This window comes from Sminthopsis crassicaudata, chromosome 4 (assembly GCF_048593235.1).
Source record: "Sminthopsis crassicaudata isolate SCR6 chromosome 4, ASM4859323v1, whole genome shotgun sequence".
In the NCBI taxonomy this organism is placed as follows: Eukaryota; Metazoa; Chordata; class Mammalia; order Dasyuromorphia; family Dasyuridae; genus Sminthopsis; species Sminthopsis crassicaudata.
This window is the reverse complement of record NC_133620.1, coordinates 303,254,066-303,326,154: the sequence shown is the minus strand read 5'-3', so window position 1 is coordinate 303,326,154 and position 72,089 is coordinate 303,254,066. Positions and strand designations below refer to the sequence as shown.

Genomic DNA, 72,089 nt, shown 5'->3' with positions numbered 1-72,089 from the left:
TCCTCAAAATGAATATTTGAGTAGCAGAACCCACAAAAGGATTGAATAAAACAGAATAAACTAGAAGGTGGGCAGGCAAAGTATATATTGCACCAGGGTGGAATAGAGTAAAGTCTAGTATAGACAACATCTCAGCCAGTCAATAGCAGAAGTATGGACAACTGAATTGGCAGCGTGTTCCACAGACAGTAAAAGGGTCAGACAATCAGTCAGATGAGGATTTACAGGGGTCTCTTGAATTGCACTTTTGTGACTCTATTCTATTGTCCATACATGGATGCAGTCCTATATCATAATCCCAGGGCAAGGTCACAAGAACTTGAGGCCACAAGGCAACTGGAACTCTACTCACAGTTTCAGAACAAAAAAAGACTGCTTGTAGTTGCTCATTGATTAAAGCACAGACCATGAGAACAGTAAGACACATTTCCTTAGATCATGCCACCTTGAAAGAATTGAAACTTTGCAGATTCTTAGAACTAGCTCTGAAAATAGTTGTACAAACCCCCCCTGAAATTTGAGTACAGTTCTCCCTATATATTGGGAACAGAATCTTACTTTAATATAATATGACAAGTGAAGAAATAGTCTGGAAAAATGAGCAACTAATCACAATTTGAAAAAATTCAACAACAAACTGATCAGAGAAAATTATTGTGATGAGAGGAAATATACACAAATGTAGAAGAAAACTATAAAGCAAACTACAAAGTCAAAATTACTACATCCAAAGCTTTAGTGAAAAATGTGAATGCATCTGAAGGTCAAAAAATTTTTCTTCAAGCATTCAAAAAGCATTTTAAAAATCAAATAAGAGAGGTAGAAGAAAAACTGGGGAAAATGAATGCAAGTGATGAGAGACAATCATGAAAAAAGTCAACAACTTGGTAAAAAAGGCACAGAAATGCCACCTTAAAAATAGAATAGGTCAAATAGTAAAAGAAGCACAAAAATCTATGGAAGAAAATAACTCATTAAAAAAGAGAAATAGTCAAACAGAAAGGAAGTACAAAAATTCACTGAAGAAAATAATTGCTATTGAGTGGATGCCTATCTGTTGGGGAATGGATGAATACGTTATGGTATATGAATGTGATGGAATTTTATTGTTCTATAAAAAATATTGAGCAGGCTGGTTTCAGAAAAAGTCTGAAAAAACTCACACAAATTGGTGCTAAGTGAAGTAAGCAGAATCAAGAGAATATTGTACATAGTAACAAGATTATGTGATGATCATCTGTGATGGACTTGGCCCTTCCCAACAATGCATTGATTCAAGTCAGTTCCAATAGACTTGGGAAGGAAAATGCCATCTACATCCAGAAAGAGTGAGCTATAGTGATGGAATGTGGCTCAAAGCAAAGCAGATTATTTTCACCTTTATATTTTGCTTGTTTGTTTTTTCTTTCTTGTGTTTTTCCCCTTTTGAGTCTGATTTTTTTCTTGCACAATATAAAAAATATGGAAATATGTTCAAAAGAACTGCTTATATTTAACCAATATCAGATTGCTTGCTCTCTTGGGGAGGGAGAAAGTAACAAAGGGAAGGAGAAAAATTTGGAACACAAGATCTGACAAAAATGAATATTGAAAACTATCATCTTTACATATATTTGGAAAAAATGAAATGCCATTTAAATAAAAGGCTAAGAAAAAAGAAAAAAATTCCTTAAAAATTAGAATTGGGCAAGTGAAAACTAATTCTCTGTGACATATCAAGATAGTAGCAAAATCAAAAGAAAAAAAAAGAAAATGTGAAATATTTCATTGGAAAAACAACTAACTTGGAAAATATATTGAAGAGAGAGCATTTAAGAATTCCCTAAAAACCATGATTAAAAAAAGATCCTAGACATCATCTTTCAAGAAATTATCAAGGAAAACTGCCCCTCATATTCTAGAAATTGGAAGACTCCACCAGTCATCAGCTCTTGATTGAGATCCCCAAATGAAAGACATCCTAAAACGAAAACTCTCAGGAATATGAAAGCCAAATTCTAGAGCTAGTTGATCATGGAGAAAATATTGTGAGTAGCCAGAAAGAAACAAATAAAATATTATGGAGCCATAATTAGTATAACCTCAAATTGAGGAATATAATATTCTGGAAAGCAAGGAAGTTAGGATTACAACCAAGAATCCAGGAAAACTAAGTGTAATCCTTCAAGAAAAAAAGAATATTTAATGAAATTGAGGACTTCCAAGATTCTTAATGAAAAGATCAGAACTTAATAGAAAATCTGACTTCAGATACACAATTTAAGAATAGCACAAAAAGGTAAACATGAGAGAAATCATAAGAGATTAAATAAGGCTAAACAGTTTACATTACTACATGGAAAGATGATACTTATAAGTCTTAAGAACTTTCTTATTATTAGAGCAGTTAAGAGCAGTCAATTGAGTATAGAAATTTATCTTACCCTACAGGAAAGTAGAATCAATACTAGTACAAGATATTTTTCTTCCCTCACAATGAAAAATAAATATTTTCTGCATATCAGTTAATTATAGTTCATTTTAATAGCATAAAGTCTTTTTATTCAATGCCAAAGAATGCTGACTCAGTGCCTATTTTGAAGAGGAATTAGAAACTAATTGAAATCTGGATCTATCTAAATTTAACTGCAATCCTGGCCATTTTTAAAAGCTCCATAAATATCCCAAGAATAGAATTACCGGCTTTTATTGAATACATTTTTGGTTAAAATAATCTGTTCTAACTATCTTCCTGATACTTCATTCCCTTCCTTTAACCATCTTCCCATCAATATTTTTATAATCACTACCAAAAAGTATTTAAACCAACCTATAACATTTTTATTAACTGCAGTCCTCTGAATTATATCCTACCAGACAATTCTATGGGCTTAATTTTCATAAAACTTGATTTATGTTTAGAAATGCTTTGTAAGATAAGCAATCATAAGAGATTGTTTAGAATGATAGAATTAAATCTTCTTACTTACGAAGTACTTTTAAATAGTAAAATGTAAGAGCTTAAAGATATTATAATTAAAATAAAATGAATGATTCTAAGGATTGTTGGGTAGGAAATTCAATTTATAATGGGGAAGAATTCTAACTGGCCAGATTCTAGTCCATAAAATTCAAAATGTTCTTAGAAATTACTGTTATTAAGTTTATCAAGGTGTTTGTAAAGCAAAGTGATAATTATTCGATGAGCAAAATAATGAAACTTTGGTAAGTGAAAACATTCTCTGTGTATGTGAGAAGGGGATCTATCCCCAAATCATAGAGATTCTGAGTTTTTTCAATGGCCTGCTAGGAGAGAATAATTATTTTAGCACCCATAATTTCATATGTTAAAAAAAAACACAATCCCCTCAAAACTCATACTAGATTCAGTTAGATAAAATACTTAACATTTTCTAGTAATCAGCTTTATGTAACTTTTTCTTTTCTTCCATTACTGAGACCTTTCATTTTCTTTAAGTAGCAAATGTAAGTGGGCTTAATTCTAGGTTTTATTTTTAAAATAGTGATTTATTTTTCCAAATAAATGCAAAAATAGTTTTCACCCTTTCCAAAACCTTATACAATTTTTTTTCTTCTATCCCTACCCCAAGACAGCAAGCAATTTGATACAGGCTAACACATCCAATTCTTGCAAACATATTTCCACATTCAATATGATATACAAGAAAAATCAAATCAAAAAAGGAAAAAACACACAAAAAATAAGGAAACAAACAAAATATTTAAAAACTAAAACAAAAAGGTGACAATATTATGCATTGATCCACATTCAGTCTTTATAGTTTTCTTTCTGGATTCAGATAGCACTTTACATCACAAGTCTAATAGAATTGCTAATGGCCTTTTTGTAATCCTTATCCTTCTTATTTGAACATTTTTTCTCCTTCTTTTTAAAATGAATTTATTTATTTAGCACATAAATGAAAAGTAAGAGAGAAACAAAAAAGAAAAATAAAATCAGAAAAAAAATTGTCAGCAGAATATCAGAGGAAACTCAAAATATTTCAAGAAGTTGTTTATAAGAGAAACATTTTATCCAAAACTTCCCATCTTTGCTTACTTGTAGGTTTTCTTTTTTTTTTTTTTCTGCTGAGCACTTTTTACTTAATTTTTTTGCCTCTTCTTTCCAATCTCTCCAATTCACTCAAACTGTTCACAGTTAAACACTGATATATTCATGTATATAGGCACATTAAACACACCCACACACATACATGCTCACACATTCACGTGTACACAAATCTCAGATATAGCTGGATTATATTGATTTACAAGTTAATTTTAAAAAGTTTCAAAGAACAGTTACTTCTCATGCTATATACACCATTTGCAAAAAAATGGAAAAGCAAAGTACTTTACAAACATTTTTCTTGACATATGTTATCCTGATATACTAAGTTGAGAGATAAAGTAGAAAAAGAATACTGTTGATTACTTTAAGAAATGTTTATTAATGTAAAAACATTGACCAAAATATTTGCAGTTTATAGCATCAAAGTAATAATTATTAATTTTACTATTTTGGACTTGTACCAAGAATGTCAGCAAAAATTAGAAAATTAAAAATAAACCAATTATTAATTAAATAGCTTTTATTTTGTATCTGTAGCAAACTTCTTTACCAATGTTTTTTGCAACTCTTTTGTAACCTAGAAGATAAAGTTTAAGGTGCTGCCTAAAGTGATCTCTAGGTGAAGTAACTTGGTTTACATTATAACGCTAGAGAGCGACCATTACAAACTGTGTGACTAAGAGGAGTTTGTAAAAATCTCAGAAAGTTTAGTCAATTATGAAAGTAAAGCAACAATCCTTTTTATTTGTCATGTTAAAGGAAAGCCTTGTACAAAGTGGATTACAATTATTTTCTCATTTAATCCATAGAAGAAGCCCATACAAACACAAAAGTTAAGAGCATTAAAAGGTAAATATAAGCAAATAATCAAAAAGGACTAACCAGGGTTAGATTGTTTTTATTCTTATATGAAGAAATTATTTATATAGCCTCAGAAACCTCTATAATTATCAGGGTGATAGAAGAAATTTAATTAGATAGAGGAAGCCTATTTAGTTTTGATAATGTCAAAAGAAGTATAGAAAGGGTGAGGAAGAGGAATACACTAGGAGACCAGGTGAGTAGGAGTGGGTCATTGGGAAAATTATTTCACATATATGGAATACACAAATAGAAGTCTATATAACAAGAAGGGGAAAGTGGGAGGTTGAGAGTGTTGCTTGAACAACAATCTCATCTAAACAGGTCAAAGAAAGGAAGAATACACATATATACATATTTGAGTTCAAAAATATATCTTTTTCAGTGGAGAAAAAAGAAGAAAATAGGTTAAAGGGAAAGGACAAAATGTCACCAATGAACATTGATTAAACATAGTCCTTCAAAAAGATTGCAGAAAAACAAAACAAAAAACTCCAAACACTATGCCAAGTTGAATTTATTGAAGGCACACAAGAATGATTCAATATTAGGAGTTACAATTATATATATATGTGAAAAACAATAATACATGATTAATTATAATCTACTTATTATATCAGTAGATGCAGATGTTATATCTGTTGTTACAAACTGAGGCACACATTTGCAAGTATGATCGATTTATTAGTAAAGTGTGAATTTATCAAGAAATAATTCTTTTGTACTTTGGGGGAGTGCAGAACAAAGAACATAATTTGTAGGTGGAAAACAAGCTATGAATTGTTAAAAGTGTTTGACATCACAAATGGTGAAATCAATATGACTAGTTACAGAGCTGAGGAATGGAGGGAACAGTATAATTACTTAGAAATTGGAAATTAAAACCTAGTTACAACTCTTAGTGATGAAAAGTTACTGGATCAAACTCACTGCTATTTACCCACATGTCTCAAGGATAACAGATTTCCTTGAGGCAAAAAAGAATGTTGATTAGCAGGAAGACTAGCTTTCTAAACTAACCTCTTTATGGGACAGCTCAATTTCTGAACTAAGTTGAGAAATAAGGACTCATGACTTAAGCAATTAGAGGATAAAATCAATAAATTGTAAATGAAATCAATTAAAAGATGCTATAGAATCAGATTAGTTCATACAAAAGATTTTACATATAGGGCAATAAACATTTGCATGAATAATGTTATAATGAATAAGAGAAGAACTATAATAAAACATGATTAAAAAAATTAATATAATCATATGGTCAATGAATCACAGAATTTTTAGTAGAGGTATTATGGACTTTAGCAATCAACTAGTCCAAACCCTATGCAAAAGATAATTCTCATTTAACATATTGGGGAGGATAACAGATCAGAAATGAATAGTTATAGTTATTTGCAATGAGGGAATATTGGAAGCCTTCAAATAGGAGTTTCCTAGATTTTAGTTAAATATTTGATAGACTTTCACTTGTCTGGATAATATGAAGAAAGGTAATAGTGATTATATCACCTTAACAATTAGATGGCTTCACAAATGATTAAATTCAGAGATTAATCATTAGTAATTCAATTCCATCTTGTTGGTAGCTTTCCACCGTCAAGTCATAGTCATATGCTGTAAAACATTTTTACAAAAAATCAACAATTTGGATAAAGGCATAACTTATAAGCTCATCAAATTTGCAAATAAGAGAAATCTGGGGAGGAATTCTAGAAGAATGAATAGCAATCAGAATTCTAAAATATCATGACAGGATAGATTTCTGTGCCCAGTAAAAAGAAAATTGAAATTCCAAAGGATAAATGTAAATTCCTACTTTTGTTCAAAAATAAATTTTGTGGATGCAGAGCAGATAATATATACTTCAATAGCAGCATGTAAAAGATATGAGTGTTTTGCTCACTTTACAAGAATCAAAAAAGTGATGTATTAGGCCCCAAAGTTAATTCCATTTAGGCTACATAAGACAGAAATAATGGGAACAAGGAAGTGATATTTTTCTTTAATTCTACTTTGGGAAGAGTTCATGTGGAAAAGTATCTGGTTTTGAATGCCACTTTAAAGTAAACTGGAGAGCATTCAGAGAAGATAGCCAGGATGGTAAATAGTTTTTTAAGTAGAGATGGAACTTTAAAAAATTATTTTCAGAGAATATATTTTGTCAAGATTTTTATTATTTTGGTATTTGTTGAAAAGCATTTTTTTTCTTTTTAAAGAAAATGTACTAATAAAAACATTTTTAAATGTGTGCTAAACATAAAATTTGACCTCCAAATATAGGACTCAAGAGAAGCACAAAAATGTAAAAAGAACACTTGAAAACTGTATTGTGGGTATACATAGAAAGTGAATGTATAATTTGATTTTACTATTATAACATAAAAAAAGGAACTAGAGGTAGAAAGGAATTGTGCCAGAAAAAGGGAAAAGTGGAGGTAAAAAGAGGGAATTTACATCTCAAGAAGAGGCAAAGAAAAGGTATTGTATTTGAGGGAAGGAAGGGAAGGGGATGAACATTGTGTGAATCTTACTCTCATCAGATTTGGCTAACAGAGAAAATATTAGACATGTTTTGTTTACAGAGAAATTTCTCTTACCTTATCAAAAAGTGGGAGTGGAAAAGTGAAAAGGAAAAGAGTAGGCTAAATAGAAGGGAATACAGAAATGGTAGGGGAAAGGTATAAGAAAGAGAGAGAGAATCTAAAGGGGAAGGGATTCTAAAGGGGGAGGCCTACTTCAGGCAAGTGGTGCCCATAAGTTAAATACTGGAGGAAGAAATAAGGGGAAAAGGAAAGAAAAAAAATAATCTGGGGATAATAAGATGGCAGATACAGAATTAGTAGTTTTAACTGTAAATGTAAATGGAGTAAACTCTCCAATAAAGTGGAAGTGGATAGCAGACTGGATTAAAAGCCAAAATCCTACAACATATATATATATATATATATTTTACAGGAAACACATACAGAGTAAAGATAAAAGATTGGAGCAGAATTTTTATGCTTCAGGTATAGTAAAAAAAAAAAAAAAGCAGGGTAGCCATCCTGATCTCAGATCAAGCAAAAGCAAAAATTGATCTAATTAAAAGAGATAATGAAGGAAACTATATCTTTCTAAAGGGTACCATAGATAATGAAGCAATATCAATACTGAACATATATGCACTAAGTGGTATAGCATCTAAATTCCTAAAGGAGAAGTTAAGAGAATTGCAAGAAGAAATAGACAGCAAAACTATAATAGTGGTGATCTCAACCTTTTACTCTCAGAACTAGATAAATCAAACCACAAAATAAATAAGAAGTTAAAGATGTAAATAGAATACTAAAAAAGTTAAGTATGATAGCTCTTTGGAGATAATTGAATGGAGACAGAAAGGAGTATACTTTCTTCTCAGCAGTTGATGGAATCTGTAAAAAAAACCACCACACCATATGTTATGACATAAAGACCTCAAAATCAAATACAGAAAGGCAGAAATAGTAAATGCATCTTTCCAGATCACAATGCAATAAACCAACATTTTTAAAAAGCCAGGGGAAAATAGACTAAAAAGTAATTTGAAACTAAAGAATCTCACCCTAAAGAGTGAATGGGTGAAACAGCAAGTCATAGACACAATCAATAATTTCATCCAAAAGAATGGCAATAATGATACAACATACCAAAATTTGTGGAATGTAGACAAAGTGGTAATAAGGGGAAATTTTATATCTCTAGATGCTTACTTGCATAAAATAGAGAAAAAGAAGATCAATAAATGGGCTTGCAACTAAAAAACCTAGAAAAAGAAACAATTAAAAACCCCAAATCAAATACCAAACTTGAAATTTTAAAAATAAAAGGAGAGATTAATAAAATTGAAAGTAAAAAAAAAACACTACTGAATTCATAAATAAAACTAAGAGCAGGTTTTATGAAAAAACCAACAAAATAGGTAAAACTTTGGTAAATTTGATTAGGAAAAGGAAAGAGGAAAATCAAATTGTTAGCCTCAAAAATGAAAGGAGAGAATTATCCACCAATGAAGAGGAAATTAGAATAATAATTAGGTGTTACTTTGCCCAACTTTATGCCAATAAATTTGACAACCTAAGTGAAATGGAGGAATATATACAAAAATATAGATTACTAAGATTAACAGAAGAAATAAATTACTTAAATAGTCCCATTTTAGAAAAATAAATATATCAAGCTATTAATCAAGTCTCTGAAAAAATCCCCAGGACCTGATGGATTTATATGTGAATTCTACCAAACATTTAAAAAAGAATTAACTTCAATACTATATAAACTATTTGAAAAAAATAGGAAATGAAGAACTCCTACCAAATTCCTTTTATAACACAGACATGGTACTGATACTTAAGCCAGTCAGGACAAAAACAGAGAAAGAAAATTATAGACCAATCTCCCTAATGAATATTGATGCAAAAATCTTAAATAAAATATTTGCAAAGAGATTAAAGAAAATCATCCCCAGGATGACCATGACCAAGTAGGATTTATACCAGGAATGCAGGACTGGTTCAATATTAGGAAAACTATTAGCATGATTGACTATATCAATAATCAAATTAACAAAAAACATATGAGCATCTCAATAAATGCAGAAAAACCATTTGATAAATTCCAACATCCATCCCTATTAAAAACACTAGAGAGTATAGGAATAAATGGACTCTTCCTTACAATAGTCAGTAGCATCTATTTAAAACCATCAGTAAGCATCATATGTAATGGGGATAAGCTGGAGCAATTCCCAATAAGATCAGGGATGAAACAACGTTGCCCACTATCACTATTATTATTCATTCATTATTAGAAATGCTAGCTTTGGCAATAAGAGATGAGAAAGAGATTAAAGGAATTTGAGTAAATAATGAGGAAACCAAATTATCACTCTTTGTAGATGATATGATGGTATACTTAGGGAACCCCAGAGAATCTATTAAAAAGCTATTAGAAATAATCCACAGCTTTACCAAAGTTGTGGGATACAAAATAAATCCACATAAATCCTCAGCATTTTTATACCTCACTAACAAAATGCAATAGCAAGAGAAAAAAGAGAAATTCCATTTAAAATGACTGTTGATAGGATAAAATATTTGAAAATCTATCTGCCAAGGGAAAGTCAGGAATTATATGAGCAAAACTTATAAAACACTTTCTACACAAATAAAGTCATATCTGAGCAACTGGAAAAATATCAAGGTCTCATGGATAGGTTGAACGAATATAATAAAGATGATAATACTACCTAAACTAATCTATTTATTTAGTGCTATACCAATCAGATTCTCAAGAAACTATTTTACTGACCTAGAAAAAATAACAACAAAATTGATCTGGAAGAACAAAAGTCAATGAAGGTAGCCTAGCTGTACCAGATTTAAAACTATATTATTATAAAGAAGCTGTCATCAAAACTATTTGGTACTGGCTAAAAAATAGAAAAGTTGATCAGTGGAATAGGTTAGGTTCACAGAACAAAATAATCAATGACCATGGCAATCTCATATTTGACAAACCTAAAGGCCCCAGCTTTTTGGATAAGAATTCACTATTTGACATAAGGGAAAATTGGAAACTAGTATAGCAGAAAGTAGGCATTGACTCTCACCTAATACTGTATACCAAAATAAGTTCGAAATGGATTTATGATTTAGAAATTAAAGATACTATACTATAGTATGGATACTATAAACAAATAAGAAGAACATAGGATAATTTACTTCCCAGATTTGTGGAGGAAGAAGGAATTTGTTACCAAAGAAAAACTAGAGATCATTATTAATTACAAAATGGATACTTTTGATTATAATAAATTAAAAAGTTTTTGTATAAACAAAACTAATGCAGAACATCCAAAGGATCTGATAAAGACTTCATTTCTAAAATATATAGGGAATTCACTCAAATTTATTATTGTTCAAACCATTTTCCAATTGATAAATGGTCAAAGGATAGGAACAGACAATTTTCAGATGAAGAAAGTGAAACTATATGTATTTACATGAAAAAGTGCTCCAAATCACATTGATCAGAGAAATGCAAGTTAAGACAATTCTGAGATACCACCACACACTTCTCAGATTGGCTAAGATGATAGGAAAAAATAACTAGAAATGTTGGAGGGGATGTGGGAAAACTGGACATTGATACATTGTTGGTAAAACTGTGAATGGATCAATATTTAAACATATTTAACATGTATTGGACTACCTGCTAGCTAAGGGAGGGTATGGAGGGAAGGAGGAGAAAATTTGAAACAAAAGGTTTTGAAGGGTCAATATTGGAAAAATTACCCATGCATATACTTTGTATATAAATAAATAAAAAGAAAGAGAAATTAAAAAAAAAAGAAAAGAAAGTAACTCAATTAAATGTATGTATGTAATGCTATAAATAAATAAAGTAAATATAAGTATAAGTAAATAAAATTCTCAGAAATTTCCTAGTTAATAAAGAGAACAGAATTTTAGAATAGGAACGGATATTTAATTCAGTCTTTTATTTATGAAGGAAATATTTAATTCAGTCTTTTATTTATGAAGTAAGTTACTAAGATTCTAAAAAGACAAAAAACTTTCTCTAAAGCACAGAGGCAGGTAAAGTCAGAGTGTAAACTCTCACCACCCTATCCAAACCTCTCCTTCCCAAGACAGTGTTTTAATTCAATCTGGATTCCAGAACTCTTCCCTAATTAATTTGAACAACTGGGTGATGTAATAGTCTAACCTCACTCTTTGGATTTAAACCCATCCCTTTCCCCCCTTCTTTCTCTCCCCCCCTTGAATCAGGGCCAGCAGCTACTTGATGGATTATTCTGAATGTAACATTCATGCAGACACTTAGAGCTGGGACAGAAATATATCTAATGTTTTTTAACAGCAGGTCTGGTAGTTGGTTTTTACACTAATCTCTAACTTGATCGAAATCAGTTTATAGATAAAAGTCTAGCATTTATCTTATTGATTCTTCTAGGAACAGTCTTAATTTCTTCCAAAAAAAATTTTTTTTGATTTTTTTGTAATCTCAATTTTTCACATGAATAAGGAACACAGCACAAATTTTAGATTTCCACAGACTACTTTGGTCATTTTCCTGAAGGGTTTTTTTTCCCCATTTTTTCTCCATTTTGAACAGAGAAGAACACTACAGGAATAGCTGTGTACATCTCCAATTTTCATTACAGAAAATCAATCTCTGGCTCTTTTTTTCCCCTTGAAAATATTGAAAGTAAGTATCATGCACTTTAATTGTTTCATGCATTTTATGTAGAAATGACCAAATCCTATGAACTATTTTAAACAAAAATGTCTAAATAAGGATTTGAGTAGATAAATTAATAAAATCCTACTATACCATTTCATAATTTTTAAAATAGTGTGGCTAAACTGATGATTCTAAAGGTACTTTCTGGCACTAAATACTATGATTCTATGGAGAAGGATACATTCCTGGATCATGATCAGTTATGAACATTTTTAGAAAAAGCGAACAATGTTTGGAAGAGTGAAAAATTTAATCAATTTAATGAAATTGAGTTGAGAGAAGTATAAATATTTATATACTAAGTGGTGTAACAATAGAGCATACACCTGGAGCCAGGAAGATCTACCTTCAAACATGAACTCAGACCCTTAATGGACATGTGACCCTGTCATATCCCTTAACCACTTTCTGCCTCAATTTTCTCAATAATAAATTAGAGATAATAAAAGCACATATGTCCTAAGATTGTTGTGAGGATCAAATGAAATATTCTTATCTCCTATCACTTTGTGATGTACTTATTATAGTGGCTGACATATAATATGTGCTAAATTAACACTTATTTACTTTCTTTAATAGATCTTCTTCCAGGATATGGAGGTTTTTTTCCTCTTAAATTTTGATTTTGACTTCATAGATGTGCAAACAAAATGAATAAATCCTTGTAGGACTCTAGTATATGTGAGTACCCCTCCCCCTACTATATTTCTGTCTATTATGGGACTGAATTTAGCCCACACATTATTTATTCACTATGTGTTACTCCTTGCTATGCTGGGGATATGAAGAAAGGGAAAAAAAGTCCTTGCTCTCAATAAGCTCATATTGTAATGGGGGAGATAATTTGTAAATAACTAGGCAGTTATAAATAGTAGTAGATGTATTAATAGAAAAGGAGTAGACTCTCAAAAGGGGAAGTGTTAGCAAATGGGGGAATTGGGTAAAGCTAACTTGAAGGAAGTCAGAGAAAGTAAGAAATAGGAACTTAGGAGAGAAACTATTCCAGGCATGATGGATAGTCAATGTAAACACATTGAGAAGGGAGATGAAATATTGTGTGTGAAGAATAACATCTAGATCAATTTAGCTGAATCAAGGAAATTAAAGTGTTAAAAGATTGGAAATGAAGAACAGGGCTAGATTATGAAGAACTTAAATAAAACTTAACAGTGGATTTTGGGAGTTTTTTTTTTTTTTTTTTTTGGAGGAAACAGGAAAATCCTGGAATTTACTGTGCAGAGGTTCATTTGAAAAGACTTTAGCACTAGCAAAATCATTTTTTGACAATTTGGTGATGGAAAAATTAGAATATAAGGAGATATTTATGAAAGTGGGACTAATTTGAGGTTATTGTATTTAGAAAGTGAAATGATAATGGCTCCAGCTAGGATGGTGGCCATATGAGTAGAGGGAATGGTGGCCATATAAATATAGAGAATGGATCCTATATAAGAAATGTTATGAAAGAAGAAACTACAAGATTTGGCATTGCGCAATAAATTTGAGGGAAGTGAAAATGAAAAGTTCAGGACAACACTGAAAATTGTGAAAATGAGTGATTGAGAGTATGGTAATCTCTTTGACACTCTTCTTTAGAAAGGAAGCCTAATGAATCCCATTTTGTATATGTTGAATTTGAGTTGCTTAAGTGACCAAAATAAAGGGAAAATGGGCGTTCCTATAGTGTTTTCTATGGTATTTATTCAAGACTACAGAGATCATCTTGAACAATCTTTTATGTAAAAAAAATCTGGCAGAATTCCCGCACTTGAAAATGACTCAAGAAAATAAATTTTCTATCCAAATAGCTCTATCTTTGGCTTCAAGTTAGACTATCTTTTTTATAGATTGATGAGAATCATCCATTAGCAGAAATACATCTTTGTACCTCTTTTCTTGACTAATAGATGATCAGAAGTTCTACCAATTATGTATACAGGCCACAACATAAAACGTTTCGTTATTTTGATTGTTTTTGATTTTCCCTAGGTGAGATGACAAGAAGCCAACAATGTGGTTGGAGAATCAAACGATGGGGACTGATTTCATCTTGCTGGGGCTTTTTAACCAAAGCAAATACCCTACTCTTTTCTACTCACTAATATTTATTATTTTCTTAGTAGCTCTAACTGGGAATGCTACTTTGATCCTTTTGATTCAAAGTGATCATCACCTTCACACACCCATGTACTTTTTCATCAGTCAGCTTTCCCTCATGGACATGATGTATATCTCTGTCACTGTGCCCAAGATGCTGTTGGATCAGGTGATTGGAATTCAAAATATCTCAGCCCCAAGCTGTGGGATGCAGATGTTCCTTTATTTAACACTTGTGGGAGCAGAATTCTTTCTTTTGGCAATCATGTCTTATGACAGGTATATGGCCATTTGTTATCCTCTTCGCTATCCCATCCTCATGAGTCACAGAGTTTGCATACTTCTTGCAACTATCTGTTGGTTCTTGGGCTCTATTGATGGTTTCATACTTACCCCCATCACCATGACTTTTCCATTTTGTAAATCCAGAGAGATCCATCATTTCTTCTGTGAGGTCCCTGCCTTGTTGAAACTCTCCTGTTCAGATATTTCACTTTATGAGACTGTCATGTACCTGTGCTGTGTCCTTATGCTCCTCATCCCTTTAATAATTATTTCAAGTTCTTACTTCCTTATTCTCCTTACAGTCTTTAAGATGAATTCAGGTATAGGTTGTAGGAAAGCATTACTTACATGTTCCTCTCATATAACTATTGTCATTCTGTTTTATGGAGCTGCTGTCTATAACTATATGCTCCCTGCTTCTTTTCATACTGCTGAAAAGGACATGATGATTTCTGTCTTTTACACTATTCTAACACCTGTACTAAATCCTCTCATTTATAGCCTCAGGAATAAAGATGTCATAGCAGCTTTAAAAAAAGTGTTATAGTAAGAGCTGGTTTTAGCTAATTTTCATAAGTAGAATGTGGTTTCCAAATACTTGCAAACATTCCATATTATTCTATTATCTATTATTGGTTCATTTGATTTCTTTTGTCCAGTAGCAAAAGGATATTTTCTCCTTCTCCTGTCCTTCCAAATTAATTTTCACTTCTGGAGACTTTTTGAAACTTTTTGGGTTAATATTTTCCTTGTTTAGTATAAAAATCATTGCCATTTCATTCACAATATTAGTATTTGGGTTCTCTACCCACCGTTTGCTAACTAGGTTACCTTGAAAAATTACTGAAGGCATGAGAGACTTGATTTACTTTTCTGTCCATTATTATAAAAGAGAGAGTTATCAAATAACTAAAAAAATGACTGGGATAAGCATGGATTTATCAAAATCGCTTTTACTCAATTCATTTCATTTCCTTTATGTATGGCATTACACATATGATATTTCATAGAAGTTGGATGGTTACCAGTTTCTAATTGGTCTTGGGTGAAGTGGTGTAACTTGCTTGCTCTCATCTTGTTTTTTTGCTGACTTTCAACTTTAGTGGTTCCTCTGGGTCTTGGAGGTTCAGAATGTACAATTTGAGGATCCTTTCTGATATCTTAAGGTGGAGTATTAGGGATCGTAGAACTAGTAGATCTGAATACTGTGGGCATGATACTGATTAGTATCTATGCTACTTGTCTGTTTTCCAGATTTTCAAAGTCTTTACTCTGAATTTTTAAAAGATATTTTTCCTTAGTAAATTAAACATTTAAGTGTAATATATTGTTTTCATGTTGAATTCATCACTTTTTTTTTATTCACGAGTATTATTATCTAATTATTTGTAACCTTTTAGGCTTTTTCCTTTCTTAAAAAATAAGATGATAGTAACTTATTTCATAAGCATTCTCAAGGTAAACTTAGTATTTGAAATGTGCAGCCTGTGCAAGCAGAGATTCAATAGTAATTTGAAGCTGCCTCATATAGCTTTCCTATTGATATAAATGTCACCAACCTATAAGTGCTCTGTTGAATATATATCAAGACTGAGCTCTTCAGAAGACTAGTCATGAATTTGTTCATGAGGTTAATCATAGTGTATCACAAATCTTCAGGTCTGGAATAATGAAGTATATTGGCTGATAAGCAACTTCAGAAGCATGGCTTTCCTCTAAATAAGAGCAATTCCCTTCAGAACACAACCATAGTTCTGCCATAAAGAGAATTTTCACAGAGGATTCTGCTGCCTGGCTTCTGCAGTTGAGTATCTTAGGAGAAAGAGAAAGCAATGCTCACCAAAGACTACAAGAGACATCAGTGGCAACTACCTTCTCTGTTACCCTAAGATCTGTTCAATTGTGTCATGTCTTTCAATAAATTTCACAGTAATAAACAAATTATGTGTTTGACTCTGCTTTTATATTTAGGCTCTAAAAATTTCCTTTGGCACCCATATTAGTTGGTAATTGTTAAGTGAGTGGAAAACAATTTGAGTTTGGCAATGGAAATTCCTTTCTTAACTCTTGATTTGCCTTTAAGTTACACAGATTATTTTAATATATGCAATTGTTCATTTTTTAATCTATGAAATGAGTTTTTTTAATTTGAGAAACTTATTATTTAATTTGAGAAACATTTTCTTCTCAAATTTCTACTTGTCTTCTAATTACCAGTAATCACTTAATTGCCAAATCTAATGACCTTAATCTTATTTTTCATCTTTCTTGTTTTTAATTTCTATCTTTTAAAAAAAGCTGCATTTATTTATTTAAAACATGTGTAAATAAAAAAAAAACAAAATAGAAAAAGAAAGACAGAAAAAAAACATTGCTATATGCTCAGTAGAATAACAGGGAGAATTTTCCATTTCAAGAAGGTATATATAACAATAGAAGATATTTTAATCATAACTATCCATCTTTTTTTGCTTCCTTGTGGGCTTTCTTTTGTTCTGTGCTGTGCACTTTTTAGTTTATTTTCCCTTTCTTTCTTTGCCTCTCCCACCCCACTTCATCCAAGCAGGTTATATTTAAATACTGATATATTAATGTATATATTCACATACTCACACACACACTATATACATATATATATATATATATATATATATATATATATATATATGATATGATTGTACATATATATCCCAATATACATACATACAAACATACATATATACATATGTGTATCCACATACATTTTCACACATATAAAATAATTGTAATATTGGTGATATATAATATAGGTTTCTTTCATTATTTTTAAATTTTTACTTTGTCTGTGATCAATGATATTACCCATACTTTTTTCCTAATAAATTCTCCTCCTGATCATTGTTACTGTGTTTATGTAAGTTCCTTGTTTATAACTGCCAACTCTTCTACTTAATTCCTATCCCTCAATTTGCTTTGAAATTACTTGACCTCGTTACTTCCATTTCCATGGATCACTCCCTTATTTTCTTCCCCCTCTCTCCCTCTTTAGCCCATTCCCATTAATCTACACACCTTATTCCACTGCTGTTAACATACATTCCTCCCCCCTTATTTCTTTCTAGATTTCAGAGTGCTATACCCTTTTCACTATATAAGAAAGCTATACACACACACACACACACACGCACATTCTTTTTTGATCCATTCCTGAAAGGAGTAGGTTTTCAGTCCTCCTCCCTCATCTAGTCCCTGTGAATTCTTGCTTTCATACTTCATTCGTATAGTATAATTACTATTTTTACCTTTTCCAAGATAGTTTTTCTATTTAAGAATCACATCATACTCAGCTCTACCCCACTTTTTTGGACTACACAATTACCAATGTCAATCTTAGACATTATGGTTTATATTTCCATGTATAAAACATGAATAGTTTGTCCATAATGAGTCCCTTGAAATTAATCTTTGATGTTGACTCTTACATGTAAATTTTCTATTGAGGTCAGATTTCTTTGAAACAAAATCCGAAAAACCTGAGGGTTCACTGAATATACATTTTTTCATTCAAAATTATAGTTAAATTTATTGAACATATTTTTGGTCACAACCCTAAATATTTTGATTGTTGCAATAAAGTATTCCAGAACCTGTGATTTTTTATTGTAGTTGCTCATAAATCCTGTACAAGTCTAATTGTAGCTCCGGTATATTTGAGTTTTGTTATTGCTGTTGCTTGTAAAATTATTTGTTTCTGGCTTTCTGGGATACTTCCTGTGCTGGACTGTTCTCCTTTTTAACCTGAGTATGACAGAATTTTCTTGATAATTTTCTGAGTTTTCTGGATTAAAAGATAGCTTTACCATTTTTTGCAGGTTTTACTGTTTACTGGATGTGTTTTAGGGTGCTATTTTACATCTGTTTGGAGATGAATATTAATAAGTTATGGTGATTTACTGCTTACTTTGGCATCTTGGTTACAGAAGTCTTAGAATGACTTGTATTCTTAAAAATCCAATTCAGTTATCTATATATATTTGAAATAAGATCTTTATTAAAGATATTTGCTCTAACTACATTTCCAAGCTTTCCACTTTAAGAAAAAATCAGTTGTATTGTTTTTGTTTGTGCAAAAGCCTTTTAATTTAATATAATGGAAACTTTCCTTTTTATTCACTGATACACCACTTTACTTCTTAGAGAAAACCAAGTAGTTTTGATGTTACCATTTTACAATATAATTTAAAATTTATATTTCTATGGCCCTTTATTAAAGTTAATTTTTATTCCATTATAATATTAAAAATACACTTAATACTTTTTCTTTTCTGCCTTTAGCTGTGAAATTTTCATGCTGTAACATATGGTCAGTTTTTGTATAAGTGAAATGACCATCAAATTTAAAAAGGAGGTAAATTCCTTTCTATTACCATTCAATTTTCTCCAGAAGTCAATCCTATCTAACTTCCAAAATTCTATTTATCTGTTCAACTTCTTTCTTAATTATTTTTGATTATATTCATCTACTTCTGAGAGGGAAAAGAACCTGAGAATTTTCTTCAAAGAAATCACAAATAACTGTATCTGAACAATTGAGCTCACCTAGAAAAACAACATAAAGTGTTAAGAGAAGAGAATCTACAATAGAGTCCTTATTTATCAGGCTAACCCTGAATAAATATTCAGCAAAAAACATGATAAATGATAGTCAGACAAATAGGAGAATCAAAAAAACAAAAAACAAACAAAAAAACACAAACCAGTGGCATTAAAATCTAGAAAGAACAGAATTTAAAAGGGAAGAAATGAATTAAAGTTTTAAAGATCTTGTTTGGTCAAGAAGAATGATATAATTAGATTTAGGGACCAGTGCAGGGTTGTACTCTCTGCAGCAGAGTTTATGTGTTTGTCAGTTTAACTCAGGAAAGGACTTCAATGTCCATCACTTTATCCTGCCAAATTACTTTCAGAATCTTTCTAAAGACAATAAAATGGAAGTTATTCAGCTTCCTGCCATGGCACTGATGAACTGTCTAAGTTACAGGCACACAGCAATGAGGTAAGCAAAACATCTACAGAACCATCGTGTTGTTATTATATAAGACAGATTGCAAAGAGTTAAGAAGAGAATGAGAGGAAAGTAAGTGAAAGAAGCAATTATAGACAACGTTCTGAAACTAGTTAGCCAAGAAGAAGAGAGATAAAGAACTATAGATAATGGAGTTAGATTAAGTAAAGGCTTTTTTCTTTTCTTTTTTCTTCTCTTTTTATTTTGAAAATGGGGGAGACACAGGGATGTTTGTAGGTAGTAAAGAAGCATCCAGTTAACAGAAAGGGATTGAAGATAAGTGAGTGTGGATAATATGTTGGACAATCCTCTGTAAAAGAAAGGAAGAAATAGGATGTAGAAATGTTTGTGACATTTCAAGACTGGTTGAAGAAGTTTGAATATTTAGTCTTGTAAAGAGAAGGGAGAGGAGCAAGGAAGAAATACCTGATAACTATCTTCAAACATTTAAAGTACAGTCACATTGAAAAGGAATTAGAATTATGTAGTTTGGACCTATGTAGAAATATCAAAAGAAATACATTTTAAAAATTTAAATTAAACTTTTTAATAACAATTTTCTTAAAAATTAGGGCTAAAGTCAGGCAAGTTGGCAGTACAGCACAGAAGGCAGCTCACACTGAGCAGACCCAAGGAAGGTGGGGGGTGGTCTCAGCCTGCAAATAATTTGCGGGGAGAATTTTTCCACAGTGTTAAGCACTTAGCTCTGGCAGCAAGCCAGTAGATCAACAGAGGTTGATAAACACAGGGGGTAAAGATTATAACCCCAAAAAGCTAGTGTCTCTCCCCCAGCAGTGGGAAGGACTCAGCACATTCTCAGCATGCAACCATTGATCCCAGTGCAGATGCTGATCCCAGCCCAGCCATTGCTGTCTACTACTGCTTCATTGCTACTTCATGTTGTCTGTAGAGGAATCTTGGTTATACCACATTGCCCCAAAGAAGACTGCAGTTTTTTGTTTTTTTTGTTGTTGTTGTTGTTGTTGTTGTTTTTTTTTTTTTGTTTTTTGTTTTTTGTCAAAATGAATAAAAAGGCAAAATGGCACTTCTATACTGAAAGAGACCAGACTTCAAACCTTGAGGAGACTAAAAACAGACTGTCTCCAGATGAAGCCCCAAATGGTGATATAACATGGCCCCCATCACACAAGTCATTCATAGAAAAAAATCAAAAAGGCTCTTAAAAGAGAGCTAGAAGAAAAATGGGGAAAGGAAAAGGAAGCTTGGCAACAGGATCTGGATAAATCATTTTACTCATTGAAAGATAGAATGGATAAAGAGATCAATTCCCTGAAAAACAGAAATAGTGAATTGTAAAAAGAAAATAACTCTCTAAAAAATTGGCAAAATGGAAAAAAAATTCCATAGAACAAAGCAACTCATTTAAAAACTCAATTGAACAATTACAAAAAGAAATAAGAAAAGTAAATGAAGAAAATAATTCATTAAAAATCAGAATTGAACAAATGGAAATGAATGACTCAAGGAAACAACAAAAATCAGTCAAGCAAAATCCCCCAAAAAAGAAAAAAATAGGGAAAAATATTAAATGCCAACTGACCTGGAAAATAGATCTAGGAGAGATAATCTAAGGATTATTGGACTCCCTAGAAATCATGATGAAAAAAGAGCCCAGACACTATTTTTCAGGAGATCATCAAGGAGAACTGCCCAGATGTTATAGAAACAGAAGATAAAATGGACATTGAAAGATTTCATCGATCACCTACTAAAAGAGATCCCAAAATCAAAACTCCAAGAAATATTGTGGCTAAATTTCAGAACTATCAGAACAAGGTAAAAATACTAATAGCAGCTAGAAAAAAACAATTCAAATACATTTATAATTTGTTTTTACTGTTATACTATAAAAAAGAAGCTAGAGGTGGAAAGGAAATTATACCAGAAAAAGGGAAAAGTAGAGGTACTGCATCTCACAAAGAGGCAAAGGAAACCTATTATCTCTGAGGGAAACAAGGGAGAGAGATGAACATAATGTGAATTTTACTCTCATCAGAATGGGCTCAAAGACAAAATATTAGATATATTTGATTTACAGAGAAACTTCTCCCACCTCATTGAAAGTGGGAGGGGAAAAACGAAAAGGGAAGGGGTAGACTAAATGGAAGGGATTACAGAAATTGTAAGGGAAAGGTCCACAAAAAGGGGAGGGACTTTAAGGTGGGGGGACGGATCCTAAAGAGGGATTTCTGTGTGAGGCAAGTGGTGCTCACAAGTTTAATACTGGGGAGGGGGTTAAGGAGGAAAGAAAATAGAAAAGCATAATCTGGGGTTAAAAGATGACAGGAAAACAATAATAGTGGGAGATCTCAATCTTCCACTGTCAGAACTAGGTAAATCAGATCACAAAATAAATAAGAAAGAAGTTAAAGAGATAAATAGAACACTAGAAAAATTAGGTATGATAGATCTTTGGAGAAAACTGAATGGAGACAGAAAGGAGAACACTTTCTCCTCGGAAGTTCATGGAACCTATACAAAAATAGACCATATATTAGGACATAAAGACCTCAAATTCAAATGTAGAAAGTCAGAAATAGTAAATGCATCCTTTTTAGATCACAATGCAATAAAAATTACATTCAATAAAAAGCTAGGAAAAAATAGACCAAAAAGTAATTGGATTAAATAATCTCATCCTAAAGAATGAATGGGTGAAACAGCAAATCATAGACATAATCAATAATTTCACCTAAGAGAATGACAATAATGAGACATCATATGAAAATGTGTGGGATGCAGCGAAAGTGGTAATAAGGGGAAATTTTATATCTCTAGAGGCCTACTTGCATAAAATAGAGAAAGAGAAGGTCAAAGAATTGGGCTTGTGTTAGGATTACTAGGTGAGAACTCAGGTTGTCTGGACAGTGACAAGGTGAGAATTCAGGTTGTCTGGACAATTACAAGGTGAGAACTCAGGTTGACTTGATAGAAGGAGCAAGCTCATTGGCTGAAGTGGTTCTTCCCAGAAGCCCTTGCATTATCTCACGCCCATTCTCTGGGAGGATAAAGAGGACAGCACTCCAGGAAGAGGAGGGGTCTCTGCATTACATCAGGCTTGATGGGGCTCTCTGCAGGAAGGGAAGTCACTTCTCTGGACAAGAGTTAACAGCAACTGCCTGGAGACAACGGTTCGTTACAGGAAGAAGAATCTGTCGGAGAGATTTGAGTAGAAGACACAGCAGATCTCTTCCCAGAGAGTGATCCGGCAGCTTCTAGAGACGACAGCTCGCTACAGGCTTGCAACTAAAAAACTAAGAGTTGGTTTTATGAAAAAAAAAAAAAAAAAACAAAATAAATAAATCCTTAGTAAATTTGATTAGAAAAAGGAAAGAGGAAAATCAAATTGTTAATCTTAAAAACGAAAAGGGAGAACTCACCACTAATGAAGAGGAAATTAGAGCAATAATTAGGAGTTACTTTGCCCAATTTTATGCCAATAAATTCGATAACTTAAATGAAATGGAAAAATACCTTCAAAAATATGGCTTGCCCAGATTAACAGTCTAAACAGACCCATTTTAGAAAAAGAAATAGAATAAGCTATTGACAACTAATAGAATGAGCTATTAACCAACTCCCTAAGAAAAAATCCCCAGGATGGATTTACAAGTGAATTCTACCAAACATTTAAAGAACAATTAACTTCAGTGCTATATAAACTATTTGAAAAAATAGGGATTGGAGGAGTCCTACCAAATTCCCTTTATGACACAGACATGGTATTGATACCTAAACCAGGTAGGTTGAAAACAGAGAAAGAAAATTATAGACCAATCTCCCTAATGAATATTGATGCTAAAATCTTAAATAAAATATTAGCAAAAAGATTACAGAAAATCATCCCCAGGATAGAACATCATAACCAAGTAGGATATATACCAGGAATGCAGGGCTGGTTCAATATTAGGACAAGTATTAATGTAATTGACTCTTATCAATAACCAAATTAACAAAAACCATATGATCATCTCAATAGATGCTGAAAAAGCATTTGATAAAATTCAACAACCATTCTTAGTAAAAACACTTGAGAATATACAAATAAATGGACTTTTCCTTAAAATAGTCAATAGCATCTATTTAAAACTGTCATGTTATGGGAATAAACTGAACTATTCCCAATAAGATCAAGAGTAAAACAAGGTTCCCCATTACTATTCAATATTGTATTGGAAACACTAGCTTCAGCAATAAGAGTTGAGAAAGAGATGAAAGGATTTAGAGTATGTAATGAGGAAACCAAATTATCATTCTCTGTAGATGATATGATGGTATATTTAGACAACCCCAGAGGTTCTACTAAAAAAAAATTAGCAAAAAACTGTAGCAAAATATTGCAGGATACGAAATGAATCCACATAAATCCTCAGCATTTTTATACATCACCAACAGAGTGCAATAGCAAGAGATACAAAGAAAAATTCCGTTTAAAATAACTGTTGATAGCATAAAATATTTAGGAATCTACCTACCAAAGGAAAGTCAGGAACTATATGAGCAAAACTACAAAACACTTTCCATACAAATAAAATCAGATCTAAACAACTGAAAAAATATTAAGCGCTCTTGGATAGGCCGAGCGAATATAATAAAGATAATAATACTACCTAAGCTAATCTGTTTATTTAGTGCTATACCAATCACACTCCCAAGAAACTATTTTAATGACCTAGAAAAATAACAACAAAATTCATATGGAAGAACAAAAGGTCAAGAATTCCAAGGGAACTAATGAAAAGAATTCAGATGAAGGTGGCCTAGCTGTACCTGATCTAAAACTATATTATAAAGCAGCAGCCACCAAAGCCATTTGGTATTGGCTAAGAAATAGATTACTTGATCAGTGGAATAGGTTAGGTTCACAGGAGAAAATAGTCAATAACTATAGTGATCTAATGTTTGACAAACCCAAAGATCCCAACTTTTGGATAAAAATTCACTATTTGACAAAAACTGCTGGGAAAACTGGAAATTAGTATGGCAGAAACTAGGCATGGATCCACACTTAACACTGTACACCAAGATAAGATCATAATGGGTTCATGATTTGGACATAAAGAACAAGATTATAAATAAATTAGAGGACTTGTGGAGGAGGAAGGAATTTGTGACTAAAGAAGAACTAGAGATCATTATTGATCACAAAACAGAAAATTTTGATTATATCAAATTAAAAAACTTTTGTACGAACAAAACTAATGCAAACAAGATTAGAAAGGAAGCAATAAACTGGGAAAACATTTTTACAGTTAAAGGTTCTGATTACAGCCTCATTTCCAAAATATATAGAGAATTGAGAGAATTTATAAGAAAATCAAGCCATTCTCCAATTGATAAATGGTCAAAAGATATGAACAGACAGTTTTCACATTAAGAAATTGAATCTGTTTCTACTCATATGAAAGGGTACAAATCACTATTGATCAGAGAAATGCGAATTAAGACAACTCTGACATACCACTATACACATCTAAGATTGGCTAAGATGACAGGAAAAGTTAATGATGTTGGAGGGCATGTGCGAAAACTGGGACATTGATGCGTTATTGGTGGAGCTGTGAACGGATCCAACCATTCTGGAGAGCAATTTGGAACTATGCTCAAAAAATTATCAAACTGTATACTTTTTAATCCAGCAGTGTTTCTATTGGGATAATATCCCAAAGAGATATTAAAGAAGGGAAAAGGAGCTGTATGTGCAAAAATGTTTGTGGCAGCCCTTTTTGTAGTGGCTAGAAACTGGAAATTGAATGGATACCCATCAATTGGAGAATGGCTGAGTAGATTGTGGTATATGAATGTTATGGAATACTATTGTTCTGTAAGAAATGACCAGTAGGATGAATACAGAGAGGCTTGGAGAGACTTATATCAACTGATGCTAAGTGAAATGAGAAGAACCAGGAGATCATGATACACTTCAACAATACTATATAAGGATCAATTTTGATGGAAGTGGCTATGTTCAACAATGAGAGGATCTAAATCAGTTCCAATTGATCAGTAATGACCAGAATCAACTACATCTAGTAAAATAACACTGGGAAGTGAGTGTGGATCACAACATAGCATTTCCATTCTTTCTGTTATTGTTTGCTTGCATTTTTGTTTTTCTTCTCAGGTTATTTTTACCTTCTTTCTAAATTCAATTTTTCTTGTGGAGCAAGATGACTATATAAATATGTATACATATATTGTATTTAATATATACTTTTACATATTTAACATGACTACCTGCCATCTAGAGGAGAGGGTAGAAGGAAGGAAGGGAAAATTTGGAACAGAAGTTTTTGCAACAGTCAATGTTGAAAAATTACCTATGCATATGTCTTATCAATAAAAAGCTATAATAAAATGAAAAAAAACATTAGGGCTAAAAATTTCAAGGAAAGTCAAGATGGAAATTTTTTGTTGTTTGAAAGGAATATGCTTTGTGAAGTGTTTGTTAACTTGGTGTTTGTTAAATTTTTTTTAAAGAAAGATGAATTAATAAAAGATTTTTTAAAAAGAAATTCAATTAAATGCATTGTTTCAAATGCATTGCTTTCCAAAAATCAGAAACTTCCTAGTTGATACCAAAAAAGACCATAAAATTCTAGAATAGAAAAAGACATCAAGTTTAGTCTTTCATTTTTGAGTCAAAGTGACCAAGATTCTAAGAAGAGAAATTACTTTCTCCAAATCCTAGAGGCAGGTAGAATCAGACCCTGAATCTTTGTCTTACTCCATCCAATCCTCTTATTTCCAAGATAGTGTTCTTTTAAGTTAATCTGGGTTCAAGAATTCTTCCTCATTTAAGATGAATTATTAAGAAGCAGATGATGTAATATTACAACATCTCTCTCTGAATTAAAGGCATCTCTTCTTTCTTTCCTTTCACTCAGGGCTACTTTCTTAATGCATCATGCTTACTGTAACATTCATCCAGACACCTAGATGGAGTTGGGACAGAATCTATCCAATCTAATGACTTCAGCAACATTCTCCTTGTTAATAGCAGTTCTATTACCTGGTTTTTCACTAACCTGTCAGATTTCTTTCTAACTCAAAAGAAATCAGATAAGTCTAGCTTTTATCTGATTGATTCTTCTAATATCTGTCTTAAGTTCTTTTAAAATTACTTTGATTTTCTGTAATTCCAGTTTTCATATGAATAAGGAACATAATACACTTTATAAATGTATTCTTAATTTCCACGGACCATGTTATTCATGTGCCTGTTTGTTCCTCTGCATTTTGAGTTCGGAAGAACATCTACGTTAGCTTTGAATATCTCCAATTTTCATTATAGAAAATCAACCTCTATTTTTTTTTCATTGAAGTTATTCAAGGTTAAGTAGCACAAAGCATAATTTTCTTAAACATCTGAATGTAGAAATGGCAAAATCCCATGAACTATTTTAAACAAAAATATCTAGGCTTGGATTTGAATATGCAGATTAATGAATCCCTATTAGATTATTTCACAATTTTTAAAATAAAGTACTTTAACTAGATAATTATAGAGGTCCCTCCAGACACTAAATACAATGGTTGCATAGGGAAGAATACATTCTTGGCACATAGTCTATCATGAACATTCATGAAAAAAGCTAAAAATGTCTAGAGAATGAAAGATTCTTTGAATTGAGTTGAGAGAAATAGAAGTATCAATATACCAGATAGTATAGTAATAGAGAGCCTGACCTGGAATCAGGAAGATGTGTGTTCAAATGTGCCTTCAGACCCGTAATTTCCTTGAACCACTTTCTGCCTCAGTTTCTTCCGATATAAAATAGGGATACTTAATTGTACTTATTTCTTAAGGCTGTTGTGATGATTGACTAAAATATTTTTATTTCCTATCATTTTGTAATATGGGTTGTATGGTTTCAGAAATAGAGTATAATGCTAAATAAAAGCTTATTTACTTTCTTCAGTAGATCTTCTTCTACGATTATGGTGTCCCCTCCCCAAAATTTTGATTTTGATTCATATATGTGCAAAGACTGCTGTTAAAATGAACATATCCTTATAAGATTCTAGCATTTGTGAGAACCCCTCTCCCTACTGTATTTCTGTTCTCCATGGGAATGATTTTGACACACATTTATTATTTATTTGCTATGTGTGGCTCAGTATGCTATGCTGGGACTACAAAGAAAGAACAGAAAGTTTTTGCTCTCCACAAGTTCATATTGTAATGGGGGAGACAACTTGTATAAGTGAGCATAAATAGCAGTAGATGTATCAGTAAAAGAGGAGTAGATACTCAGAACCAAAAGCAGTAGCAACTACAAAGAACTGGGAAAGGCCAAAAAAAAATGAAGAGATAGAAAGTTAGGAAGGAAAATATTCCAGACTTGGGGAATGGTGAATGTAAACGCTCAGAGAAAGGAGGTGAAAGACTGTCTATGAAGAATAGCACCCAGGATAATTTAGTTGTATCAAAGGATTTAAAGTGTAAGAAAGTTGGGAAGGAGGAAAATGGCTAGATTATAAGGAGTTTAAAAGACTAAAAAGAAGACTTTTTGTTTTATTTACTCATGGAGGAAAGAAGAAGACATTGAAATTACTGAGAAGGAGGTCACATGGTCAGCCTTACACATTAGGAAAATCGCTTTGACAATTGAATGAGGATAACTTGGAGTAAGAAGATGATAATGGCAGGAGGGCCAATTTCATCTAGAAAAAGAAATTATAATGGCTTAAATTTGGATGGTGGCCATAAAAGAGGAGAGAATGGATCCTGTATAAGAGATATTATGAAAGAAGAAGCTACAAGCTTTGACATTGTGCTATAAACATGGGGAGAAATGAAAGTGAATTTAGGACAACACCAAGAATGTGAGTCTGAGAAATTGAGAATATGGCAATGTCCATGATTCTCTTAGAAAACTTTTGGAAAGGAAGCACAAGATTAATTTTGAACATCTCCAATTTTTATTACAGAAAATCTACCTTTGGCTATTTTGTTGTTGTTGTTGAATTTGAGATGCTTAAGTGACCAAAATAAAAAAAAAATGGGTATATATGTCAGGTCTATAGAGCTCATATTGAATAAATACTCTTTAAATATGAGAATAATCTTTCATAGAATTCTAGGGTCTGAAAATATTGCAAGATGATGAATTTTCTATCCAAGTAGGTCTATCTTTAGGTTAAAGTTAGACTATCTTTATCATAGATTGATGAGACTCTCTCCTGTTAGCAAAAATACACTTCTGTCCTCTTAGAACAATCAATAGTGTATCTCTTTCCTTCATAGTAGATGATGAATTCTATCATTTATGCATAAAGGACACAACACAAAATCCTTGGTTGTTCTGATTGTTTTTTATCTTCCCTAGGTGAAATGACAAGAAGCCAACAATGTGGTTGGAGAATCAAACGATGGGGACTGATTTCATCTTGCTGGGGCTTTTTAACCAAAGCAAATACCCTACTCTTTTCTAGTCACTAATATTTATTTTCTCAGTAGCTCTGACTGGGAATGATACTTTGATCCTTTTGATTCAAAGTGATCATCACCTTCACACACCCATGTACTTTTTCATCAGTCAGCTTTCCCTCATGGACATGATGTATATCTCTGTCACTGTGCCCAAGATGCTGTTGGATCAGGTGATTGGAGTTCGTACCATTTCAGCCCCAAACTGTGGGATTCAGATGTTCCTCTATACAACACTTGGGGAGAGGTCTTCCTTTTGGCAGCCATGTCTCATGACAGGTATGTGTCCATTTGTCACCCTCTTCATTATCCTATCCTCATGAACCATAGGGTTTGAATATGTCTTACAACTGTCTCTTGGTTCTTGGGTTCTATTGATGGCATCCTGCTTACCCCCATCGCCATGACCTTTCCATTTTGTAAATCCAGAGAAATTTAGCATTTCTTCTGTGAGGTCCCTACCTTGTTGAAACTCTCTTGTTCAGATACCTCATTCAATGAGACTTTCATGTACCTGTACTGTGTCCTTATGCTTCTCATTCCTGATATAATTATTTCCAGCTCTTACTTCCTTATTCTCCTCATGGTCTATAGGATGCAGGTTGTAGGAAAGCATTAGTCACATGTTCTCATATAATTGTAGACATTCTATTCTATGGAACTGCTCCCTGCTTCTTATTATACTGCTGAAAAGGATATGATGATGTCTGCTTTCTATACTATTCTAACACCTATTATGAACCCTCTCATTTATAGCCTCAGGAATAAAGATGTCATAGTAGCTTTGAAAAAAATGTTATATTTAGAACTAGTTTTAGCTGATTTTCAGAAGTAGAATATGTTCTCCATACTTAAAAATATGCCACATTCTCCTATTTGCTATTATCAGTTCATTTGATTCATGTTGTCCTGTAGTAAATTGGCAGCTAGGCAGCTCCATCCTTCCAAATTAATTTACAGTCCTTGAGACTTTTTGAAAACTTTTGAGAAAAAAATTATTGACTTTTTAGTCAATGTTGTATTAAATAAATATTAAATATCTAAAAAATGAATGGATTATCAAAATTATTTTTACTCAATTCCCTTCATTTTTTTGTTTGTATGGCAATATACACATGATATATATTGGAAACAGAAGGGTTCCCAATTCCTAATGTATTGACAAAGTATTTTAGAAAGTTTTCACATTATTGTCATGAATACAAGTTGAATTAAAAAAAGAAGATCCGATTAGATGATTAGAATAAACTTTTAATTACCATGGAAGAATTCATGCTTATACCCATTACCATAATCTTTCCTTTCTGTTAAACTCAAGAGATTCATCAATTCTCTGCTAGGGATGGGACTCTGCCAAGAGGGTGTACAGAGGCCACTTGGACCTTTGGTGCACATTGCAGAAATGCTCCTTGTTAGGAGCAATGATTCATGACCAAGGGAACAAGTTCTATCTGAGGATCATAGCTAGTTGCTGCTAAGCAGGACCTCTGGCCTGTAAGCGAGTTGCTAAGTTGCTGGGTTGGCTCTCCTCCCATTGGCAGTTACCATGCATACTCAAAGCCCACAAGCTGCTTCTCTGAATGGTGATCGGTGATTGTTCACACACTGATCACGCTTGCAAAAATGTATATCAACAAGGCTGTATACTAACATAATAAACTGGAGCTCTTTTCACACTTGGTGAGTCTCCCTCCTCATCCATCTCACCTCTGAGATCAAAGGGCTCATATACTTTGAGCTCTTAAGATGGCCACAAGAGTTCTCTTATGTAAACCTTCCTCTGATGAAGATTTTTTACCTCCTTCTATGAGACTGTTATGTACCTCTGTTCTATCCTTATGATCCTTAATCCTGTAAAAGGGTAAAAATTCTCACTAATGTATCCTTTTTATCTTCCCTTCTCTTCCCTCTTTCAAAACTCTCAGAATAGAGTATTATTTTGAAAGACCTTAAATTTTTGAAAGGATATTTATTTCCACATTATCATATAGCTCCTTCCCATCCTACTTACCTGTAATCTTTTCATTAGAAATGTTTGAAAGGTCTTGGTTCCATTAAAGTTCTATATTTTTCTACTGGAGGATTAAACTTGGATTTATAGGGTAATTTTCTCTTTTTGGTAAGCACATATCATTTACAATTTGGATTACGGTACTTCAAGACCTTATTTAATTTTCATTAGAAGTCACCAGGTATCGTGTTATCTTTACTAATTCTTTTTAATCTGGACAGTTCTCATTTGTAATTTCTTGAAATGTATTGTTTAGACTTTTTGAAAATCATTTTTAGTTTAATGATTCTTAAATTGCATTTTTGATAGCAGTCATTTGATATCAGGTATTTTATACTTTCGTCTCTTTGCAATCTTTGATTTTATTTTAGCATTTCATTTTTTTCCTGGGAATCACTAATTTCTCCTTAATTAATTTTAATTTTCAGGTATTCTGTTTCTTAGGTAAGGCATGCCACTTTTCTTCCTAAACTACTTTTTCTCATTCAAATTTGATTTCATTTTAAAGCTCATACTTAATATCTCTAGATATTTATGTAGTTCTTATAGGAAATACATTTTTTCCCCATTGACTCTCTGCTTGTAGATGTTATGGAGTTGGATTTACAAATGCCTTTTAATATAGAATGGTACTTTCTTTTGTGTAATCATCTGTTCAAGAATAACTTCTAAATTGGTGCTTTCTGCCTGTTTCAATACCTTTTTAATTGGGTGTTGGATGAGACAGTGTAACTTGCTTGCACTCTTGGTTGTTTTGCTGACTTTCAACTTCAGTGGTTATGTTTCACCTGGGAATGGGAGGTTCAATCTTGAGGATTTTCTCTGATTTCTCAAGATTGAGAATTAGGGATCTTAAAACTGGAAGATTCAAACACTATGGGCATGATACTTAGTTGTCATCTATGCCACTAATTTTCTGTTTGTTGCTTTGTAGGGCTGCCAAAGTCTTCATTCTATTTTTTAAATAAATATTTCCTTCTTTAGTAGATTAAACATTTGTGCTGAATGTAGTATACAGCTTACACTTTCTTTGTTTATTAATACCAGTTATTAACTAGTCACTTATAACTTTATAGTAGTAGCTTTGTTAAAAGTTTGTTTTTTCCCTACTTTGTAATTTGTGAGAACTGTTACTATGAGGGCTCTTTGTCTTCTTCCAACTTAATGGTAATTTATTTTATAATCATTCTCAAGATAAATTTAGTATTTTAAATGTGCAGCCTGTGTAGATTGAGATACAATAATAATTTGAGGCTGCCTAATAAAGATTTCCTATTTCAGCAACCTATAAATAATCTGTTGAATGTATTTCAAGGCTGAACTTCTCAGAAGACCAGTCATGAATTTGTTTATGAGGTTAGTCATAATGTGTTCCAAAATTCTTCTACAATGAAGAAGTACATTTACTGATTAATTCCAGAAACATGGCCTTTCTCTTAATATGAGCAATTCCCTTCAGAATGAACGATACTGAAGAAGTTTTATTACAAAGAGAATTATTTCCCACAGATCATAACTACCTGGTTTCTGCAATTGAGTATCATATAAGAAATCAGTGCTCACACAAAGACTACAAGAGATATTAGAGGCAGCTAATGTTTGTTATCCTAAGATCTGGTCAACTGTGTTATGTCCTTCAATAAATTTCATTTGAATAAACAAGTTTTGTGTTTTAAATGCTTTTATTTTTAATTAGCCTCTGAAAATTTCCAGTTGAACCCATGGCAATCGGCAATTATTATGTGAACAAAAAAACAATCTGAGTTCGGCAATGGAAATCTCTTAACTCTTGATTTGCCTTTAAATTACATACAATTTTAAAAATATCTGTTATTGTTCACTTTTTAATCTGAGATAGATATTTTTATATGAGAAACTTGCTGCAAAAAATTTTACTCCAAATTTCTACTTTTCTTCTAATTACCTGTGAGCACTTAATTGTCAAATTTAATGACCTTTTCTTAATTTTCATGTTTATTATTTTACATTTTTCCTTTTTTAGAGAGATACATTTATATTTAAAACTTATGTGCAAAATTTAAAAAACTGAAAAAAGAAAGAAAAAATATTGTCATGTGCCCAGTAGAATATTAGGAAGAATTCAAAATATTGAACCATAATTTTTCATTTCAAGAAGGTATGTATAATAACATTATATATTTTTTTACTCATAACTATCCATATTTTTTGCTTTCTTGTAGTTGTACTTCTATGCACTTTTTACTTTATTATCCTCCTTTCCTTGCCCCATTCTATCCCACTTTATCCAAGCAAGCTACAGTTAAGCATTGATATACTCATGTATATATGCACACATTTACACACACAAAAATATGTACACACAACCCCTAATATACATGCACACACATATATGTATATTTATATCCATATACATGCACATACATCTAAAACAATATTAATCTGGCTGATATATAAAATCAATTTCTTTCTTCATATTTTAAAGTTTGTCTTTCTCTAAGATCAATGATTACTATTCATATTTTTTCCCTAATGAATTCTCTTCCCAATCATTGCTACAGTGTATGTGTATATCTTTTATTTCTTCTTTCTCCTAATTCTTCTACTTTATTTCTACCCCTTAACTTGCTTTCCCATCACTTAATTTCTTTACCTCTATTCCCATGGATCACTCCCATGTCTTCTTTTCCCAATCTTTTCCTCCCTCTTTATGCCATTCCCATTAATCTACATATTTTATTACACTCTTGTCAATCTATATACCCTTCTATATTTATCCTATTCCTTCCCCACTTATTTCTTTCTAGATTTTCGAAGGTGCTATACCCTTCTTGGCATATATGTGTATATGTATACATATGTATGTATGTATATATATGCATATAAATGAATATGTGTATATGTGTGTGTGTGTTATACACACACACACACACACACACATACACACATTCTTTTTTAACCTATCCCTGATGTGAGTAGATTTTCAAGATTACCAGCCCTCCTCTCCCATATAATCTATATGCAATTCTTACTTTCACACCTCATTCATATACCATAATATCTTTTTTACTTTTTCTAAAGTTTTCCTTTTTAGAGTCACATCATACTCAGCTCAATCCCACTCTTTCTTTTGAACTACACAATTACTATTGCCAGTCTTAGACATATGGTTTACATTTCCACATATAAAATATAAGCGGTTTGTCCATACTGAGTCCCTTGAAATTGAATCTCTTTTTATGTTAGTTCTTACATGTTGGTTCTATTGAGTTCATGTTTCTTTGAGACAAAATCCTAAAAATCTGAGAGTTCTTTGAATGTCCATTTTTTCATTCAATATTATAATTAATTTTGTGAATATATTTTTGACCACAACCCTAATTCCTTTTCTTCTTTTTTCCACTGATGCAATCAGGGTTAAGTGACTTGCCTAGGATCACACAGCTAGGAAGTGTTCAGTGCCTGAGACCAGATTTCAACTCAGATCCCCCTGACTTCAGGACTGGTGCTCTATCCATTGCCACCTAGCTACACTTATAATCCTAGTTCTTTTGATTGTTGCTATAAAGTATTCTAGGAATTGTGGTCTTTTATTGTACCTGCAGATAAATCCTGTGCAAGTCTAATTGTGGTGTCAGAATATTTGCATTTTTTTTTTGTTGTTGTTGTTGCTTGTAAAATTTTCTCTTTTATCTGGGAGTTAAAGAATTTTGTGATGTTCCTATATGTTTTTCTTGTAGGACTCATCGAGATTGTAATTTGTGGATTTTTAAAATTTCTACTTTCTCCTCTTTTTCTATCACTTCAGGACGTCTTTAAATTATTTTTTATATTATTGTATCAAGGTCAGTTTTTTTTTCTTTTTTCTTTTTTTGTTCATAGTTTTAGGTGGTCCAATTAGTCATATATTTTCTTCTCTTAATCTGTTTTGCAGATTTGTTGCTTTTCATATAAGATGTTTCCCATTCTTTTCTATTTTATTATTGTTTCTATTTTGTTTTTTAATTTTTTGGATTCATAATTTCACAATCTTCTCTTTGTCCAATTCTAATTTTCACTGAGTTATTTTTTTTTTAAATTTCTTGTATAAATTCTTTTTGCTCGGGTAACAATTTAATGTTTGGAGTAAGAAAGGCCTTTTTTTTTTTTTTTAACTTTAATAGTTTCCTCTGAAGATGAACTTTTGTCTTCCCTATTCCTTTTTTTTTTTTTTTAACAAAAGTTTTAAAAACAAATAATATCTTCTGTTTTGCAAGAAATTTTTCTGAAGGACAACCCAGTTACAACATTGTAACTCAACAAGAAAAGAATATTAAAATACAAGGGAAGAAACCAATCTGGCAAACAGCTAATATGATTTGAGTTAAGTGCAGGTAACACACACACACACACACACACACACACACACACACACACACACACACACTTGCCGTCCATCATGATTTCTGAGTAGTGTTTAAACTACCCATTACCAAAGTCTTCCTTCACATGCTCTGGCCTGCTCACTTGCTCCTGTCTACATAACTAAGAAAATACTTCACAGTTATTCTGTCAATATATAGAAAATATATTGCAAAGATATGCACACAAAACAAGCATTACATTCCTCAGGTGACTTTATTCGATCTAACTTTTCTTCTCATTTTGTTGTTTCACAACAAATTTTTTAATCATTTTTGTCTTTATAGCAACTACAAAAACTTAATCTCTTCTCTTCTAATTTAATTTAATTTGGTATAAGTCATACCTAGGGTGACTTGCTCTCTTTGGACTTGATGACTTGCTCTTTTTTGGACTTATTGACTTGTGGAGTTAAAACAAGGGCTCACTAAACATGACTACAACAGGATAGGGGTGAGGGACAGTTGAGGCATGGAGGGTAAAAGTGAGCAAGGAAGCAGACCAAGGCAAAGGCGCAACTGCGCCAAAGAGGTGCCAACAGCTCTGGCACACAGGTGCAAAGTTACTGGGAAGCACTTCAGTCCCAAAGTCCATTCAAAGACCAATCCAAAACCCACTTGGCCTGATGTGCAGGATTACACAGCCTCAGGGGTTCAACTCTACAGGAGCCCCTCTTTTCCTTTTGGAGAGCTTTGCCAAGTCAACGATTTGCAGCACAGTAAATAGACTGTTCCATGGGTCCAAAACAAGAGTGTTGTATAAAACTGGCAAATGATCAACTTTCAGGCCGATAGCAAGGAAAACCCAAACTTCTACTAAAATGGTGGATCTGAGTCACTTTAAAGTGCAAAATTGATGGTCCACAATCTCAAATAGCTAAAACTCTTGCATACTGGAAGGGAGAGATATGAAACAGGGAAATAAATTACAGTCAGTGCTTGTTGATCTGGGAATGGGAGCAAAGAGGCGGGGTACAAACTAAGACCAACTAGATATGTTTACCAAAAAATTGAGTTTGATATGGATGTTCCCCTTGGCCACACATGCTTGCTAACAGATGGATTAATTATATAGCCAAATTTAACCTGAAGACTTATACTTATCAGGATCTGTGGAAGGAATGGTCATAATTAGTACTGAAAGACAAAAGAGAGAACAGTTTAAGAAAGCAGGGTAAAAAAAGAGAAAAAGCCTTATTGTCTACTGTCCAAAGGATTTAATTGGAGATAAAACCTAGATACAAGCACATGTGTAACTCCAAACACCAAGCCCTGTTGTCATCCATTTCATGTCATAACTGCTTGCTGGCTTCCTTTTCATACGTATTCCCCATACTGTTCTGCACATAGGAGGAACCCAAACCCAGGGGGTACAAGTGCCCACAATACTTGGCGACATGGATGTGATCTTCAAAGAACATTACTCTCATTGAAAAAGGTCAATAATGAGTCAGATACTGCCTGGTGCTGTGGTCCTATCCACTTCAACTCTAGCTGCTCAGCCACTTCCTGTAAGCCACTCTTGAGGTTTTTACAGCTCTTCATGAGGTACTTAATATCATAGATGACCAGAAAAAAAACAATTGGAGGATTTCAAGGAAGTCCAGCTCTTCTTCAGGCAAATTAGAGTTGGTCAGGATTTTGACTAAATAACCAAAGTCATAACCACTGTGAAATGAAAGCCACTTGACTCCCTCAGACAACATGAAACCTGATGTCATGATAAGTTCTGCAAAATAGTGTCTTAATCCCTTCTTCCTCGTGCTTTTAAAACTAGATTTGAGAGGTTATTAGGTACTGTATGGAGTCCTGAGCATATATGTCAGCCATTAAATTAAACTTGAAATTGAACTGCTATGTTGAAGTTTCTGGAGGGTATTCTCCTTACTCATATGTTAACCCAAGCTGAATTATCTTTAGCAAATCTACATTACATCTCACTAGTTGGTACTGATAGCATTACTTCTGAATTCTCCAATAGGTCTTGCAGCTACACCTAGAAACATGGCAATGAAATTATACTTCTGTATAACTTGATAAATTTTTTTTTATTTCTTCATCTAGATTGCAAGCCCAAACTTCACAAATTCTTTGGCTGAGCAGGGATGCCCTGGACCTCAGGTCCAACCAGTGGCCATCCAGCCTCCCCTTGCATACTTCCAGAGACAAGAGGCCTGGCAGCCCTTCCCACCTGACCCAGGCCCACAATGTCTGTCTTCTCTATTCCTATGCTGTTGTTTTTGTTGTTGTTGTTGTTTTTTTGCCTGCTCATTTTTTTTTTTAAATGAGAGCTTACTAAATCACCTCCAGTCCTGGAGTGAAAAGTTTGATGGTACCTCTGACTTCACTTTAGTTTTCCCCTCTGGCCTGTATCCCAAACCAAGAACTCCATTGTCCAATAAATACCTTTATCCAGCAGCTTCCCTGTCCCACTATGCCTGTATTCATTGTATGGTCAGATTCTTTGTTGTTATTGTTTTTTGCTCATTTTGGGTTTTTTTTCCTCTTTTTGAATTTTAGTCTGCCTCCTGGGTAGAAGAAGCACTGTCTCAGGGTTTCTGTGCCAGTGGCTACAGGCCTTGAATGTTTACCTAGTGCTGCCCTGATGTTGTCCTGATGCACCTGGTATGTGCTTTTTCAGTGAAGGGGGATGGGATAAGGAGGGAGGAAGGGAGCAAATCTGTAACTCAAAAATGTAAAAATAAATGTAAAAAAATTATTTTACAGGAAACTAGAATAATACAACATATATATACATATATATATATACACATACATATATACATATTTACATATATATATACACACATATATATATTTATGGAGAGAGAGAGAGAGTGAGAGAGAACAAAAAAGAGAAAGAAACAAAGATAAGTCTAAATAATTGGAAAGATATTTATTCTCAATGTTTGGCCATGCCACTACAATAAAAATGACAATATTACCTACATTAATTTACTTATTTGATGCCATATTATTCAAATTACTGAAGGATTACTTTGTAGAATTAGAAATAATATTATAAAAAGTCACATTCTACTCAAATTAGAGGAGCAGAGATATAGATATTTTTCAAACTATGGAAAAGAGAGTGACTTGTCTCAATAAGGCATAGAGAGTATTAGAAGAGACAAATGGATAATTTTGATTATATAAATTGAAAAACTTTTGCAAAAATAAAATCAGTTTCATTAAAACTTAAAGGAAACAGCCAATTTGGAAAAAAATTATAGCAAAGATTTTCTGATAAAAATCATATATCAAAGAGAATTGATTCAAATATTTTAAGAAAAAGAAACATAATGAATAAATGGTTCAAAGATATGAATAGAACACCTCAAGAGAATATTAAATTATCAACAATATGAACATATTCCAAATCATGAATGATAAATAAATAAAAATTAAACCATCAATTAGGTTCTATTTCACACCTATCAGACTAGAAAAGATGTTTTAAAATGTTTAAAGGGGGTATGAGAACAGACATATTAACATGTTTCATTTAATTAAATCTAGAGTAAAAATGTCTGGTCATCTCTAAGTTGTCCTTCCAGACTGCCACCTCAACTCTGTCTCCCAGCCAGACTCCCTCCTTGCCTTACTGCCCTCTTCTTTTATGCTAGTGAGAACTCAGCAGGGTTGTGAGAAATACTTCAACCAATGAACTTGCTCCTCTTAGAGGTGCAAACTCTTTTAAACATGTAAACTCTCTCCCAGAAGTCCAAAGGTGCAAACTCCTTTCAAAGGCCTGAACCAAAGGTGTAAATTTTGAGCTAGAGAATTCTTTAGACAACCTGAGTTCTCACCTTGTAATCCTAATATCTCCCCCTTTCTTTTGATTTAGAACATAGGGTGGTCATGACCTTGAAACATAAATCCATCAATATGGGAGGTATTACACATAATTACATAAATTACATAAATACATAGTAACATAACATATGCTAGAAGTATGTAACAAATAACATGATCAAATAATCATAAATTGAGAATTTATAAATGTCCATAAGTCCATTGTCCATTAGTTTATCCTGAAAGTTTTGAAGTCCTCCAATAGTCTCATCTTGTGTTAGGAAATCCAATGATTCCGCTGGTTTTAAAGTTCTTTAACAGTCTTCTTATTAGCCATACTCTTTCAGTGTCAGATGTTTCTTAGATTTTCTCCTTTGTTTTGAGGTCTTTCTCTTTTTCTATCAGAGAGAGACAAGGCGAATACGACTTGTTGGCACCTATCTGATTCCTTCTCCATCTGAAGAAATACAAGCAAACCCTCTCCCCCAAGCAGTTACTGTATCTGGTCCCTTCCATTCACCACTTTCTGGGTCTCTCCACATCACCTGGCGATTATCTAAGGACAGTGGAGCTGCTCACACTGGACACTGCTTTTCTTGTGGGTTATAAAACTTGTCTGCCCGAGCCAGTGCATCTTTATCAAAAATTAGAAAATTAATGGTATAGAAAACTAAATTTAGAAGTTCTCTAGGGTTACTTGTGGTTACCCCTTTCTTTTGTTTTTGGAGGAGTATCTTAATGTCTCTGTTTCTTCTCTCTACTATTGCCTGACCTTGTGGATTAAAAGATATGCCAGTGGAGTGTAAAATCTTCTACTGTGCACAAAAGTGTGCAAAATGTTTAGAAGTATATGCAGGTACATTATCTGTTTTTATTTCATGTGGCACACCCATAATTGCAAATGCATGGATAAGGAATTCAGTGACCACTTGGGCTGTCTCTTTTGCTGTTGGCACTGCAAAAGTGAATCCTGAAAAGGTATCTACCACCACGTGGATAAAAGACAGATGACCAAAAGATTTATAGAGAGAGTCACATCCATTTGCCAGATTTCATTGGGTCTTAGACCACGAGGATTCTTCCCTGGAGAGAGCATAGGAGTGTGGAAAGGAAGGCAAGCTGTACAGCTTTTTACTATGCTCCTAGCTTCCTCTCTGGTTATTCCAAATTGTAAATGTAACGCTCGAGCAGCTTGATGATATTTAGAATGAGATTCTTGTGCTTCCTGAAATAAAGGAGTACTGGCTAACATAGTTAAAAGGCTATCTGATTTTGAATTTCCATCAAAAATAGGACCTGGAAGTCCACTATGTGAGTAGACATGCAAGATATAAATTTTGCCTGGATGCTTTCTCACTTGCTCTTGAAGTTCCTTAAAGAGTTGATAAATATTAGAGGCTGCAAATTTTGTTTGGGCTGTGTCAATTCTTTGTACTGCACCTACTAAGTAGGCTGAATCAGTAATTATATTTATGTCTCCTGGGTAATAAGTAAGAGCTAGCATGATAGCAAATAATTCATTCTGCTGAGTGGACTGAAAAGGAGTTCTGACTACTCTCTTTATGGTTAAATCATGAGAGTATATAGCACAAATATTTTCTTTGGAGGCATCTGTAAAGACTGTTGGTCCTTTAAGAGGAACTTTAGAAACCTTTTCTTCAAAAATCCATCGCCAATTATGTAGTAGCTGGGTTATCTTTAATGGAGATTCATGTGCAAATTTTGGAGCTGTGGCCAATAAAATTTGCCATTCTGGGATGGTCTCACAGCATATATTTATTTGTGCCGTAGTATAGAATGTGTAAATTTTTTCAGGACTTATCCCAGATAATTGTACTACTCTCTTAATGGCCTTTAATAAAATTCTAACCACAAGCACTGGGTAAGGAGCAAGGCTTTGTTCTGGTTGTGCTGGGAGGTTCACCCACTAAGTCACACTGTCTCCTTGATGAAGGACTACTGTGGGTGCCTCTTTTTTAGCAAAAATGGCTATTTCCAAGGGTTTTTGAGTGACTCTTTCAACCACATTGGATAAAGCCAGTTCAACTTCTCTCAAAGCCTCTTGTGCTTCTTTTGTAAGCTGGCATGGTGAATTTAAAGCACTGTCTCCCCTTAAAATGTCATATAAAGGTTGCAGTTGATTGGTAGTTAAGCCTAACACTGGATGCACCCATTGGATATCTCCTCTTAATTTTTGGAAATCATTTAAGGTGTCCAACTTCTCTGTTCTTAAAGAAAGCTTTTGTACTGTGAGTGTATTAGGATATACTTCATATCCTGAATATTGAAAAGAGCATGTCTTTGAATTTTTTCTGTAGCTATATGCAGTTTGTAGTATTTTAGTGTTTCCATGGTCTTTTGTAGACATGCTTCTAACATTTGTTCCTCAGGTGCACATCCCAAAATATCATCCATATAATGTAACAATATTACTTTTGGAAATGCTTTTCTTACTGGAGCAAGAACAGCAGCAACATACTTTTGGTACATAGTAGGGCTGCTTTTCATTCCCTGTGGCAAAATTGTCCATTCATATCTTTTATAAGGCTCAGCCAAATTAATACTAGGCACTGAAAAAGCAAATCTTTTCATATCCTCCTTATCTAGAGGGATAGAATAGAAACAATCCTTAATGTCTATAACTCAAAGAGGCCATTCTCTTGGCAACTGAGTAGGAGATGGAAGTCCAGGTTGAAGAGTTCCCATAGTTTCCATCTGTTCATTTACTCTTCTTAGATGAGTTAACATCCTCCATTTTCAAGATTTCTTTTTCACCACAAATACTGGGGAATTCCAAGGACTTAGAGAAGGTCGCAAGTATCCTTGGTCAAGTTGTTCTTGTACTATGTCTAATAAGGCCTGAATTTTGTCACTTCTTAAGGGCCACTGTTCTACCCACATTGGTGAATCAGTCTTCCACTGAATGGGAACCGGTGAAAGTGCAGGTAGGCCTTCAACAGCAGCCCTGACTAAAAAGCTGAAGTGCTTATTTGTAATCCTGTTTGCTGTAAAATGTCTCTTCCCCACAGATTGATGGGGATTTTTTCAATCACAAAACGAGTAAAAACTCCTGGTTCACCTTCAAATATCCATCTTAAAGGGGTAGCACTAACTTCTCCTACCCCAGACATGTAGGTGTCTGCCTTAATCTTAGGCCAGTGACTGGGTCAATTGGCACCTCTAATAACTTACGATCTGCATCCATGTCTACCAATCCTTCTAATGGTATACCATTTATATAAATAGTAAGCATAGGTTGGTCAGCTGTCACAGCTGCTATCTAATATATTCCTGGATTTTGTTCATTGGAGTCAGAATCTGGGTGACTGTGACCAGATTGCTTATTAGGGGTATTTAACAATAAACATTCTTGGCAAATGCTTTCACTCTGGTCCGTCTTGTGCCGGTCCAAGAATTTCACCTCTAGCGACACAATACAAATGCCCCCGGCTGTCCCTCTTAATCATGGCCCCAGTTCTGAAAACCAACAAAATATAACCGGGGTCCTATTCCATTATTCCTAGCTGGGGTATCCAGGTGACTCGCGCCTGCTTTGAACACTCTAATTTTTTCAAAGTAAATGCTTCAGGACCGTGGGACACTCAGCTAAGAGCATCGAGGGGGCACCGAGAGGCAAGGGCTGGGACAGGTGGTGGCTCGCCTCAGGGCGGACCGCCAGCTCGATCCCAAGATCCAACTACGAGCTACTACTCCTGGTTGATAAATCACATGTTGTCTACCTGTGTTAGTGACTGGGATATTAGCTACACGTTCTCCAGTTTCCCACATCAGTGTATGGATGAACACTGTTTTGTAAGCACTCTTAGAAGGTGAAATGGTCAAGCCTACTGTGCCTGGAGGCAAAGGATCCATAGGCTGAACAGGAACAGATTTCACTTCTTCAGGGAATATCTCACTAGTCTCTACTGTGTACAACTCTATTTTTCCTAATTTCAATCCCTTTCTTCCATCTGATTGCCTTTTGGCTGATTGATCATGTCTTAAATTTCTCTGGATGTAATCTCAGCTGCCATCATGCCCCACTTGGGGGGCTGAAGCTGGCCTCCACCTCTCATTTCCCTGCGTCAATCTACTTTCGGAGGCCCAGTGGAAGCCCTTATTATTTTTTGGACATGGAGTTTTAGGTCTTCTCTCACCCTGTCTTCTCACTCTATCTCCACATCTACACTGAGCTCTTAGATGTCCAATTTTTCCACATTGGAAACATCGATGAATTTCTCTATAAGTCCTTTGCCAAGAGGGACCCTGTCTTTCCATGTTCATCAAGTCTGGGTGTAAAAAGTATTTGTTCCCACTGTAGCACATCATCTTATGATCTCCTCTAAAGGAACATCTTTGTCTAATCCCCATATAATTCTTTTGCAAATCTCATTGACATTTTCTTTAGCCAGATGTCTGGTCATTATTTCTGTAGTTGCATTTTCTCCAATAGTTCTTTTGACAGCAGTTTGCAAACGTTCCACAAAATCCACAAAAAGTTCATTGGGACCTTGCTCTATTTTAGTGAAAGCCTCTCCCCAATCTTTCTGTCCGGGGAGGGAACCCCAAGCTTTTATTGTAGCCTTAGAAATTTGCTCATACACTGCCACGGTATATTTAATCTGTTCTGAATTCTCTCCATACTGACCTTCACCAGCTAATTGCTCAAAAGTAAATTGTGTGTTAACTCCTGTTTCCAAATTGTATCTAACTTGGATCTTACATAATTCATGAAACTCCGCAAGCCACAACAGATTTTGTCCAGGTTCTAAACATGTCCTTGCTATGGATTTCCAATCATTTGGGGTTAGGACTTCATAAGACAAACCATCTAGTAACATTTTAACATAAGCTGATGTAGCCCCATAGGGGGTACAACCTTTTTTCAAATCTTTAATTTTATTCAAATCTAAAGGTATATATCTTCTCCTTTTTTGACCTATAGAGTCAATATCTTCAATCACAGGATATGCATGTATAAAATCACTTATATCCTGTCCTTCTCTCTTAGCTTTAACTAATGCTTTTTCTAATTTTGTCATAGGCTGCTTAACAGTCGATTCTGTTTGTTTTTCTGCCTCTTCCCCTCCTCCTTTTTGCTCTACCCCTGAAGGGTTAATTGAGGGAGGAGATGGGAAATGTTCCTATTGCTCAGAATTGTACTTAACTTCATTGTTATCTGATTTATCCTTTTCACCTAGTTTAGTTGATACCTCCTCATTTTGCTCCTTCTTTTCCTTTAGAATAACAATTTTTAAAGCCAATTGGATTAAATTGTAGGTATGAAGTGTATCTTTGGAAATTGAGTTTGGTTTGGAATTGTAGTGTTCATCTAATTGCTCTCCTACTAATTTCCATTCATCTAGATCCAATTCTTTTTCCAGAGAAAAACAAGGATATATGACCTGCACAGTGTTTAAAAGTTCAGTAATCTCCCCCAAAATTATAATCAATCCTTGGCTTTTCATAACCTTGATAATACTCTTCAAAAATTTTCCTTGAACAGAAACAGAAGGCACTTGCCCCATTTCACTGAAGTTCTACTTTAACTCTTTAACAAAATTTCCTTGTTACTCATGGTTATTTCTGTGTCAAAGAGACTTCTCCACTGATATCTGGATCGGAGGCTTTTCCACTGGAATCAGGATCTTGTCTGTCCCTGTTCGGGCGCCAAAATGTGAAGGTCCAGGATAGCTCCTCTGAAGGGCTCAGAATCAGTCCTTGTTAGGATAAGCAAAAGTCTTTGCCCCATATTGGGCGCCAAATTGTAAAGGTCCGGTTGTCTCTAAGTTGTCCTTCCAGACTGCCGCCTCAACTCTGTCTCCCAGCCAGTCTCCCTCCTTGCCCTACTGCTCTCCTCTTTTATCCTAGCAGAGAATGGGCTAGTGAGAACTCAGCGGGGCTTGTGAGAAATACTTCAATCAATGAACTTGCTCCTCTTAGAGGTGCAAACTCTTTTAAACATGTAAACTCTCTCCCAGAAGTCCAAAGGTGCAAACTCCTTTCAAAGGCCTGATCCAAAGGTGTGAATTCTGAGCCAGAAAATTGTTTAGACAACCTGAGTTGTAATCCTAACACTAGAGAACTAATTGTCAGAATATTTGGATGTCCTAAAAACAATGTGATTTTTAATGTCCTTTCTTCCATTTTATGCCTGTCCTCCCAATATCCTTGTAGGAGGAGTAGAGTCATTTTGCATTTTCCTTTGTTTTTTTGGGTTACAATGAAAAAGAAAACTACATATTCTTAGTCAATCAGTATTTATTAAGCATCTTTTTATGAATGAAGCATTGTACTAATGATTAGGGAAAGAAAGAAGGAAAGAAAGGAAGAAAGGAATGAAGGAAGGTATAGGATCATTGAAAATGTATATAATAAATGAATGCTATGAAAGGACTTAAATAGAAATAGAGGATTTTATATTTAATCATGGAGAATTAGGTATAAAGTGACAAGGCCACATCTGTACTTTAGTTAGTTTAATTTGGTGGTTGAGTGAGTGGAGGATAGACTGGAGTGGGGAAAGGTGAGTCAGAAATACTAGGTAGTAAATTATTACAATAGTTCAGGAGTGAGGTAAGGAGGGCTTTTCATGGGTGTCATGAAGGTAAAATTGTTAGGATTTAGCAACAAATGAGGTGAAAACGAAAGAATAAAAGATGACATCTTGGTTGTGAACCTCCCTTAAAAGCATGGTGGTACCCTTGATTATAAGAGAAATATGAAATTCCATTTTAGGTACTTCACTGTTGGATTCATTTTTACAAACGAATATTTACTTCAAAAGGTAGAATAACATATATGCATCAGTTTAGCTCAGGTCCTAATACAGTACAATCCCAGTTCCAAGTACAAAACTTCCCTCGACTTTAAATGCTAGATATCTGGCTTTTCAGGGCTTTATTCCCTGTCTACAATCTCTCACCTGTTATCTTGGCTTCAAAGTCTACATTTATCAAACTCTCAGGCCTGACAAAGGACTGAGAATTAATTACCAAGAGCACCTGAAACAAATGACATAGAACTAGAACTGAACCCACCCACTCATCTCCTGTACCTTTCAGGCCAAAAAATCATCAGAGAAGGAAAAAGAGCCAAGTAATTAAGTCCTTTCTCTCTCTCACTGTTTTGGTTCATGGTGCCTGCAATGTTAAATGAAGTATGATCTCAACTCTCTGGACACAGGAGGAAGGAGTATGCTGCAAAAAGACTTACTGTTTTAGCAGTCAATTTTACAACTGCAGCCTTTTTTGGCTATTCATTCATTGAAAAGATGCTATACCCACCTAAGTGGTAGGAAAGCACAGGATGCAGGATACATGTTGAGCATTCTGGACATGTTCAGAGCAAGTCCCTTACAAAAATAGTTTTTGAAAAAGAAAGACAATCTTTTAGTGGATTCTTTCCATATGGTAGAATTTTTCAGAGTTTAGGTGTAGCCTTTGAGAACTCAGACTTACCTCTATAAAATTTTATTCTCTCAGTTTTCTCATGTATTATAAGAAGGAATTCAATGAACATCATAGGGTAAAGGTCTTTGAAGAGTTCTTAGCCATTATATAGTCTGACTTCCTCCTATTATAGATAAAGAAATTGAGGCCTAGACCTACTTATCCCCAGGTAAAGTTATTTGACCACAATATATATATATATATATATATATATATTTTTTTTTTTTTACCCCCTAAGGCAATTAGTATTAACTGACTTGCCCAGGGTCACACAACTAGGACGCTAAGTGTTTGAGGCCAAATTTGAACTCAGGTCCTCCTGACTTCAGGGCTGGTGCTTTATCCACTGTAGCTAGTTAGCTACCTCACAGCTAGATAATTTTTATTTTGGCTCCAAAACTGAGAAATTAATTATTTTTAATAGGGGAAAGATGAAAAGTTTTTAAAGTCATTTATTCATTTTCATAGGATTTAGAGTTGAAAAGGAGCTTAGAGATCATACCTGTATTTAATATTTTCATTTTGCAAATGAGAAAACTGATGCCTAACTTAAGGGATTTACTCTTTTTTAAGATTCAAACCTAGGCCTTCTGACCATAAACTGATTACCCTTTCCCAAATAATACGTTGGGCCCCAGAATCCATAGGAAGCAAATATGCTGTTTCAATATTCTCCTCCTTCTTCTGCCCCCTCACACAGATTCCCAGTCTTCTAGATCTTAAAATATTATTATATTTTCTTCTTTTCTATGTTACCTATGACTGGTAATATCCTCTCTAAAGGAAAAAAAAACACCTAATAAGATTGATGATGAAACACTGAGAAACTACTTGCTGTTAATTAAAGGTAACATTAAAGAATTAAATCCAGACAGGTGGTTTCAAGAAGGTACATTCTTTACTGTTTTTACTTGAATCTTTTGGGTAAAGTTCCTGCTTAGTTGATATCCCTTTGGACTTTTAAGCATAGACTCTATTTCTTCTGTGAAAATTCTCAGGTCTGCTTACTGACGTCCTACTATAGCTTATTTTAAATTCTGATTTCTTCAATCCCTGATGCTAGACTCCCCCAAAGTGTTTAAGGCCAATGGATCTAAGAGAAATGATCATCCTCTGAATATCTTTAATATTTTCCTTTGAAGGTATTTAATATTCTTTCCCTATTTGATTTCAACATTGATTTTTGGAAGATAAGCAGCAATTATGATTATCATATTTTATCTTAGAGAATAAGGCAGTTTAAGAGAACAATATTATCTGAGTCAGAGATAAAACAATTATTAAAAAGCAAAGTGCCTTAAACTTAAGGACTTTCTCCTCTTAAACTCGGTGATATTACATAAAATCTAATTTAATATTTATTGTGTAGTTGTCTTCTTCTACAGCTATAATGAACACCTCATTCCTTCCATAGAAAAATGCTTTTCTCTCTCTCTACCTCTCCTTCTGTGTCTCTTTTTCTCTGTTCTTTCCCTCCTTTCTTCCTTCCTCTCTCCCTCCCTTCCTCCTTCTCTCCCTCCCTGCCTCTCTCTCTTTCTTTTCTTCCTTCTTTCTTTTTTCTTTTCTTTTTAAATCTTTTCTTCTGCTTTCCTCCTTCCTTCTTTTCTTCCTTCCTTCCTTTCCTTCCTTTTTTTCTTTCTTCTTTCTTCTTCTTCTTCCTTCCTTCCTTCCTTTCTTCTTCTTTCTTTCTTTCTTTCTTTCTTTCTTTCTTTCTTTCTTTCTTTCTTTCTTTCTTTCTTTCTTTCTTTCTTTCTTTCTTTCTTTCTTTCTTTCTTTCTTTCTTTCTTTCTTCTTTCTTCTTTCTTTCTTTCTTTCTTTCTTTCTTTCTTTCTTTCTTTCTTTCTTTCTTTCTTCTTTCTTTCTTTCTTCTTTCTTTCTTTCTTTCTTTCTTTCTTTCTTTCTTTCTTCTTCTTTCTTTCTTCCTTCCTTCCTTCCTTCCTTCCTTCCTTCCTTCCTTCCTTCCTTCCTTCCTTCCTTCCTTCCTTCCTTCCTTCCCCTTCCTTCCTTCCTTCCTTCTTTCTTTTCTTTCCTCTTTCCTTTCCTCTTTCTTTCTTTTCTTCCTTCCTTTTATCTTTTATCACATTATCCTTTCTGTAATCATGAAGAAGAAAAGCAACTTTAAACTGTTTATCACTTTAAGTAAACCAATTCTTAGTCCCATTAACTGAAAATTATGGAGTACACTTTGAGTCTTCATTAAGTTCTTCACAGATTATAAAAGGTAGGCTAATTTGCAATCCCACTTCCCTCCTTCTTATAAGAACCAGTGTAAGATTTTCTATTTTCCCTTGCATTAGGACAATGTAATGTCTTTTGCTCAACTATTGGAAGAAGACTGCAGATTGGTAAAATTTCCTCCCTCCCACCCCAGACATATCAGCTATGTCTTCCTTTTCTTTTTTACTTTTTCATCTTTTTACTTTGAAAAATTTCAATTTCACATGTAAAATTGCCTAAGGGGATAGGAGGGAACAATTAAATTAAATTTTAATTTTTTTTTTTTTACAAATACTTAAAATATATATAACTACATATATTCATTATTTGGTGGTACTTATAGCTCCCATAACAAAATTAAGAACTCATATTTAAGAAATAAATATTTTAGAAATAATTTTATTAATTTGAATTAAGATTATTTGGGGTGGAAGACTGGCCTTAGAGTCAGGATGACAAATATTGTCTCTGACACATTCTATGAATCCATGGGCAAACCTTTTGACCCCTCAGTTCCTTTGCAATTCTAAGATTTTTAAGTTATGGATACTTTCAAAAATTTTCTTGGAGAGAGCAAATTTTTGTACTAATAAAATGAAATTATAGTTATAGACCAAAAAACTTAAAACTGTACTTTGTAGTGCTTTGTAGTGCTTACAAAGTGCTTTTTAAAAGCTTCATTAAAGCTCTATTCTAATGTCCCAGCATGACATGAGGATATCCCTTGGTTCTTTTAGGGAAATGGAAGAAAGTGCAAATTCTATTTGGTCCTTTCAGGTAAAAAATATTATCAGTTTTAGACCAAAATAATATTCTCTGCTCTGAGCAATTTCTATTTGGAGAATGTGCTCCTTCCCATATGATACATCTTTTTCATATCAGTGAGGTAAATGAAAGAATTGTGTCTTCAATAGATGTAAGGAGTTTCCTAAGTGGGGTGATTATTGACTTGTTATAACTTGAATATCAGTGTACATGCTATATTCAAAAATATGTTTGATTATTGTTACACAGTTGTTTTTAGTTGTGTTCAACTCTTTTTAGCCCTATTTCACTTTTTAAAAATAAAAATACTAAAATGATTTCCTTCTTTAGCTCATTTTACAAATGAGGAAATTGAGACAAAAACAATGCCCACCTAGAATAGCTAGTGTCTGAAACCAGATTTGAACTAAACAAAATGAGTCTTCCTGATTTCAGGCCCATATTTCTATGTATTGTACAACCTTCTACATTAAATATTAAAATTCCTTTTATTATAAAGAGAGATAAATTAGAATAAAGAAATCAAAATAATTAAAGATCTGGAAAGTAGGAGCATTGGAAGAAACCTTGACAATTGAGAACTATAGAAAGAGGTTATATTTAAGGGAGGAGAAGAATCTGGCTTCATTATCATAAGACAGCTGGTTTCCATCAGGCAAATAAACTAATTTTTGGCCAACAAATAAATTGCACTGAATTTTAATCTTTTTGTATATTGAATTAGCATTGTACTAACAACCTTAAATAATGTTTTAATAGTGGGTTGTTAAAAGATACTGCTACCATTTTTTAAAACTACAAATGACACATGGATATGACAGTGTTGTATAGAGGAAAGGGTTGAACCTGAAATCAAAATTAAAATCAAAAGACTTTACCATTACTGTCTATGTGATTTTCAGCAAGTTATCTCATCTGCTTCAATTTCTTAAAATTTCTTAAATGCAAAATAAGGAAGTTAGACAATGAGCACTGAGAATGGTATTTTTTCCTTCAGTGTTCCAAGATGCAGAATGTAACTATTTATGTAGTATGGAATAGTAATAACATTATTAAACTGCTCAACATTTTACCAAATGCTTTCCCCACAACAGTCAAGAGATTCAGGTTGGGTAGAGATTATTATATCCATTTTGCACTTGAGGAATCTGAAGCTTGGAGATATTTATTATCTGGCAGATGGTCATAATCTAGTAAATATCAAAATTGAGATTTCAACTTAGATGATCTATCTAAAATTCCAGTGCCCTTTCTACTGTAACACACTCAGAATCATTTGGATATGAACTTCTACTTCTTAAGATATATATAGAAAAAGAGAATAATAGAACTTATGTTTTATGGTAATGTGAGGAACTCTTGTCTACTTCATAACCTTAAGTTGGCTTCCATTAAAACTCTATTCTATCCTAATGTCCCAGCATGGCATGAGGATGACCTTTGGCTTTTTAAGGCAAATGGAAGAAAGTGCAAATTCTATTAGGTCCTTTCAGGTCCTTTTCAATTTGAGACCAATGGTAATGGACTATATTTTCTTCTTTTGGTGGGAATAGCCTAGAGCAGTTGACCAAGATCTGATGAATGAGTTTGATCACAGCAATTTAAAAACAAACATTAATTGGTATCAGTGAAGGGAGTATCCACACCAGTGAAATCATAAATTGTTGGAGTTCTGAAGTAGGTGGGATGGTCAATATAAAAGTACTGAACCAATGATTAGATTGGTCACTTTTCAGCCAGTTTATTCTAAATGCTTTTCAAAATCAGTTATTTTGAATTATTAGCCTGTTTTATGATAAGTAGATTACTGACTTATTTGTTATCATTTCATCAGATTACATATGATTATATGTTGAATAAGCTGATGGTTGAATCATAATAAAATAGAAGATAGGAGCCCTTGTGAGTGTACTGTTAGGAGATAGTTATTTCTCAATTTTTACAGGTATGTTATAAATTCTACTATTTTGTAAAAGTTAGTTATTGGAAAACTGTAATAGCCATAATGGAGAACCTAGTTAAATATGTTTCACTAGCCCACTTTATGAATATAATGTTTTATGTTTATAAAGCCACTATCACACATTATTTTATTTGATCCTCACAATATACCTTTTAAAAAACAAGTATTATTATCTATTTTTTTTTTTTTTTTTACAGATTCAGGGATTGGGCTTCAAAGAGGCAAATTGACAATTGGTGAGGAGCAGAGCTGGGATAAAATGTAGATCTTCTGAGTCCTAATTAGGTATGCATTCTATAACTCTACCCTACCTAAATATAAGAGAGAATTGAACTCAGCAAAATGAATTAAATTCCCTAAACTGCTATGTATATATATATATATATATATATATATATATTTATTTATTTATTACACTAGATTTTTATTTTTCTTGATTCAAGAGGTTTGGATAGTCAGATCTACAGGGTTGTTTGGGGACAAAGGTCATCATGACTTCTCCTTCTCCTCTTTTTCTTTCTTCTTCTTTTTTTTTCTTCTTCCATCATACAGTACTTTAAAAAATGTTTTGATAGCTTTTATTTTTTACATCACAGTCAATTTCTGATTTATTCCCTACACACACACATATCTGACAAAGAAATCATATATGCTTGTGCATACAACTTTCCTTACTTAAAGTTCTAATTCTATATTAGAAGAAGGAAATACATTTCATCAAAAACTGTTCTCCAGGACTTAGAATTACAACTTCAATTATCAGCTGCCCTTTTGTGTGATTTTTATTTACTAATTAACATTATTGTGTATATTTTTTCCTTGAATTGTAAAAGTAAGTTCATATAAGTCTTTCTATGTTTCTCTCAATATTTATTTTATCATTTCATATGGCTTAATCAAATTTCTGCCTATTTTTCTAGTTTTTTCCTAGCATAAAAAGTCCTACTTAAAGTATTTTGATATAAATGGAACCTCTGTCCTTGGGGTTTATTTTCAGTTTTAAGATTGCTGGGTTACAGAGTATGACATTTATTGTGCAATTTTAGATTATATCCCAAAACTGCTAGACCTGCTCAAAACACCATTTACATACAACTTGCCAGTGTGTCTTTCCAGACAGTCCCTCAAAATTAGATTTTTTCATCTGTAATTTTTGCCAATTAAATGTATATTAAGTAAAACATTAGTTGCTAGAATTTGAATATTTTATTATTAATGATCTGAAGCATTTTTGCATGTTTATTCATAGTCTGCTATTTCATTTGACATGATTTGTTCATGTTCTTTGAGAACATATCATGTTGGGAATTACTCATGGTTTAACATTTCAGCATGCTGAATTGATTATATTTCTGTCAATTCTCTTATGTATTGGATTAAAAAAAACCTGATATTAAATTGCGGTTCAATCAAATAAGGAATTTCCTTCTACCAATGCAAAAAAGTATCTTCTCTTCAATTTACAATCTTAGACAGTTGCCTGGGGCATGGAACAGTTGTATGACTAGTTCATGTTAGAAGATTCCTCCCTCCCTCCCTCCCTTCCTCTCTCCCTCCCTTCTTTCCTTCATTCATTCGTTCGTTCCTTCCTTCCTCCTTTCCTCCCTCCCTCCCTTATCTTGACAGATAAACTGCTGAACCAATGCCCAAGATTATGATGAAAGAAAATCAGAGGAAAAAAATTTAATTTCCCATTTCCAGTGGGTTAAAGCAGAAATAGTGTGGAATGAGATAATGATCAGTTAGGGAGTTTTTCATATTTAGAATTGTAAAAGAATCTTGAGATTTACATATATATTTAGGAAAATTTTCATTTGTCTCCTTTTTCTTTTTAATAAATTTTCTATTGTAGGAGGAACATATTTAGTTGATGTCAATATATTTTGTCATAAAAGTTCTACATTTGAATTTAGAGGATCTGCACTCAAATTCTTAATCACTTTGGGGTTCAATTTTCTCATCAGTAAAATGAAAGAGTAGGACTAGATGACCTCTAGGGTCTTTTCAAGCACTATTTTCATCTATAATCATAGGGCATTTCTTTCTCTCTTGTCTTGTATTTTTTTTTTTCAGATTCTCCTTCTTTGCATACTATTCATTATTGTTTTCCTCGTGTTCCAATCATTTATACAAATATATATTAAATGATTACCTAGTATGGGAGAGGTAGTACTAGTGGAAGAAAAAGCAAAAATTTTAACTAGACGGAAAATGAAAGCTTTTCATTATCAGCATGAGCTAAGGGTAGCATTCCATCAGTTATCAGAAAGAAACTTTTTAATATAGATTCTTCCTTGGTTAATGAAGAAAGCCATATTGGTCCTGTCAGGTCTTAATCTTTATAAATAATGGTTGTTATCCAGGGTCTTGCTCTAGGTTTTGCTATTCTATGAGATTTACTTAGAATGGTTTTCTTCCTAAGATAAAATTACCCAGAAGCTTCTCTGAATCATTCACATTGCATTACATTCTAGTTGTTCACTGAGAACTCATACAAGTGATACTTTATATCAAAGTCCAAAAGAAGTATATTCTGAGATTTCATTATCTATAATAACTCAGTCTAAGGAATGAAACACTGATGATGCATAAAGGACACCCTTAAGTTAAGTCTGAATTTCAATAGATAATTTTGTAGTTTATAGTTCTAACATTGTTTATATAGAACAATAATACAACTATCTTGGTTAGAAGGAAAACTAGATTCTAATATCAGTTCTTTTACTTCCCAGCTGCAAAATGTTGGCTAAGCCACTGCCCTCTTTCTGGACCCTTTGTTTCTTTTTCCATAAAAGAAGAATTGTGCTATTTGATCACTAATGTCCTTTCTATCTCTAATGTGCTAGTACTCTATTTACCATTCACATAGTAAAAAATCAATACTGTCAAAAGCTGCTGAAAAGTCAGGAGAATGAATATTGAGAAAAGACAACATATTTGATAATAAGGAGATCATTAGTAACTTTGAAGAGAGCAGTTTTGGTTGAATGATAACACTGTTAGACTTTATGGGATTAAGAAGAGAGTGAGAAGAAAAATTGTACCTATTGTAGATGATCTTTTAGAGGAATTTAGGTATGAAGAAAAGAAGAGATATAGTGCAATAATGTGAATGGAAGCATAAAGTGAGGTTTTTTTCAGAGTAAGGGAAATGGGCATATTTGTAGACAGTAGAAAATGAGTTGAGAGGGAGAGAAGGAGAGACAGAGAGAGAGACAGATAGACAGACAGAAAGACAGAGAGGCAGAGAGAGATAGAGAGAGAAACTGAACATAAATGAAAAAGTAGGGAGGACAGAGAGATCAATCTATTAGATCTTAAACAAGTAGAGGAGTTAGACTTGGTAAAGAGTAAGGAAACTTATATGCGTGAATGAGAGAAGGGGAGACAGAATAGGAAAGAGTGTCAGAGGCACTTGAGTAATGGAAGTTGAAGGAGGGAAAAGAGATAGTTCATGGCAACTGGCCTCAACAACCTAAAACCTAAACAAAAGTTTTAGATGGGGGAGGGGAGCCCTCAATAATTTTTTAAGAGCATAAAAGAGTGATGATACTAAAAAGAAAAAAATAGAACTAGAGAGAGTAAAAGGAGGGAGTAATAAGGCTTGAAAGATAGATGGAATTAGATTTTAAAGAAATTTTAATGTTAGTCAAGAATTTTTATTTAATCTTTGAGATTGAAAAGAGCTTCTGGTGTTTTTCAACTAGGGTAGTAACATTGTCATACTGCTCTCAAGAAAAATCAATGGCAAAGGTGTGGAGCTAGTGAGGGGGAGATGCTTAAGACAGAGAGTCCAAATAAGAAGCTATTGCAAATTTTAAAAATTATTTTGACATGTAAATGGGAAAATAAAATATTAAATTAGAAAAGAGGCTATTCCAATAGTTCAAGTGAGAGCTCTCTCTCTCTTTCCCTTGGCACTTCCTGTGGAAGGGTCATAATCTCTTCAATGGGATTATATCTGCTCTCCTACCCCTTGTATAGCCCAAGATCATCAAAAAGAGGACCAAAAAGTTCATCCAGCATCAGTCTGACATTCATGTCAAGATCAAGAGAAATTGGTGTAAACCAAGAGACATTGACAAACTAAGTGCGAAGATGATTCCAGGGCCATATATCTTGAAGCTTAACATTAGTTATAGAAGCAATAAGAAGATAAAACATTTTACCAAGTGGATTCAGGAAGATTTTGGTGCTCATTGTCAAAGAGCTAGGAGTGCTCCTGATAATGCAAGAAATCTTACTATGTTGAAATTGCTTACAACAGTTCCTTTAAGAATCAAAAAAGTCATTGTTGAGAGGACTGTTCAACTGGTCATCAAGATCACTAATCCAAATGATAGAATGAGGAGTGAAAAAAAATGAATAAAAAAGCTTTGCACATTTTCATTTGTGTTAAATTAACACTCAAACTACCAAAAAAAAGTTCAAGTGAGAAGTAATATGGGCTTGAAGTAGATCACAGGAATAGAAAGAAAGATGAGCACAATGAAGAACAGAAACAGCAAAATTTGGCAGTTGATGATATATGTGAGATGAGAGTTGTTTGTTATTTGTTTTTTTGAAGTTTTATAACATCACAGTTTATATCTTGACTTGTGTATAAATTGGAGTAATAACAGAGTTGTACAAAGTCATCAACTTCACTCTCTTTTTCTGAGTCATTGAAGTCCAGTAGCAGGACAAAAGTCAAGCCAACTTATAATATTCCAGAATGTAGTGGATGACCTTATAGTCTGACCAAGTGCCTACTTCAGCCACTTTCATGTCCATTGAAACAAATTGTTCTCCTCTGCTCATTCCACCAGGAAAAGTCTTACATTTTAGAGTAGATATCCTCCTAACTTAGTGACAAGTTTGAGGCCTTTCAATTGCCCTTAACCTGGTTTAGCCTACCTGCCAAGATGGTTAACTGGGTTGTAGCTGCTGCAATGTAACAGCTAAGTCTTAGAGAGTTGGATGGCTCAGGTGGACACCAAAAGTGAATGAGCAGTCCTGAAAAGAACTTAGCAAACCCTCACACCAGAGGTAGTCTTCCTGACTACCCACCACATCCTGACTGAATATAAAGAGTTGAGGATTATCAGTTATAAATTCCAGATGCCTGGAATCATAGGAAATTAAAAAGAAAATTGGGTTCCTTCTTTTATTATGCCTGTATCTATAAGAAAAAAGTAGCAGTACATAGTTCTAATTTTCAAGTAGGTAAGGGGTTTCTGGGAGGTGAATCTGGAGGTTGGAAACTTACTTTATTTTACTTCCTTTTATGTAATCTAAAGTAGATTATAAATAATTTTTTCTTTGTCCTTCATTCTAGAAGAGGACCATGACATGAGGAAGGTTATGCAAGTGAATTCACATGAAAGTGAATTGTATTTAAGTGAGGAAAGGCTGTGCAGGATCACCTGTCTCATTTTACCCCCAGAGACATCTCGATTCAGTGACAAGCTATAGGTCAGAATGACTGGAGATAGCCCTGGATGGAATGGGAAACCTTGGCCTTTTTTTTTTTTTTTTTTTGGTAGTATTTTTTTAATTAATTTTTATAATTATAACATTTTCTTTGACAGTACATATGCAACCTTGGCCTTTTTAAACTAAGGTCCTCAATGAGTCTCAATTTGACTGGCCTCACCCATTCAGTGATTAAGGGTAGGTAGCAGTTGAGCAAAGTATCTCCCCTTTTACTTAGACCAAAAAAAAAAAAAAAAAAAAAAAAAATCTAAACATACAAATAAATAAATAAATCTGGGAGGGGAAGACCTCTCTCCCTTCCTCTCTTTTTCCCTCTCTCCCTCTCTCTTCCTCTTTCCCTCCCTTCCTTCTTTCCTTCCTTCCTCATACCATATAGATATTATACCTTTACAGATACTCTTAAAAGTTTTTTTTTTTTTTCTTTTCTTTGGGATCTATGGATCCTCCCAAGATATCTTGGGATTTACTGCCTAGATTTCTTTCTTAAAGACTATGCCTTGAACCAAAACCAATCTGATTCTCATTGATCTGCCATCAATAGGTCCCAGGCCACGCTCCATTTTGCCATTGTTTGGGTCCTGATTGATTCAGATTGAATATAAATAGCAATCATTTCTGTTTTGGCTAGAAAACTTGAAGGTTTTCCCCTCCCAGATTTATCTAGTTTTTGTTTTTTTTTTTTTTTTTTTTTTTTTTTTTTGTTGTTGTTGTTGTTGTTGTTTGTTTTTGTTTTTTTTTTACTAGATTAAAGAGGAGATTCTTTGCTTCAATTGTTACCTCACCTTAGTCACCGAATGGGTGTGGGCTCATTCAAACTGAGACCTGTGGAAGACCTTAGCTGAAAAAGACAGAGGTCGCTTATTGCATGGAGGGCCACTCCCTATAGCCCTATGCAATGACACTAGTTGAAACAAGCTAGTTATAACATTGACTGAGAGTATAAATGAGGTTTGCTCCATTTCTGACTGAGAGAGAAAATTTCTACATTTGGGTGAGGATTTCATCCATTTTTTGGTCTGTTTGTTTAACTATAGGATGCATCCCCAGTTAGTATGAATGTGAGATAGAGGCAAGAAAGCACTGAGATGGAATCCCAGGTCCTAGTTCTGCAATCAGTGATTTAGGTGAGACCATAGACAAGATATTTTGTGTTTCTGACTGATCTCATGAAATCTACTATTATTGGGTAGGGCCCAGACATAGTTATTCCTTTTAATCTACTACAATTCTGTTCATTTCCTGCTTTCATCTAGAAAACTAGAACTTCCTTGTAAATGTCAGAATGAGATTTCCAGTACCTATTTATAAGATTTTAGATCCAAACATCATTAGTATATACACATAATAATTGACTAAGTATCCATTAATACTCTCTGCCTAAACTATATAAGGAATAATATACAGGGGCTCTGACCCTGAGGAGAAGTAATATGAAAAATTAGAAGAAAGAAAACAAAAACCTTTTCTATTCTCATAATAGAAACACATAATTCTTCCTTAGGCATAACAACACTTTTAATATGTTTTAGGACTGAGAATATTGGTCATTGCATCCACAATCATAAAAGGAGATGAAATCTCCAACAAATCTATACAATATTTTATTCAGTATCTTTATAGTATTCTAGTTTCCAATAAATAGTATGGAGAATTAGGTATAATATCAATCTTAGACTTAATTTTCTGACTTTAAAAATGTACCTTAAATGACATTGAATACAATTATAACCATTTAATCATTTTTTCTAACTTCTCTTTCTTGTAAAATCAATTAAAAAGTGAATGATACCTGCCATCTGGGGGAAGGGGTGGGGGGGAAGGAGGGGAAAGTTGAAACAAAAGGTTTTGCAATTGTCAATGCTGGAAAATTATTAATGCAAAAATTTTTTGTAAAAATTAAAAAAAATAGTGAATGATACTGCCTGCTAAAAGCATGTTTCAGCTGTATAGATTAAGCTGAAACTATTAGATCCTGATAATATATATATATATATATATAATATTTATAATTATGAAATGTAAACTATAATAATTTCATCTACATTAACAACTGAAGTTCATGACCCCACCATGGTTCCATTCAGGCACACAATTTTTTGTCTATCATGAACATGATCCAGATAACACTCATCTCTAGTTAAGTGTTAGTTTAGATAAATGGACTTCACCTATTTCCAAACAAGATTACTTGTTCTATTGATTTGTCTTAATTTTCAGATCAACTCAATAAAAAATTCATTTAATTAACTGATTGTAAACTATTTTAATTAAAGGTTTGAGAAACATGTATGTATATATATACATATATATATGTGTATATATATATATGTATGTATTATATAATCCAGGTGACATGAAGACTTTGCATTCATTTAATTTTATCAATATAAGTGAATAAATTGGGTGATAAAATGGAACATTTACTTACTAAATATTAATTTCTATTTGTGCTGGGTAGATAACTTCAGAATTTCACTAGGATACAAGAATACAACTTAGAAGAGGGAAATGGTGTTTTCTACATATATTTGTATTTATGTAATTATAATTTTACACAATTATATACACATGTGTTTTATATGAGAGATTTGTGATTATATAAATTACATATATATGTGTATGTGTATAAAATTTACATGATTTTTATTTTTCAAACACTGTCTCACTAACATTTTTTTCCCTTTTCAAGTCTGGTTTAGGTGGGTAAAAACTCTTGCCCATGGATGATTTCTCTTTTGGATGCTGATTCTTCTTTGAATGACCCAAGGCCTCTCTCAACAGTAATAGATGGGTACAACAGAATGAATTATACTGACTTTTTCCTCATGGGGTTCTTTAGCCATAATGTGGCATCAAGCTTCATTTTTATCATCATCTTTATCATATTTTTTATTGCCTTGATGGCTAATGGTGCCATGATTTTCTTGATCAACACAGACATTCACCTCCACACACCCATGTACTTTCTACTCAGCCATCTCTCTTTCATTGATATCATATACATCACCACCATAGTCCCCAAGATGCTTGTGGACTACTTTTCAGATGAGGGGACTATCTCTTTCATGGCTTGTACTGCTCAATATTTTCTCTACCAAACTTTTGTGGGAGCTGAGTTTTTTCTGCTGGGTCTTATGGCCTATGACCGCTATGTAGCTATCTGCTACCCTTTACAATACCCTATTCTCATGAGTAGACAGATTTGTATCATAATATTGGTCAGCTCTTGGTTTGGGGGGTCTTTGGATAGTTTTCTTCTTACTCCCATCACAATGAGTCTACCATTCTGTGCTTCCCATGAGATCAATCACTTTTTCTGTGAGGCACCCACTATGCTGAGGCTAGCATGTGGTGACAAAACTATCTATGAGATGGTGATGTATGTTTGCTGTGTCATGATGCTGCTAATCCCCTTCTCTGTAGTTATCACCTCCTACACTAAGATCCTCATCACTGTGCATTATATGAACTCATCAGAGGGGAGAAAGAAGGCCTTGACCACCTGTTCTTCACACATAATGGTGGTTACCTTATTCTATGGAGCAGCTTTATATACCTATATGCTGCCTCAATCATACCATACCCCAGTCAAGGATAAAATTTTTTCTGCCTTCTATACCATCCTTACACCCATGATTAATCCTCTCATTTATAGTCTGAGGAACAAGGATGTTACTGGAGCCATGAAGAGGGCACTGGGGAAGTGCAAAAGGAAACCCAGGGTAACTGGAAGTGAATTCTAACAATCCAGATTCAAATCTAAATGGGGCAATTAGATAGCACAGTGGATTGACTGTTAGGCCTAGAGCCAGAAAGATTTGAGTTCAAATCCAATTTCAGACATTTACTAGCTCTATAACTTTGGGGTCATCTGATCTTTGTTTTCTTTAGTTTCCTCCACTGTAAAATATGAATCATAATAACATCTATATCATAGGACTGTGAGGAACAAATGAGACAATATCTGTAAAATGTGCTTAACATAGAACCTAGCACAGAGTAGACATTTTATAAATACTTGTTCCTTTGCTTTCCCCTTGTCTCCTTCCATATGAATCAAGAATCAGGCAATTAATTTACTAACTCAGATAATAATGATTTTAAAAAATATATATATTTGTTTCTCCTAACTATGGAAAGGTTCACAGGCAACAGTGGTATCAAAGCACAGCATTCTATTATGTATAAAACTTTAGATTTCCATAGAGCTATGATACTGAATAACCTGACAGGTTAAGGGGAAAAATAAAATCAAAAGATACTCTGCTCTCTCACTCCCTCCCTCTTTCCCTTTCCTCTTCTTCTCCTCCTTTCTCTTTCATTTTCTTCCTCCCTCTATGCACTTGTCCCTCTCTTCTTTCCTAAGTTTGGTTATTTCAGTCAAATTATATAGTAAAGTTCTATGTTTTGTATTCTATAGGCAAGACATCTGATTAATTATTAGTGATTTAAATTGATTCCTCCTGATTTCAGTCTCTACAGAAATTCCAAATTTTGTGTAAGAATACACTAGTCTTTTTTTTAAAACTTGTATATTTTTTTTGTGATGCTTGACCTATTTACAAAATAGTAAAGTAATCAAAATATATATCTCATTTCTGCATATGGAAAGATGGGATAGAAACTTAATAAAAGTTTACTGATGAGAAAAACAATGTGATGCATTAGAAAGAACACTAAAGGGATAGAGTCAAGGTCGTGTTAAAAAGCTAGGATATTGCCTGATCTCTCCCCAATTTCCATCAGGACCAATATTAAATAAAGCATCTAAAAGAATTCTGGATCTACAGGACCTACAAAAAGATGGAGTGAAACAATTTTTCAGCTGAAGATCATTTAGAAGGACTTTAGGAAGGGCTATCTTTAAGGGAGTGCAGCCTAATAAAGATGATGCAGCACAGTTCAACACTCAAGACTCCTTAGTCCTACATCAGTAAGCCCTTGGGGCCTAGCACAGAAGATAAATTTTAGCTCCAGAACTGCTGGTACATGAGGCATGACTAGGCTAGGACATCCCAGTTCAGTGGACAAGCTACTAGCTTTTGAGATCCTAATGCAGAAAGCTAGTGAACAGATCTCAGGCCTAGGCCTCTAGCAAAAGAAGCTTGGGACAGTGCCCTTGGTGCACCAGGGGCAAAGTTCAACTTTAAAAGCCATGAAACAGAATAAAAAATGAGCAAAAAGTCAGAAAAGAGCCTTGACCATAGAAAGCTACTATGGTGACAGGTAAGATCCAAACACAAACTGAGAAGAAGACAACAATGTCAAAATGTCTACCTGTGATATAGAAAAACTCAAAAAGGATTTTAAAAAACAAATAAGAAGAGCAGCTAGGTGGAGCAGTGGTTAGAGTACCAGCCCTGAAGCCCTGAGTTCAAATTTGACCTCAGACATTTAACACTTCCTAGCTATTGCCTCAGCAAAAACAAAACAAAACAAAACAAAAACACACACACACACACACACAAACTCAACAACAACAACAAACAAATAAGAGAGGTAGACGAAAACTTGGGAAAACAATATAAAAGATATGGGGGGACAATTTGGGGAAGATGGAGTAGTTCAGTAAATTTCAAGCTCTTCAGATATCTCCCATAAATAGAAGAAATTTGCACCTCAAGTTGAACATGGACAGGTGAAAATTTGCACCTCAAGGTGAAAAATAAGTCGACTTGGGGCAGAACAAGAGTCCTCTTGTGGAAAAAAAGAGCCCAGGATGGGAATTAATCAGTGTTAAGTGTAAACACTTCTAGACTAGCTCTGCAGAAACAGCAAGTAGAGATCCCTGGGGCCAGCTGGGTTTGGTTGGAGCCTCAGATGGAAACACAGAAACTTTTATCTATAGGACAGTGTAGGGACTGGAGGTTCTGAATCCAAGAAGACTGATTAGAATTGCCAGACCCAGCTGTGCTACTGAGATGGGGGGGAGCGAGTTGGGGAAAAGGAGCCAGCATATCTGGTGAGCACAGAAGCAGTGAAGCAAGAACTTTTATCGCTGTAGGCACTTGCAGAAAGGTAAAACTTTTAGTTTGAGGTTCCAGGACAGAGGGGAGAGCTGAAGTGGAGCTAGAGATACCATTCCCTCACACTGTGATTACTAATATATCTCACTAAAAACGATGGAATCATCAAAGAAGAAAGAACCCAACCATAGAAACTTAATATGGAAATAGAGAAGAGTGGAGTTCATCTTCAGAGGAAGATAATGAAGTAAAAGAAAGTTTCTTCTACTTCAAAGAGTAATGTTAAATGGCTATCTGCCAAGAAAGAATTTATAGAAAAATTCAAAAAAGACTTTAAGAATCAAGTATGGAAAATTGAGAAAAACATTTTTTTTTAAATCTAGGAAAAACAAGATTATGAAAAGAAAGTCAATCAACTAGAAGAGAAGATAGAGTCTTAAAGAAAATAATTCTTCAAAAATTAGAATTAGATAAGGGGAAACCAGTGAAACTACAAAAGACCAAGAAATAACAAAACGAATATAAAGTATGAAACAATAGAACAGAATGTTAAACATCTTATAAGAGAAACAACAGATCTGGAGAAAAGATCAAAAAAAGAAAATATGAGGATAATTGGACTATCTGGAAGCTGTGACCAAAAAAAGAACATTGACACGATAATGCAAGAAATAATCCAAGAAAATTGTCCTCTAGTGATAGAACATGAAGGAAAAATAAAAAAAAAAATACTGTTCACATCTCAAATAGACCCTTTATGGAAAACACATAAGAATATTATTGCAAAAGTTTGAAAAACCCCAGGTCAAAAATAAATTTTTGCAAGAAACAAGAAAAAAAAAAGACAATTTAAGGAGGGTAGAGCTACAATTAGATTTACTTATTTATCAATAGCCACCGTAAAAGAATGCATGTTCTGGAATCATATACAAGCAATTAAAAGAACTAGGCCTATGGCCAAAAATGTCATATCCAGCAAAATCATCTATAATATTGAATGAATAAAAAAGGATATTCAATGAACTTACAGATTTTCAGAACTTTGTTTCAACCAAATCCAAACTTAATAGAAAATTTACTATATAAGATCGAATATCAAAGATTTATTTCAAGGAACTTAACATGAACAAAATGTTTGTATTTTACGTGGAAGTGTATGCCATAAATTTAAGATTTATATCAGGAATTAGGTAGCTCAAAAGAAAGATTAGGGCAGAGTTGAGTATGATTTGATTCTAAAAAGCAAAATTGTCTAATAACTATAAAAATTGTAATACAAATGAGGTGCAGAGGAAGAATAGACACAGAGGCATTGGGGAGGGGGCGGAGACTCAGTTCTGAAAATTTATTCACATCAGGAATGAGTTAAATAGACAACACTACATATATACCATAAAGGATATAGCATGCTTCAAAGTCCATAAAGAAACAAAGGGAGAGAAAACAGGATAATACGGGGTATGGAAGGATGTATTGATTGATGGCAGTAGCACAAAGTGTGTAGATGAACGGGCAAGGGATAAGGGATAAGATGGAATATAAAAGTGTGTGTAGAGTTATAGTAGATAGGTATGAGTATAAATGAAATAAATGGGGGGGGGGGAATGGCATAGTACGGAAGGATGTTTAAAAACAGGTTTGCAGATTAATGGGAATGGAATAAAGAGGAAATGAAAAGATGGATGGGAAAGATAAGGGAGGGATCCATAGGTGGTAATTAAGTAATGGTAAGGCAAATTAAGGCATGAAATTAAAAAGTAAGAGTTAGCAGGGATAGGAATTAAGAGATATATAGAAACACAGCAACAAGGATCTATAGTAGAATTTATTAGAAAACAATGTAGGGTTAGTAATTATTGATCTTAGATAAAGTCAAACTTAAAGATTCAATCAAGAGAAAATTTACATTCTATGTCAGCCATATTAAATTGTTTTAGATGAATGTTTTATATGGGCAAATATATATATGTATATATATATATATATATTATATGTTTGAATGTGTGTCTGAGAATATGTATGTGTTTATGTATATATGTGACATATGTATATGTTAAGTGTGGATGTGAATATATATATATCTGTGCTAAACTGTAGCCTGCTTGGGGGAGGTGGGGAGATGAAAGGGGAAAAAAGAATAAGGTAAAAAATGCATAATAGAGAACAAAAGAACAACCTAAAAGGAAGCAAAAGAAAAATGGACACCATGAATATAATATTCTATTCTTATATATGCTTTCTTGAAATGGAAATTCATTGTTATCTATTGTGAATCCTCCCTGATATTCTGCTGGGCATGTGACAATTTTAAATTTTTTTTCTTTTCTGTCTTTTTTTTCTATTTTTTTCTTACTTTGTATTCAGTAAAAAACCCAAAAAACCAAAAAAAAACAAAGACATAAAATAAAATGTAAACAAGAAAAAACATAAAACAATTTTTTTTAATGAGATGTATGTAAAATAGAGGCCACAGCTTGGAAGAGGAAGGACAAAATTTGACTGAAGAAAACAACTCTTTAAGAAGAATAATTGAGTGAAAGGAGAGAGAAAATTATAAATGTGAAAATAGTTTGGAGGGAATACACAGTAATCATAAATGAATATAAATTGTACTAATGGAAGCAAATAACAGATTGAATTAAAAACTAGAATTCTATAATACATTGTTTCCAAGAAATACATTTGAAGCAAAGAGATACATATAGGAGAAAGGTAAAAGGCTAGAGCAGAATAAAGCATTCCTCAGCTGCAGGAAAAGAAAAGCAGGGGTAGTAATCATGATCTCAGACAAAGCAAAAGCAAAAATAGATCTAATTAACATATAAGGAAGGAAATAAAATCTGGCTAAAAAGGTACCATAGATAGTGAAGTAATATCAGTACTTAATATGTATGCACCAAGTGGTATAGTATTCATATTCTTAGAGGGAAGTTAAATTATTTATAAGAAGAAATATATAGTAAAACTATACTAGTGGAGGATTTTAACCTCTCTCTCTTAGCATTTGATAAATCTAACTTAAAAACACATATAAACTAAGAAATAAGTTAAGGAGGTGAATAGAATTTTAGAAAAGTTACATATGATAAACTTCTGGAGAAAATTGGGAATAGAAAGGAATATAAATTTTTTCTCAGTGGTACAATGCATCTACACAAAAACTAAGCTTGTATTATAACATAAAATCTTCACAGTCAAATGCAGAAAGACAGAAATATTAAGTGCATTCTTTTCAGATCATGTTGCAATAAAATCCTAATTGAAAACATCTAGTGGATCAAACAATAAATCATGGAAATAGCCATGAAAGAGAATGACAACAATGAGACTATATACTCAGACATATCCAAAACAGTATTTAGGGGACATTTTATATTCCAAATGTGTTCATGAATAAATTAGAGAAAGAACAGAATGATGAATTGGATATGCAACTAAAAAAAAGCTAGAAAAAGAACAAATAGAAACCCCCAATCAAATATCAAATTAGACCTTTTGAAAATCAAGGGAGAGATTAATAAAATTTAAAGTAAGAAGACCATTGCACTAATAAAACTAAGAGTTGGTTTTATTGGAAGGGGGAAGCAACCAATAAAATAGAAAAAAGTTGGTTAATTCCATTAAGAAAGAAGAAAACCAAATTACCAATATCAAAAATGAAAAGGATGAATTCACTACCAATGAAAAAAGAAATTAAAGTTATAATTAGGAACTGTTTTGCCCACTGCATGTTAATACATCTGACAACATAAGTGAAATGGATGAATATTTGCAAAAATATGAACTGCCCAAATTAACTGAAAAGGAAATAACATAAACGGAAATAAACATTTATTTTTCTTTAGAAAGAAATTGAATAAGTCATCAATGAATTCCCTGAGGAAAAAAATCTCCAGGGTCAGTTGGATTTACAAATGAATTCTACCAAACATTTAAAGAACAATTTAATTCAAATCCTATATAAACTATTTGAAAAAATGATCAGAGTCCTACCAAATTATTTTTATGACAAAAATGTAGCATTGATACCTAAACCAGGACAAAAAAATATAGACCAATTTCCATAATGAATATTGCTTTTTAAATAAAATATTAGCAAAAAGGGTACAGCAATTTATCATTAGGATTATACACTATGACCAGATGGGATTTATAACAGAGCTTGTAGGGTTAATTCAATACTAGGAAAACTGTCAGCATGATTGACCATATCAATAATAAAACTGACAAAAAATATGATTATCTCAATTGATATAGAAAAGCTTTTGATAAAATATAGCACCCTTTCCTATTAAAAACCATTAGAGAACATAGGAATAAATGGAGTTTTCCTTCAAATGATAAAAAGATAGTATCTTTCTAATACAGTGGTGAGGAATGCCTGGCTAGTGGGAAATCATTTGCTAAGGAAACCATAGACTATGATGAGGTGAAAGCTGAGTATAATAACATATCTTTACTTGAGTTTTATAAGTTAATAATTTTGTATGCTACATGAATAATCTTATAAATATTCACTGACAGTTGAGTCCCATTTTGATTTTAAATCATCAGTAAATATTATCTCTAATGGGGATAAGCTAGAAGCTTTCTTAATAAGACCAAGTATGAAGCAAAGATGTCCATTATCACATTATTATTTATATAGTACTTGAAATATTAGCTTTAGCAAGGAGAAAAGAAAAATTAATTGAAGAAATTAGATTAGGCAATGAGGAAACAAAACTATTTTTGCAAATGACATGATGTCATGCTTAGGAGAATCCAAGAAACAACTAAAAATTACTTGAAATAATTAACAACTTTATCAAAGTTGCAGGATTAAAATAAATCCACAAAAATCATTGGTATTTCTATATATTACCAACAAAGCCCAACAGCAAGAGATAAAAAGACAAATTCCATTTAAAATAACTGTAGATAGTATAAAACATGTGGAAGTTTATCTTCCAAGATAAACCTAGGAATTATATGGACACAGTTGTAAAACATTTTTCACACAAATAAAACAGATCTAAACAACTGGAAAAATATCAATTACTCATGGGTAAGTTGAGCAAAATTAATTTACTTATTCAGTGCCTTTCTAATCAATCTATCAAAAAGTATTTTATAGAACTAGAGAAAATAATAACAAAATTCATTTGGAGGAACAAAAATTCAAGAATATCAAAGGAATGAATGAAAAAAATGCAAAAGAAGGTGTCCAAATCTAAATTATATTATAACACAGAAATTATCAAAACTATTGGTACAGTCTAAGAAATAGAGTGGTGGATCAGTGGAACAGGTTAGGTATACTACATAGCAAATGATGCTAGACATTTTGCTGTTTGATAAATCCAAAGATTCCAACTTATGGTATAAGAACTCACTATTTGACAAAAACTTCTGGAAAAACTGGAAAATATTATTACTAGAAAAATAGACCAACATCTCAAATCCTGTATCATGATTAGCTCAGAGTAAGTATATGATTTAGACATAAAAGGCATACACAAGCAAATTAGGAGAACAAGAAATAGTTTATCTGTAAGATCTAATTAAAATTACATTTCATGTGATTCAAATTACATTAAATTTTAAAATGTGGAAAAACTGGAACACTAATACATTGTCAGTAGAATTATGGCCTGATCCAATGATTCTGTAAAACAATTTAAAACAATGCCCAAAGGGCTATAAAACCATGCATCCTTTTTGTTCCAGCAGTTCCACTACTATGTCTATCCCAAAGAGATCATAAAAAGATAAAAGGACCCACAAGCACAAAAATATTTATAACTTTTATTTTTATTATTGTTAGGAATACCAGGTGAGAACTCAGGTTGTCTGGACAGTGACAAGGTGAGAATTCAGGTTGACTTCACAGTTCTCTGGCTCAGACCTTTGGTATGGGCCTTTAAAGGGAGTTTATACCTTAGGAACTCTAGGAGGAGCAAGCTCATTGGTTGAAGTAATGTTTCCCAGAAGCCCTTGCGTTATCCTACTCCCATTCTCTGGGAGGATAAAAGAAGGGCAGCACTGGGTCTGAGAGAAGGGACTCTGGGATAAAGTCTTGACGCGAGGCAGGCTGAAAGGAGACCAGTCTGATTTGAGAAAGGACAAGAGTTGGAGAAGATTCAGCGCTCCCAAGAAACCTGCGCACAGAGGAAAAGATTTTACAGATCTCTTCCCAGAGAAGGATTATAATTGAGCAGACTACCAGACCCTCACAATTCAAGAACTTTACAGTTATAGCAAAGAATTGGACATTGAGAGAATGCCCATCAACTGAGAAATGGCTAAGCAAGTTGTGGTATATGAACATAATGGAATACTATTGTTTTATAAGAAATGATGAGAACATCAATTTCAGGAAAACTTGGAAAGAGTTAATATGAACTGAAGCAAAGTGAAGTGAGCAGAATATGGAGAACATTGTATATAGTAACAACAGCATTGTAAGATGATCAGTATGATGGAATTGGCTTTTCTCAGAAATAAAATTATAAGACATATTTCCAAAAGGCTCATGATGGAAAATGTTATCCATGTTTAGAGGAAGAACTATGGATTCTGAATACAGATCAAAGAACACTAATTTCGCTTATTTTTGTGGTTTTCCCTGTTGTTCTAGTTTTTCTTCCACAATACATCTTTATTGAAAATATGTCATTTGATTATACACATATCTATATCAGATTATTTGCTGTCTTGGTTATGAAAAGGAAAAGAGGTCTGACATTCAAAATCTTATGAAAGTGAATTGCAAACTATCTTTACATGTAATTGGAAAGAATAAAATACCATTAAGTGGAGAAAAAAGAAAGAACACTAAATTTGGTTTCAGTTTTTTCAAGCTTCAACTCTTCCATTTTCTGGCTATATAAACTACGAAAAATTATTGCAGCTCTTTTAAACTCATTGTTCTCTTCCACAAAATAAGAATAATAAAATGGTGTCAAAATTACTTGATCTAAGCAATAATTTTGTATAATATCAATGATCACATTTGTCTTCTTTTGCTAACACTAATCTGACTCACAATGTCTGACCTTGACCAGATGAAACTAGATTACCAACAAAGCCCATCAGCAAGAGGTAGAAAGAAAAATTACATTTAAAATATCTGTGGACAATATAAAATATTTAGAAGTTTACCGATATAATTACCCAGAAATTATATGGACACTGTTATAAAACACTTTTCACACAAAAAATCAGATCTAAACAGTAGAAAAATATCAATTATTTATGGGTAGGTCAAGCTAAATTAATTTACTTATTCATACTTGCTTATAATTTCATCTATCAAAAATAATTTATAGAGCTAGAGAAAATAATAACAAAATTCATTTGGAAGAACAAAAGTTCAAGAATATCAAAGGAATGATATCCCTTTACTTAATTCTCTGTCAGGTGAGTCCTGAATTTTGTGCCAAAAGCATACATTTCATTTTTCTCTTTTGCTGTTTTTTAAAAAAAATTCTGTGGTTTTAAAGAATGCATATTACTTGGACTGGAAGTCATGTCCTCATTGAGCAAATGATGTGAGAAATATATTGCTACATTGAGAAGCAGACTTGATCCAGATTTATAGAAATTCCTAAATGGAGATGGAATATTGGAATATTTTCACACTTTCACCTATGTCACAGGTTATGAAAGATTAAGAAATTTATTAGTATATGGAACTTAACACGCCTATAAAATGATATTTTATGAGCTCAACTAAATATCATAATATTATATAATTAAAATATTATAAGCTATTATCAAGGCTATGCTAGAAAAAATGGGTTTTATTAAAAGTATATTGATTTATTATTATTATGCTTATAATTAACATTAATAATACCAATCAAGCATATTAATAATATATTTATTATTAAAGGTAATTAAACATATTAATAATGTATTTATTATTAAAGGTATGTTGATATAAAATATATGTTTTCATGATGAACATTAAAGAATGTTTAAAATCTTGTCAACTCAGTACCACATTGTATAAAACAAATGACTACAGCAAAAGAATATTTTGCATATTAAAATTTGTTAAGGTATAAAAAGGGTTTATGTTGAGATTTTAAATTATTTTACTTTGTCTTAATTAACTCACACATTGTTATGGGCTAGAAATCTCTACTTAAAACAAGAATTCTTACACAGTGTTAAGTCAGTGGAATTGATAAATACAATGGTTATCTAGTTTAGCATGGTGATTAACAGTTCTCTAAGTTCAGTATGACTGATTTAATCTTGCAACAAATAATGGTTTCCTAGTGATATAATGATTGGTTTATACTCAGTGTAGAGCATATAAGCAGGGACTAAGAGCAGGATTCATTCAGAGCCAGAGAAGACAAGTGTACTGGAGACAGGAGCTCAAGTTCTTGGAGCCAAGGGGAACCAGATTAATTTCCATTTTCATCAGCCTGTGAAGGAGATAATAAAGGATTTGGACTTTAACATCTAGCTATTCTTGTGGTAATTACTGAACTGAAATGAAGGCTGCCCAGAGATCTCTAGAAAACCACCAAGAACACTACAACACATCACTACAGTAATATGAATTACATGCCTCATGTGGTTGTTCTAAAGAAAATGATTTGTGAAACTTTGAATTGCCATATAAAGGTGAATTATTATACCTATCCTATATACTTAGCAGTTATATGTGAGGAGCACATAAGGTTTTGACTGTGAAAGAAAGATGCTAACTATAATACATCTAGAGACATATAACAACTGGGTCAGGAAAATGGAATGGGAAAGATGCTTATTTCCTAAAGTATCTGGCCTGCTGGACCTATTTCTTGAGGCTATATAATGTTCTTCTTGTTGTGTGGCCACATACCTAAGAGAGTTATTTTCATTTGTGTCCTATCATTCATTCCCATATTCTTCTCTTCCTCCCTAGGTTTATCAGTCAAACTTATGGAGGCCTAAGGCAGTACTCTTGGTGATCAACCACTCTTCTTCCAC

General features: G+C 33.2%; 2 protein-coding genes and 3 pseudogenes across 2 annotated transcripts; 4 read left to right on the top strand and 1 right to left on the bottom strand.

The window, feature by feature from the left end:
* Positions 1-14,228: 14,228 nt before the first annotated feature.
* LOC141541310 (olfactory receptor 2T29-like) lies at positions 14,229-15,146 on the top strand. The gene has a single exon (XM_074265462.1). The coding sequence runs from the start codon at positions 14,229-14,231 to the stop codon at positions 15,144-15,146; it is 918 nt and encodes a 305-aa protein (XP_074121563.1).
* A 13,872-nt stretch (positions 15,147-29,018) lies between these two features.
* Positions 29,019-29,932, top strand: LOC141540766 (olfactory receptor 2T29-like; annotated as a pseudogene).
* A 6,847-nt stretch (positions 29,933-36,779) lies between these two features.
* LOC141540765 (CCR4-NOT transcription complex subunit 7-like) lies at positions 36,780-42,487 on the bottom strand (annotated as a pseudogene).
* Positions 42,488-45,883: 3,396 nt separating this feature from the next.
* LOC141540764 (large ribosomal subunit protein eL32 pseudogene) lies at positions 45,884-56,043 on the top strand (annotated as a pseudogene).
* Positions 56,044-59,876: 3,833 nt separating this feature from the next.
* On the top strand, positions 59,877-60,896 carry LOC141540762 (olfactory receptor 2T6-like). The gene has a single exon (XM_074264737.1). The coding sequence runs from the start codon at positions 59,877-59,879 to the stop codon at positions 60,894-60,896; it is 1,020 nt and encodes a 339-aa protein (XP_074120838.1).
* The last annotated feature ends 11,193 nt before the right edge of the window (positions 60,897-72,089 follow it).

Excerpts from the sequence above, each read along its gene's own strand:
- LOC141541310 (XM_074265462.1), top strand. The coding sequence starts at position 14,229 with ATGTGGTTGGAGAATCAAACGATGGGGACTGATTTCATCTTGCTGGGG.
- LOC141540762 (XM_074264737.1), top strand. The coding sequence starts at position 59,877 with ATGATTTCTCTTTTGGATGCTGATTCTTCTTTGAATGACCCAAGGCCT.